This window comes from Anolis sagrei, chromosome 3 (genome assembly GCF_037176765.1).
Source record: "Anolis sagrei isolate rAnoSag1 chromosome 3, rAnoSag1.mat, whole genome shotgun sequence".
Lineage (NCBI taxonomy): Eukaryota > Metazoa > Chordata > Lepidosauria > Squamata > Dactyloidae > Anolis > Anolis sagrei.
The window spans coordinates 595,668-666,682 of NC_090023.1; the positions used below are offsets into that span (position 1 = coordinate 595,668).

The following is a 71,015-nucleotide window of genomic DNA, read 5'->3' on the forward strand; positions in this document are numbered from 1 at the left end:
GAGCAGAAAGAGGGAGTAGCCATGGGGAGGGAGCCCTCTCAGCCCCGTTATTGCCAACTTCTACATGGAACACTTTGAAAAACAGGCCCTGGAAACAGCAACAAAAAGCCCAAATATGTAGATGACTCCTTCACCATTTGGAGCCACGGAGGAGAAGAACTCAACACATTCCTGAACCTCCTGAACAGCATCCGCTCAAACATCCAATTCACCAAGGAAAAAGAAAATGAAGGAAAACTGCCATCTCTAGATGTCCCAGTCATCCACAAACCAGATCAACAATTGGGTCATAGAGTTTACAGAGAACCTACACACACAGATAGATACGGACATCAAAGCTCCAACCATCACCCAAGTCAAAAAAAGAAGCACAGTGAAAGCCCAGGCAGAGCGTGAAAGAAGAATCTGCGAAGCCCTCCTCCTCCAAGGGGAACGGAAGAACCTCAACTGGCTTTGCAGGCCAATGGAGACCACCAGAGGCATCAGAAGAGCTGCTAGACCAAGAACAAGCCAAGAGAGTCAAGACCAAGATCCACCCAGAGGAAAAAGGGTCTTGCCAGACATCAAGTGAACCACTGCCGGCAGAGGGAAACTGATGAGGAAACACAACATACAAACTATCTACAGACCCACCAAGGAAATCCAACCAGTGCTCCACTCAGCAAAGGACAAGAGGGACCCTCTCACCTTATACCATGCAGCTGTGGACAAGTCTACAGAGGGACCACCAAATGCAGCAGAATTGCCCAAACACATGTCAAGGAACATGAGAGGCACTGCAGACTACGTCAACCAGGGACCACTGCAAACCCCACCACTGATGGACCCGGACTCAGGCCCCCAATGACCCACTTTACATCTAGTTGAGCCTTGGGGGAGGGTGGAACACGGATGATAGGATTTACAGTACTTTCACCCTTATCAACAGACGGGTGTGACCCCCACATGTGACTGACTTGAGGAATAGACCCCGATGACCAAATGAATATAATGGAGGGATTTGGGGGGAATTATTATTATCATTAAACTTTATTTGTACCCCGCTAGAATCTCCCACAGGACTCGATGCGGCTTACAAAGGCCAAGGCCTCAACACACAATACAACAATACAAAACCTAGGCAAATTAAAAACAATTAAAACAATCTAAAAGAACAAGTAATGAACAATCCACTAAGACACAATAAAACTGGGCTGGGCCAGAGTAAGGGTACAAGAGTTGAAAGTGCTGATGTGACCGGTGGAAATGAGGCTTATGGGCAAGTGCAGTGTGCAGCAATCTTAGTTCTAGTAAAGTGCTTCTGGGACTTGGTATTGGAGGTTTCCTAATCTGGGAAGGCACATTGGAACAGCCAGGTCTTCAAGTTCTTTCTGAAGACTGCCAATGTAGGGGCCTGTCTAAGATCTTTGGGGAGGGTGGTCCAGAGTCAGGGGGCCACCACGGAAAAGGCCCTGTCTCGTGTCCCCACCAAACGTGCTTGCGACGCAGGTGGGATCACGAGCAGGGCCTCTCCAGAGGAACGAAGAGAGCGTGTGGGTTCGTAGACAGAGATGCGATCACGCAAGTAGGCTGGACCCAAACCGTTCAGGTCTTTGTAGGTAAGCACCTGCACCTTAAGTTGGGCTCGGAAGATAAACGGCAGCCAGTGGAGCTCCTTGAACAGGAGGGTTGACCTCTCTCTGTAGGGAGCACCAGTTAACATCCTGGCCGCTGCTCGTTGGACAAGTTGGAAATTCCGAGCCGTTTTCAAAGGCAGCCCCATGTAGAGCGCATTACAGTAATCCACCGTAGAGTTGACCAAGGAATGGACCACTCCGGCCAGATCAGCCTTCGCGAGGTACAGTTGCAGTTGGCGCACGAGTCTTAATTGTGCGAAAGCCCTCCCAGACACCGCCGATGCCTGAGCCTCAAGCGTAAGCAATGAGTCCAGGAGGACTCCCAAACTGCAGACCTGTGGCTTCAGGGGGAGTGTAACCCCGTCCAACACAGGTTGCAACCCTATATTCCAGTCAAGTTTGCGATCGACCAGAAGGACCTGTCTTGTCGGGATTGATCTTCAGCTTGTTCCTTGTATAAATATGTGAGAGGAAGCCACAGGGAGGAGGGAGCAAGCTTGTTTTCTGCTTCCTTGGAGACTAGGACGCGGAACAATGGCTTCAAACTACAAGAGAGGAGATTCCATCTGAACATTAGGAAGAACTTCCTGACTGTGAGAGCCGTTCAGCAGTGGAACTCTCTGCCCCGGAGTGTGGTGGAGGCTCCTTCTTTGGAAGCTTTTAAGCAGAGGCTGGATGGCCATTTGTCAGGGGTGATTTGAATGCAATATTCCTGCTTCTTGGCAGGGGGTTGGACTGGATGGCCCATGAGGTCTCTTCCAACTCTATGATTCTATGATTCTATGATCCTCCTCATCCAGATAGACACAGCGGCCAGGCATCCGTCCAGCACCCAAGAGGCCTCCTTGGAATTGGGTGGAAATGAGTAGTAGAGTTGTGTGTCATCTGCATAGAGGCGGCTGCCATTCATTTTGGGAGTTGCAGTTCACCTGTACCCAGGGAAACTGTGAGTGCCCCTTCCCCCAGCAATGGACTGGATTTAAACTGGGCACACAGAACCCTCATGACCAACTGAGCATACTGGAGGGGTTTGGGAGGGAACTCACCTTGATTTCTGGGAGCTATAGTTCCCGTGCATTCAAAGAAACGGTAACTGCCCCCCTCCCCTGACAATGGACTAAGAACAAACTTGGCACAGAGAAACCCATGACCAACTGAACATACTGGGGTGGGGGGGGAGGTGAGCTTGCATTCTGGGAGGTGTAGTTCACCTGTAGCCAGTGGGGGGAATTGCTTCCAATGCCACTAGTTGGCCCCCCCCCCCAGCACCAACTGCTGCTCTGAGATTAGAGTGAAGAGAGGGGCCAGGAAGGCCGTTCCATCTTGTCTCCCGCACTGTGCTCATAATATAATATAATATATTGCATATACATATAATATTGATAATATTAAAATGTAATACAATATACTGGAGCCCCCAGTGGCGCAGTGGTTAAAGCACTGAGCTGCTGAGCTTGTTGACTGAAAGGTCGCAGGTTCAATTCTGGGGAGTGCCATGAGCTTCCACTGTCAGCCCCAGCTTCAGCCAACCTAGGAGTTCGAAAACATGCAAATGTGAGTAGATCAATAGGTACCGCTCCGGCGGGAAGGTAAGGGCGGTCCATGCAGTCATGCCAATGGCCACCTGACCTTGGAGGTGTCTATGGACAACGCCAGTTCTTCGGCTTAGAAATGGAGATGAGCGCCAGAGTCCCAGAGTTGGACATGACTGGATTTAATGTCAGGGGGAAACCTTTACCTTTTTAATACAGTGTAGTACTGCTAAGAATAATACGATATTATAATTATTTATTTTATATTAAATGTAATATTACTAATACTACTACAGTATAATGTTATAGTACAATGTAATATATAATAGTAGTATTGTGCTAGGGTAATAATGTAATATATTGTATTTACTCTTTACTCGTAAGCCGCTGTGAGTCCCCTTCCGGGTGAGAAGGGCGGCACAGACATGGCGTCCATAAACAAACAAACAAACAAATAGACAAACAAATTGCCATTCACCCGCACTCAGAGAAACTGGGACCTGCCCCCTCCCCACACCAATGGACTGGACTTAGTGAGCACAGAGAACCCCTTGGCCAACTGAGTCTACTGGAGGGGTTTGCGGGGAAGTGACCTTGATTTTTGGGAGTTGTAGTTCCCCCGCATCCAGAGAGGGAGAATCCTAGAATCAAAGAGTTGGGAGACCTGGTGGGCCATCATCCAGTCCACCCAACAGACTGCAAACCCCCCACATGTGACTGACTTGGGGCATGGTGGACCCCTGATGGCCAACGGAATATATTGGAGGGATTTGGGGGGAATTGCCATTCATTTTGGGAGTTGAAGTTCACCCACACCCAGAGAAACCGTGACCTGTCCCCCTCCCCACCAATGGACTGGCCTTAAACTGGGCACAGAGAACCCTCCTGACCAACTGGGCATACTGGAGGGGTTTGGGAGGGAAGTGGCCTTGATTTTAGGGAGTTGTAGTTCACCCGCATGCAGAGAAATGGTGGCGGGAGAGGGAGAATCCTAGAATCAAAAAGTTGGAAGAGACCTCCTTTTGACTTCTGTAAGTGTTGTTTATGCTTTCATAGAATCCTAGGATCAAAGAGTGGGAAGAGACACCTCCTGGGCCATCCTCCAGTCCAGCCCCATTCTGCCAAGAAGCAGGAATATTGCATTCAAAGCACCCCCGACAGATGGCCACCCAGCCTCTGTTTCAAAGCCTCCACCACACTCCACAAGGGGCAGAGAGTTCCACTGCTGAACAGCTCGCACAGGAAGTTTTGCCTTGGAGGAGGGGGGCCTCTGCATCTCTCTGTCTGTGGCCTGCCTTTAGACCAGGCTTGGGCCTACTTCAGCCCTCCCTAGAATCCTAGAGTGGGAAGAGACCTCCTGGACCACCATCCAGTCCAACCCCATTCTGGCAAGAAGCAGGAATATTGCATTCAAATCACCCCTGACAGATGGCCACCCAGCCTCTGTTTAATAATAATAATAATAATAATAATAATAATAATAATAGAATCCTAGAGTTGGAAGAGACCTCATGGGCCATCCAGTCCAACCCCATTCTGCCCAGAAGCAGGAATATTGCATTCAAAGCACCCCCGAGAGATGGCCACCCAGCCTCTGTTTCAAAGCTTCCAAAGAAGGAGCCTCCTCCACCACACTCCCTCCGGGGCAGGCAGAGAGTTCCACTGCTGAACAGCTCTCCCAGTCAGGAAGTTCTTCCTCATGTTGAGAGAGAGGGAAGGAAGGGCCTGGCTTGGTTGTCCTGCCACTCCCAGAATGCAAGGCCCCCCCCCCCCCCACGACTCCCCCACCCGCCCCCGCCAGGCCTCCTCCTCCTCCTCATCCTCAGATCCGCCCCGCCTGCTCGGCTTTGACAGGGAAGGCCGAGTGGGCGTCTACCCCAGCATCGCCTCCTTCCTTCCTTCCTTTGCTTTTCTCACCCAAGCAGCCACGCGGAAGGAAGGAGGGAGGGAGGGGGGGAGGCGCCCAGCCCCGCCCCGCCTGCCAATCACTCGGGAAGTCAGGCGGACCCCCTCCCTCCCTGGCGCGCTCGCCTTGGAGGCCCCCCCTCCCTCGTCAAGACTTGGATCTCTCCCCCCCCATACACACACACAGGCTCACCTGCTGGGCGCGAGGAGGAGAAGGTGGAGGAAGAGAGGCCCCCCAAGGAGGAGGCCTGGAGGCGGGCTGCCTGACTCCCACCACGGGGCCCCCTCCCTCCCTCCGCTCGGCAGACTTCTCTCTCTCTCTCTCTCTCTCTCTCGGTCTGGCACAAAATGGCGCCGGCCTTCTTCTTCTTCTCCCTTCAGCGTGGCCCCGCCCACCGCCTCTCCCTCCGCGCTCTCCCGCCCATCCTCCTGAGGGCCAATCAGGGCGCGGCTCTGGCCCTGGAGACTGCCCCGTGGCCCCGCCCCCTCCACTCTAAGCCGGGCTTCGGCCTCCTCAGCTGGCACAAAATGGCGCCGGCCTTCTTCTTCTTCTCCCCTCAGCGTGGCCCCGCCCACCGCCCCTCACTCCTTCCGCTCTCTCCCGCCAATCATCCTGAGGGCCAATCAGGGCGCGGCTTTGGCCCTGGAGGCTGCCCCGTGGCCCCGCCCCTTCCGCTCTGGCCTGGCTTCGGCCTCCTCAGCGCCAGGCTGGGTGGCAGGCTTCTCTCTCTCTCTCTCAGTCTGCCGCATTCTCACGGGGTGTCTGCGCCCTACACCACTGGAGGAATTACACTGCTTAGCCGGTATTGCGCCACCTGACATCCGCCGGGAAGTGGCAGCCAATAGTGAAAGGACCAAGGCAGAGACATCTCCAGCTCATCCCCTGTTGGGATATCAGCCAGCACGTCAACGACTTAAATCAAGACATAGTTTTCTTAGATCTACAGAGACACTCGCTGGAACACCCCAGCAAGTGAGAGTCCAAAAGTGGCAGGGGGTACCAACCAATAGTGAAAGGACCAAGGCAGAGACATCTCCAGCTCATCCCCTGTTTGGGTATCAGCCAGCACGTCAATGACTTAAATCCAGACATAGTTTTCTAAGATCTACAGAGACACTCGCTGGAACACCTCAGCAAGCGAGAGTCCAAAAGTGGCAGGCTGATACCAGATGAGAGACTCCCCCCTGGGCACACAGACGACTGGGTGACTTGGAAGGCGCTGAACAGACTGTGCTCGGGCACCACGAGATGCAGAGCCAACCTCAAGAAATGGGGCCACAGAGTGGAATCCACAACATGCGAGTGTGGAGAGGAGCAAACCACTGACCACCTGCTGCGATGCACCCTGAGCCCTGCCACATGATGCACCAGGGAGGACCTCCTTGCGGCAACACCAGAGGCACTCCAAGGGGCCAGAGACTGGTCAAAGGACATTTAACCAACTACCAAATTTGCAAAATCTGTGCTTTTTTTTCTTTTTCTTTTTAATCTGTGTGTTTGTTTTGCTCTGTTAGAATTGTAATACAATGGTTGCTGATGACACGATAAAATAAATAAATAAGTCTGGCACAAAATGGCGCCTGGCTTAGAATCCTAGAGTGGGAAGAGACCTCCTGGGCCCTCATCCAGTCCAACCCCATTCTGCCAAGAAGCAGGAATATTGCATTCAAAGCACCCCTGACAGATGGCCATCCAGCCTCTGTTTCAAAGCTTCCAAAGAAGGAGCCTCCACCACACTCCCTCCGGGGCAGAGAGTTCCACTGCTGAAGGTGGAGGAGGAGCCGTCCTTTTCCTTTGAAGGTTCCGGGCGGACTACAACTCCCATCCCCAAGACTAGAAGTTTGTCATGTCGGACACATTGCCTCCAGAGGCATCCTGGGTGGGGCCCTCCCTCCAGTATGCTCTCCTGCCGCAGGATGGACTACAACTCCCATCGTGGTGGACCACTCCCGCCAACGCCCTCCACTATGTGGGCCTGGGGGTTCTGGCATAGACAGCGAGAACTGGGAAGAAGCCCTGGCCCTTGACGGCTCCTGCTGGAGGTCAGCTGTGACCAGCAGTGCTGCAGAATTTGAGGAGGCACAAGTGGAGGGCGAAAGGGAGAAGCGTGCCAAGAGGAAGGCGCGTCAAGCCAACCCCGACCAAGACCGCCTTCCGTCTGGAAACCGATGCCCTCCTCACTGCGGAAGAAGATGCAGAGCAAAAGAGGGCTCCACAGCCACATACGGACCCACAAGAACACTGGAAGACAATCCTCCTCGGAAAGCGAGGGATCGCCTAAGTAAGCGTGCCAAGTGAGGCCCAGGCCCGGCATGGGAGGGGTCCGAGTGCTCTCGGATTGCAGTTGAACTAGACATCCCAGCAACCACAACTCACAAATGCCAATAAGAATAGATGAATAGGCTTAAAGGCTTCATAGTGTTTCGGTGTGGGAAGCCATGGTGAAGGAGGAGGAAGAGGAGCCGTCTATATTCTTTCTTTCTTTCCTTGTTTGTTTCTTTCCTTTTTTATTGTTTGGAAGGTGTGTGTGTGTGTGTGTGCCTGAAACTAAGAGACTCTCACTTGAAAGAAAATGGATGGAGAGAGAAAAGGGAAAGGGGGAAAGGTCCATGCCTTAGTCACCTCTAGGTTGGACTACTGCAATGCGCTCTACGTGGGGCTGCCCTTGAAAACGGCTCGGAAATTCCAACTGGTTCAATGGGCGGCGGCCAGGATGTTAACTGGCGCTCCTTACAGAGAGAGGTCAACCCTCCTGTTCAAGGAGCTCCGTTGGCTGCCGTTTATTTTCCGAGCCCAATTCAAGGTGCAGGTGCTTACCTACAAAGCCCTAAACGGTTTGGGACCTGCCTACCTGCGTGACCGCATCTCTGTTTACGAACCCACACGCTCCCTTCGCTCATCCGGAGAGGCCCTGCTCGTGATCCCACCTGTGTCGCAGGCTCATTTAGTGGGGACGAGGGACAGGGCCTTCTCTGTGGTTGCCCCCCCCGACTTTGGAACACCCTCCCCAAAGACATTAGACTAGCACCCACGTTGGCAGTCTTTAGGAAGAACTTGAAGACCTGGCTATTCTGATATGCCTTTCCGGAATAGGATAACCTCCAGCACTACGTCCCAGAAGCACTTGATTAGAGTTTAAGACTCTCTGCACTCTGCACTTGCCCGGAAATCCAACATACCTCCTGCCACACCCAGCACTTTTTAACCTGTACCCTTCATTGGCCCGGCCCTGGTTTTATTGCGTAATAGTGTAATGTTTTGTTGTTATTGCTTATGTTTTTAATTTGCTTGTATTATATTGTTATTGTCTGTTGTTGTTGTGTTGAGGCCTTGGCCTTTGTAAGCCGCATCGAGTCCTCCGGGAGATGCTAGCGGGGGACAAATAAAGTTTAATAATAATAAAAGCTGGGTTTAGAAAAGGCAGAGGAACGAGAGACCAAATTGCCAATATCCGCTGGATAATGGAGAAAGGCAGGGAGTTTCAGAAAAACATCTACTTCTGCTTCATTGACTATTCTAAAACCTTTGACTGTGTGGATCATCATAAATGGTGGCAAGTTCTTGGTGGGATGGGCATCCCAAGCCCCCTTCCCTCTCTCCTGAGGAATCTGTACAAGGACCAAGGAGCAACAGTCAGAACTGACCACGGAACAGGAGACGGGTTCAAGATTGGGAAAGGCGTCCGGCAAGGCTGCATCCTCTCACCCAACCTTTTTAACTTGTATGCAGAACACATCATGCGAGGATTTGCAAGGCTTGAGGAATGCAAAGCTGGGGTGGAAATTGCTGGAAGGAACATTCACAACCTCAGATATGCAGATGACACCACTCTGATGGCCGAAAGCGAGGAGGAGCTGAGGAGCCTTCTCATCAAAGTGAAAGAAGAAAGCGCAAAAGCCGGGTTGCAGCTAAACGTCAAAAAAACCAAGATTATGGCAACAAGAATGATTGACAACTGGAAAATAGAGGGAGAAAACGTGGAGGCTGTGACAGGGTTTGTATTTCTAGGTGCAAAGATGAGTGCAGACACAGACTGTGGCCAGGAAATCAGGAGACGCTTCCTTCTTGGGAGGAGAGCAATGTCCAATCTTGATCAGATAGTCAAGAGTAGAGACACCAGACTGGCAACCAAGATCCGCGTAGTCAAAGCCATGGTATTCCCTGTAGTAACCTACGGATGTGAGAGCTGGACCTTCGGGAAGGCTGAGCGAAGGAAGAGAGATGCTTTTGAGCTGTGGTGTTGGAGGAAAGTTCAGAGAGTGCCTTGGACCGCGAGAAGATCCAACCAGCCCATCCTCCAGGAAATAAAGCCCGACTGCTCACTAGAGGGAAGGAGACGAGAGGGAAAGCGGAAGTCCTTTGAATGCCACATCATGAGGAGACAGGAAAGCCTAGAGAAGGGAATGATGCTGGGGAAAGTGGAAGGCAAAAGGAAGAGGGGCCGACCAAGGACAAGAGGGATGGATGGCATCCTTGAAGTGACTGGACTGACCTTGAAGGAGCTGGGGGTGGTAACGGCCGACAGGGAGCTCTGGCGTGGCTGGTCCATGAGGTCACGAAGAGTCAGAGACGACTGAACGAATGAACAACAACAATAATAAAAACAATGAGAGAAGGAAAGGAAAGGAAAAAAGGAAAGGGGAAGGGAAAAGGAAAGGAAAGAAAGGAAGGAAGGGGGAAAGGAAAAGAAAGGGAGAAAGGAAGAAAGGGAGGGAGAAATAAGAAGAAGGGAAGAGACAGGAAGGAGGAAAGGAAGGTGCATGAGGGGAAAACAAGGGAAGAAGGAAAGGAAGGAGGAAAAGAGGGAGGGAGAAGCTGTTTGAGGGAAATGGAGGAAGGAAAGGGTCCTAAAGAAAAAGAAGGGAAGAGGGAGGAAAAAGAGGGGGAAGTGTCTGAGGCAAATGGAAAAAGGAAAGCGCCACAAAGACAACGCAAACCTGGGCAGCAATCGCTAAGACTGGAAACATGAACCCTTACGTTGCTCATCACACCCCTATGTTGTTATTATTATTATTATTATTATTTGTTGTTCATTCGTTCAGTCATCTCCGACTCTTCGTGACCTCATGGACCAGCCCACGCCAGAGCTCCCTGTCAGCCGTTACCACCCCCAGCTCCCTCAAGGTCAGTCCAGTCGCTTCAAGGATGCCATCCACCCATCTTGCCCTTGGTCGGCCCCTCTTCCTTTTGCCTTCCACTTTCCCCAGCATCATTGTCTTCTCTAGGCTTTCCTGTCTCCTCATGATGTGGCATTCAAAGGACTTCAGCTTTCCCTCTCGTCTCCTTCCCTCCAGTGAGCAGTCGGGCTTTCTTTCCTGGAGGATGGACTGGTTGGATCTTCTCGCAGTCCAAGGCACTCTCAGCACTTTCCTCCAACACCACAGCTCAAAAGCATCGATCTTCCTTGGCTCAGCCTTCCCTCAGGTCCAGCTCTCACCTCCGTAGGTGACGACAGGGAAGACCATGGCTTGGACTAGGCAATGGATCTTTGTTGCCAGTCTGATGTCTCTACTCTTCACTATTTTATCGAGACTGGACATTGCTCTCCTCCCAAGAAGGAAGCGTCTTCTGATGTCCTGGCCACAGTCTGCATCTGCAGTAATCTTTGTACCTAGAAATACAAAGTCTGTCACGGCCTCCACGGTTTCTCCCTCTATTTCCCAGTTGTCAATCATTATTGTTGCCATAATCTTAGTTTTTTTGACGTTTAGCTGCAACCCGGCTTTTGCGCTTTCTTCTTTCACCTTGATTAAAAGGCTCCTCAGCTCCTCCTCGCTTTCAGCCATCAGAGTGGTGTCATCTGCATATCTGAGGTTGTGAATGTTATTATTATTATTATTATACTATTATTATTGTGGAGCCCCCGGTGGCGCAGTGGGTTCAACCCCCCCGTGCCGGCAGGACTGAAGACCTTGTCCTTGTCTGGGGAAACGGCCATGCCCTCAGCCTGGCCTGGGTCTACCTCAGGCCTGGGCCTACTTGGGGCCTCCCTCCCTCCCTCTCTCCAGGTGTTTTGGACTCCAACGCCCACCATTCCTTAAGTGGCTGAGGGGGAAAAGGAAGGGGGAAAAGGAAGGGGCCTCAGGCTGGGAGGAATATTTATTATTATTGTTATTAATAATATTTATTATTATTATTATTATTATTATTATTATTATTTAACTGCAGTGCCGCAGTGGGTTCAACCCCCCCTGTGCCGGCAGGACTGAAGATCAACAGGTCGCAGGTTCGAATCCAGGGAGAGGTGGATGAGCTCCCTCTATCAGCTCTAGCTCCTCATGTGGGGACATGAGAGGAGCCTCCCACAAAGATGATAAAACATGAAATCATCCAGGCAACGTCCCCTGGGCAATGTCCTTGCAGACGGCCAATTCTCTCACACCAGAAGCGGCTTGCAGTTTCTCAGGTCGCTCCTGACACGACAAAAAAAGGAGAAAGCACCAGCTCTGCCGAGAGGGCCCGTCATCATCCCTCACACCCCGTTGAGCAGGAGGAGCCGTCCTTTTCCTTTGAAGGTTGTGGGCGGACTACAACTCCCATCCCGCCAGATTAACACCCGGAAGCGCCCCCCTCAGTGCAGGGCAGAGCACCTCCAGAGGCGTCCTCGGAGGGCCCAGGGTGGACTACAACTCCCATCGTGGTGGGCCACTCCCTCCAAGGCCCTCCTCTATGTCCAGGTGGGCCTGGGGTTCTGCATGCCAGGTGAGGCCCAGGCCCGGCATGGGAGGGGACCGAGTGCCCTCGGAAGGCAGGAGAACTATACGTCCCAGCAACCCCAACTCACAGGCACCAAGGCCAATCCCACCCCAAACCCACCAGTATCGGAATTGTGGTCTATGGGGCATGCGTGCCGAATGTGGTGCAGATCCATTGTTGCTGTTTGCGTTCACAGGGCTCTCTGAGTGCAGGTGGGCTATACATCCCAGCAACCCCGACTCACAGACGCCAAGGCCAATCCCACCCCAAACCCACCAGTATCGGAATTGTGGCCTATCGGGCATGCGTGCCGAATGTGGTGCAGATCCATCGTTGCTGTTTGCGTTCACAGGGTTCTCTGGGTGCAGGTGGACTATACATCCCAGCAACCCCAACTCACAGGCACCAAGGCCAATCCCGCCCCAAACCCACCAGGGAGTTGGTGTGGTTTTGCGCAACGAGAGGGGCCATTCGGGAGCGATCGTGTCAATCACCCTAGACATCTCACTATTATAGCGATCAACAAGGGCGTCAACAGGATCGTCAGTCTCCGGGACAGGAAGATCCCCAAGAGATCTCAGGAGTCCTTCTGGATCCATCAGCCTCCTGGGGCGGACCATCTTAATGGGTCTACCACCCCTGCGGAGGTTGGCGGGTGCGGTTAATCTTAAACTGATCAGATGATGGTCAGAACATGACAATGGAAGGATGTTTTGTTCTTCCACTCTGACTGTTCCACTGTCCACAACGAAAACAAGATCCAGCGTGTGTCCCTCCTGATGTGTGGGACCAGAAATCCTGAGCTGCGCCTGTCAATGTGGTCTCGGCATGGATGTTGAAGTCTCCCAAAACTAAAAGTTGTTGGGAGGCCAGGGCCAAATTTGAGACCACCTCCGCTAGCTCAGATAGGCAAACTGCCGGGTCGTGGGGTGGACGGTACACCAGCAGGATCCCCAGGCTGTCTTGGGTTCCCACCTTCAGGTAGATACATTCAAACCTTGGAGATTGCGGAACAGTGCGTCTGATCAGGGCAATGGTCTGCCGGAAGATCACCCCAACCCCTTCTCCACACCCCCCAGACCTAGCTCGCTGATGCACCCCAAAGCCTGGAGGACACAGCTGGGTGAGGTCCCCCCCCCCCCAGCTCGTCCAGCCAGGTCTCGGTGATGCATGCCAGATCCGCCGCCTCATCCAGGATCAAGTCCTGAATGACAGATGTTTTGCCATTGACAGATCTGGCATTTAGAAGCAGGATCTTGAGTCCGGGGGTCTTTCTTGGAGACTACCACACCTAACCTCCTGCAGGGTCGCAAAAACTCTGTTGCGCTTCTCCCTGGGTTGAGAGTGACCGTTCTTTCGCCTGCCTCACACAACCACAATGGTGCCCGCCCCAACTGAATCCTCATCCCCTTCCCCCCCGCCCCAAGGCTGGACTGATCAGAACTGTATTCTAAAGGAATTAGTCAGCTCTTCAGAACTGGAGAGCCACCTAATGAGTTTATTTTACTGGAGGAGGAAATCTCCACAGAGGAAAGGGAAAAAGAATAATCTGATATAGTGAGGGAACTGAACAGTGGGAACATGATCCTTCAGAATCTGTGTTGATCCAGGGTCTGGAGAACAAGCCCTATGAGGAGCGGCTTCAAGAGCTGGGCATGTTTAGCCTTCAGGAGAGAAGGCTGAGAGGATGAGAGCCAGGGATCAAGAGGGGAGGGGAATATGTCACAGGGAGAAGGGAGCAGGCTTCCTTTCTGCTTCCCTGGAGACTAGGACGCAATGGAACAATGGCTTCAAACTACAAGTGAGGAGATTCCACCTGAACATGAGGAAGACACATGGCTCAAAAGCAGTATGTGTGAAAAAGATCTTGGGGTCCTCGTGGACAACAAGTTAAACATGAGCCCACAATATGATATGGTGGCAAAAAAGCCAATGGTCTACATCAATAGAAGTCTAGTGTCTAGAAGTCATGCTCCCCATGCTCTATTCTGCCTTGGTTAGACCACACCTGGAATCACATTCAGTCCAATTCTGGGCACCACAATTCAAGAGAGATGTTGACAAGCTGGAATGTGTCCAGAGGAGGGCGACTAAAAGGATAAAGGGTCTGGAGAAGAAGCCCTATGAGGAGTGGCTTAAGGAGCTGGGCATGTTTAGCCTGAAGAAGAGAAGGCTGAGAGGAGATATGATGAGAGCCATGTATAAATATGTGAGAGGAAGCCACAGGGAGGAGGAGGGAGCAAGCTTCCTTTCTGCTTCCTTGGAGACTAGGACGCAATGGAACAATGGCTTCAAACTACAAGAGAGGAGATTCCACCTGGACATGAGGAAGAACTTCCTGACTGAGACCCGTTCAGCAGTGGAACTCTCTGCCCCGGAGGGAGTGTGGTGGAGGGGGGCTCCTTCTTTGGAGGCTTTGTTTAAAGGCTGGATGGCCATCTGTTGGGGGTGCTTTGGATGCAATTTTCCTGCTTCTTGGCAGTATGGGGTTGGACTGGATGGCCCATGACGTCTCTTCCATCTCTATGATTCCTGACTGCGGGGGGGAGGGGGCATTGTTCAGCAGTGGAACTCGCTCTCTCTTTCTCTCTCTCTCTTTCCCGGAGGGAGTGTGGTGGAGGGGGGCTCCTTCTTTGGAGGCTTTGTTTAAAGGCTGGATGGCCATCTGTTGGGGTGCTTTGAATGCAATTTTCCAGCTTCTTGGCAGTATGGGGTTGGACTGGATGGCCCACCAGGCCGATGATTTCTTTCAACTTTTATATTGCCCCTTCTTTCTCTAAATAACCAAATAATAACAGCATTGATGCCTGTAAAAAGGATTCTTACTAACAGTCCCAAACGCTGCTCACCAATTCTAAATGATTACTATTTAAATTCAATTACTTGCATGGAGGCTGTTTAGGCTTTGCCACCAAACTCTGTATTCTGAGGTAATTTTCAGTGATCACTGGCTACCACCACACTTTAAAGGAGTATTTAGCTTTTGGTTTGACAAGAGCTTTTTAATAGCTTGAATGTGCTGGGTTTGCACTCAGGGCTCTGACCTGAGATTCCTTTAAATAAACGCTGCCACCAATCTTAAAATTCTGTTTCTCCAAACTGCAATGGGACTAGTTCACAGAGAGGCACTCTTGAGACAGTTGTTGTTTAACAAAGAACAAAGTTGTTTATTTGTGTGAACTTCAACAATACAGGCACTTAAGCTTAACGGTTGCAATAATAAATTGGAGCGTATGGTTACTTTAAAAACAGTTCAATACTTGGTTTCAAAACAACTCTTCACTCCCTCCGGAAAAAGTAGCAGATTTCCCTCTAACTAGAATTCCTAAAAACTCCAGGCAGTCCTTTCTCTTGGATCTGTCTGTTCTCTACACCAGCTATTCTACCTAAAAACTGACCACTTTGGCTCCTATAACTGCTCTCCCTAACACACTCAAAACCTAATCTTCTTCTATTATTTATTTATTTATTTACAGTATTTCTATACCGCTTTTCTCACCTCGACTTAGGGGGACTCAAAGCGGTTTACACATAACTGACAAAACTTCAGAGCCATACACTGGACACTGACGCGATGCCAAACCATAACAACCACAACAATAAAACCACAATTAAACATAAATCATAATTAGACAGTACATAAGCAATCATTAAAACAATAAATAATAAGAACTGTCTCGCCAACCCTCAGACCGACTGAACTGTCAGATTTTAAAACGCACCCTTTCAGGCCATTTTTTCCCTCACTTTCATTAAGCTCCGCCCACTTTCTTCTAGCCAATCACAAAGGTTCTCCACATTTCCCTCCAGGCTGCTCCTAAGCTCCACCTGCTCTAGGAAACGGTTACTCTAAGATGGCTGCCTCCATGCACCATCCCACGAAATGGTTGCCGAAAATGCTTGGGCCTACTTCCTGAGCCTTTCCCTGGCCTAAAAGTAGGCAATTCACCAAAATGCCCCACCCCCATCTCCCAAAGGGACTCAGGGTGTCTTACAAAACAGCACATATTGGTACTGTGAACACGTAAAATACAAGTAAGATATATCAATGTTAGTAATAGCACATCTTATCAATTAACTTATTCAGACTCTATTTTTTCTGCTACAGGAGAGTCTTGCGTTTGCAACCTAAATGGGCCGTCAGAATGTTGGATATGCGTAAATATTGGACAACACGGAGATTAAAGAAAAGCCTATTAAACATCAGATTCCATTACAGATTGCATTGCATTGCACCAAAACATCATGTTTTACAACAAATCAACAGAAAAAGAAATTCAATATACAGTAACGTTGTGAGTCCACTTCAAGGTGAGAAGGGCGGAATATAAATACTTTAAATAAATAAATAGTAATTACTGTATTTACGAATTTTGCACCAAAACAGACAAGAATTGGGGAGATGGAGGAAGGGAACAAAAATGAAGTTGCTATTATTATTTTACTGACACAAAAATAACGTATGACACAACAAAGAGAGTGTCTCTGGGGCCAGAAACCACTGTTCTCTCCAATGTGTATTCTATGTCGATGTAGAGTTCAACTCTCCGAGAAGCTCTTTCACATGCCTTGAGTTTATAGGGTTTCTCCCCAGTGTGGGTTCATTGATGTGAACATAGACCTGAACTGCAGCTGAAACTTTGTACATACTCTAAGGATGTCTAGGGTTTCTACCCAGTATGAATCCTTTGATGTCTATGTAGATTTCCAGTCTCAATGAAGCTCCGTCCACACTCCAGGCATGTATAGCCCAATGTATTTGTACTTTAATCGTTTTCTCAGGGTGTATGTCTTAATTGATTATTATGAGTATAATTTTATTTGATTACTCAGATTTTATTTTGATTTTTTTTGTTATAAATTTGTGTTATTATTTTGTATTATTTTAAAGATCTTAGTATTCACATAGGGTATTAAATGTTTGATTTTTTTGTGTGTGTGTGTAAACCACCCTGAGTCCTCTTGGGGAGAGACGGCGGTCTATAAATAAAGTTTTGTTATTATATTATATATCACTCAGAGCGAAACTCTTTCCACACTGCAGGAATTTATAGGGTTTCTCCCCTGTGTGAATTCTTTGATGTGATTGTAGATTTCCATTCTCAGTGAAGCTCTGTCCACACTCCAGGCATTTAAAGGGTTTCTCCCCAGTGTGAGTCCTCTGATGTTTACGTAGATGTGCATTCCGAGAGAAGCTCTGTCCACACTCCAGGCATTTAAAGGGTTTCTCCCCAGTGTGAGTCCTTTGATGTGAACGTAGATATCCACTCCGAGCGAAGCTCTGTCCACACTGCAGGCATTTAAATGGTTTCTCCCCAGTGTGAATTCTTTGATGTGAACGTAGAGATCCATTCGCAGTGAAGTTCTTTCCACACTCCAGGCATTTAAAGGGCTTCTCCCCAGTGTGTGTCTTTTGATGTGAACGTAGATGTGAACTCGAAGGAAAACTCTGGCCACACTCCAGGCATTTAAATGGTTTCTCCCCAGTGTGAGTCCTTTGATGTGAACGTAGGATTGTACTCCGAGTAAAACTCTTTCCACACTCCAGGCATTTAAAAGGTTTCTCCCCAGTGTGAGTCTGCTGATGTGAATGTAGATGTGAATTCTGAGTGAAGCTCTTTCCACACTCCAGGCATTTAAAGGGCTTCTCCCCAGTGTGTGTCTTTTGATGTGAACGTAGATGTGAACTCGAAGGAAAACTCTGTCCACACTCCAGGCATTTATAGGGTTTCTCCCCAGTGTGAGTTCTTTGATGTCTATGTAGATTTCCAATCTGAGTGAAGCTCTGTCCACACTCTTGGCATTTATAGGGTTTCTCCCCAGTGTGAGTCCTTTCATGTGAACGTAGAGTTCCACTTTCAGTGAAGCTCTGTCCACATTCTAGGCATTTAAAGGGTTTCTCCCCAGTGTGAGTCCTTTCATGTGAACGTAGAGTTCCACTTTCAGTGAAGCTCTGTCCACATTCTAGGCATTTAAAGGGTTTCTCCCCAGTGTGAGTCCTTTGATGTGAACGTAGGATTGTACTCCGAGCAAAACTCTGGCCACACTCCAGGCATTTAAAGGGATTCTCCCCAGTGTGTGTCTTTTGATGTGAACGTAGATTTGAACTCGAAGCAAAACTCTGGCCACACTCCAGACATTTAAAGGGTTTCTCCCCAGTGTGAGTCTTTCGATGTGAATGTAGACCTGAATTCTGAGTGAAGGTCTGTCCACACTCTAGGCATTTATAGGGTTTCTCCCCAGTGTGAGTCCTCTGATGTGAACGTAGATGTGCATTCTGAGTGAAGCTCTTTCCACACTCCAGGCATTTAAAGGGTTTCTCCCCAGTGTGTATTCTTTGATGTCTACGTAGACTTCCATTCTCAGTGAAGCTCTGTCCACACTCTAGGCATTTAAAGGGTTTTTCCCCAGTGTGATGCCTTTGATGTGAACGTAGGCTTTTACTCCAAGCAAAACTCTTTCCACACTCCTGGCATTTATAGGGTTTCTCCGGCATATCAACAGTAATAAGGGTGTTTAATTGCAATACAGATACTTGACTCCTTTTTTCTTTCTTATCTGAGAGGTCAAGAATTCTGCAAGATCATCACCTTGAGAGGATTTCTTCTTCCTATATTATTGGTTTCTTTACTGCATTCAAGAGGTGGCTCCAAAGATTCCTCATTTACCTGGTTACGAAAGAAGTGAAAGATTATTATTGTTGATGATATTATTATTATTATTATTATTATTATTATTATTATATTGATTCATAGCCTGCTTTATCTCCCCTCATGGATACTGAAAGCAGATGAACATAAAACATCAGCATACAATTTAAAACATAAAAATATGCAGACATTAAAACAGAATTAAATATAAGCGGTATTTAAAAATTCCCAGATAAAACCATTAAAACATACTCAAGGTTAAAAACCACAAGACCCCTTGAATTGATCTTTACAATCTTCTTCTTTAAAAGCCTGCCCAAATAAAAAGGTTTTAGCTTCTGTAAAGAAGTTGATTATAAAGTGTATGATTTTAACTGTATTTGTGTTTGGATTGGTTGCACTAATGCTGGAGCGGCCTAGCTGAGAGGAGTGCGTTACCATGGAGACGATGCTGTAGAGAAGTGGGAGGAGCTTAGAGGGGAGAGTTTGAAAAACGACAGTTTATGTTCTGTCAGAGTTAAGGTTTAGGTTCAGAGGAGTGAACAGTCAGAGTTAGGGTTTAGGGTTAGAGGAGTGAGCAGTCAGGAGTTAAGATTGGAGGGTGAGGAATTGGTAGAGGAAAGATTAGGAGGTTATAGCTGTAAAAGAGTGAATTGTGAAGCAAAGTTTCGAGGCTTTGGAAAGCCAGATTAAGCTACTGGAAGTTTCTTAGCCAGAGAGTCTGATAAGGGAAACATAACCAGTATTCCGTTAGTCTAAAGAAAGGCTAAAGAATAAGCTTATTAAGTATCTGATCAAGGGAGGATCAGATAAGGGAGACATCCCTGTATTGGAACTTTGTTCTGTAATAAGTGCTTCACCTCAGGAAGATACTGTATAACCTGAAAAAGTGTAACATTCAACTAACCAAGCATTATTCTGAGTTCTATAAGAAAAGTTACAACTTGCAACCACACGCTTTGTGCTCAATAAACTTGTTCTCTTTTGTTTGAAGACTGCCTCATCTCCATTAATTCTGCGTCCAGTGTGCCATATCTCCCAATAATACCTCACATCACACATTGATGGCACCATTAAGAGTAATAAATAATAAACCGTCCCTCCTCTCTCCTAACTCGTTACAGCTTCCTACAGTAAGGACAACAGCAAGGAGGGGGCCATTTTGGCTTCCTTGAGGAGGGAGTTCCAGAGTCGAGGGGCAGACACCAAGAAGGCCCTCTCTCTCATTCCCACCAGCCAAGCTTGAGATGGAAGTGGGACCAAGGGAAGGGCCTCTCCTGAAGATCTCAGTGACCAGGAAGGTTGATATAAGGCAGTGTTTGCCAACCTAGGGGGCGGGGCCCTTGGGGGGCAGCAAGGGGGCTTTCAGAGGGGTCACCAAAGGCCATCATAAAACACATTTCTGATGGTCTTAGGAAGCCTTTTGAAGATCTCTTCCTTTTTGGTGTTTGTGAACTACAACTTCCAGAATTCAAAAACAGCCTCCCAATACCATCAGTATTCCATGTTGGCCATGTAGGTAGTGTGCCAAGTTTGGTGCAGATCCATTGTGGGCAGGGTTCAGAGTGCTCTTTGATTGTAGGTGAATCCCAGTAACTACAACTCCCAAATGCCAAGCTCTATTCTCCCGAAACTCTGCCAGTGTTTACATTTCGGTATACTGAGTATGCGTACCAAGTTTGGTCCAGTTCCATCATAGCCTGAGTCCACAGTCCTCTCTGGATGTAGGTGAACTACAATGCCAAAACTCAAGGTCAATGCCTACCAAACCCTTCCAGTATTTGCTGTTGATCATTAGAGTTCTGTGTACCACATTTGGTTCAACTCAATTGTTGTTGGAGTTCAGAATGCTCTTTGGTTGAAGGTGAAGTATAAATCCCAGCAACTACAATTCCTAAATGACAAAGTCAATCTACCCCCCCCCCCCCAAAAAAAATTCCCCCACCGGTATTCAAATTTGTTGGTGGAGTTCAGAATGCTCTTTGATTTGAGGTGAAGTATAAATCCCAGCAAGAACAACTCCCAAATGACAAAATTAACTCCCCCCCCCCAACCCCACCAGTATTCAAATTTGGGCAGTGAAGATCATTGCCACCTGGAAACCGATGTCCTCAATGCGGGAGAACATGTGGGTCAAGACTAGGGCTCCATAGCCATCTGCAGACCCACCGCCAAGATACCACATCTGGAAGACCCTCATCCTCGAGCTACGAGGCATTGCCTAATAAGTAAGTAAATTTGGGCGTATCGGGTATCTGTGCCAAATTTGGTCCAGTGAATGAAAACACATCCTGCATATCAGATATTTACATTACGATTCATAACAGTAGCACCTGGAATCACACTGGGTCTAGTTCTGGGCCTCACGGTTCAAAAGAGAGATGGACTCTAAGCTGGAAGGTGATCAGAGGAAGAGGGAGGCTCAAAGAACGAAAGGCCTGGAGACCATGAACCATCCCTCTGAAGAGGAGCGCCTGAAAGAGCTGTTCAGCCACAGAAGAGAAGGTTGGGAGGAGGAGACATGGAAGCACAAATACGTGGAATGGTGTCCTAAGGAAGAGGGAGAGGCTTCCTTCTGCTGCCCTGGAGACGAGGACTCCGTGGAGCCGTGGGTTCAATGACAGGAAAGAAAGGAGATTCCACCTGAACACGAGGAAGAACTTCCTGGCCACGTGGAGACCTGTTCAACAGTGGAACTCTCTCCCTCGGAGAGACATTCCTTCCTTGGAGGCTGTGATGATGTGTACATTTTTTTTCCTACAGTTATGTATCGTTATAAATAAGGGTTAGTAATGGTAAGTATGTAGTATTGCATAATATAGGGGGATGGTAACCGGCTTAGCTTGCTTTGAGCTGAGTTGCTATGGAGATAGGGGCGGAGCCAACTGCCACTTGGCAGGGCAGCCACTTTAAACTGTCTGTGGTCGGTGAACTACAGAGGTGGTTGGCCCTGTTGTGTGTGGAAAACCAGCAGGAATTCTGTAGTTAAAGAACTACAGGGGAAGACGGATTCTTTGATATTAAGAATCAGGGTTTGGCTTTATTTATTTATTTACTTTACTTATATACCGCTGTTCTCAGCCCGAAGGCTGAGAGACTCCCCCCTGGGCACACAGAAGACTGGGCGACTTGGAAGGCGCTGAACAGACTGCGCTCTGGCACCACGAGATGCAGAGCCAATCTTCAGAAATGGGGCCACAAAGTGGAGTCCACGACATGCGAGTGCGGAGAAGAGCAAACCACTGACCCCCTGCTGCAATGATGCACAAGGGAGGACCTTCTTGCGGCAACACCGGAGGCACTCCACGGGGCCAGAGACTGGTCAAAGGACATTTAATCAGCTACCAAGTTTGCAAACTTTGTGTTTTTTTTTTGTTTTTGTTTGGGTTTTTTTTATCTGTTTGCTTGTTTTGTTCTGTTAGAAATGTAATACAATGTTCTGGTTGCGGATGACACGATAAATAAATAGCCCGAAGGTGACTCACAGCGGTTTACAACCAACAAGAACAGCAGAAATTCAATGCTAATATAAAACAGTTAACAATCCCGCGCAGCACACAATTAATAAACACTTACTACAATAACTATTCACTATCGTCTCATCCACAAAAACATAATCCAGACTCGTCAACCATTTTCCATTCCTATGTCCATTACCAATTATTGCACTAATTATTGGAACGCCTGCTCAAACAGCCAGGTTTTAACTTTTTTACGGAATACCATTAGGGATGGTGCTAGCCTAATATCCGTGGGAAGGGCATTCCACAGCCGAGGGGCCACCACCGAGAAGGCCCTATCTCTCGTCCCCGCCAGCCGTACTTGAGAAGCAGGCGGGATCGAGAGTAGGGCCTCCCCGGAAGATCTCAAAGCCCTTGTGGGTTCATAGGCAGAGATGCGGTCGGATAGGTCGCTTGGGCCGGAACCGTTTAGGGCTTTGAGCCAAGATCGTTTAGATAAGTCAGGTGGCTTATTTATATTAAAAGTAACAGTTGTGGAAAAAAGAGGGGAAAACCTAATAAGTATCTTTATTGTAACAGAACCATCATAACGCAAGGATAAGCGTGTGCCTGAACCAATCGGTTAAAGAAAGAAAGAAAGAAACAACTTTTGAAAGGAACTAAGTTTGAAACCTGTTTAGTGGAAGGAAGAGTCCTTTGAAGATCTGTACCTCGAAGAGAAGAGAACCATTGAACCCATCAGGTTTCCTCTACATTTCAATGCACGTGTTACTGTTCTTTTCCTAAAGCCTTGCCTCTGAGACAATTTCTTTCCGAGTTAAGTCCCGCTACACAGAAGGAAGACCAAATCAATACTATTAGCTATCCAATAAATAAACCCTGACAACGTGGTGGCTCCTTTATAAACGGTTACAAATTGGTGGCAGTAAGCATACGCTTCCTCACAGAGGCTTTTAGACAGAGGCTGGATGGCCATCTGCAGGGGAACTTTCGTTTGCATGTCATGTTTGCAAATTGGTACGTTATAAATTGCATGCTGATGCTCTTATGTTAAGGCACTTCTGTCCTGGTGAGGTTTGAGGGGAGGATGGATCACGGATGATGGTGTTTGCAGTACCGTCACCCACTTTGGCCCTCACCTCCACAAACCACTGCAACCCACACTCCACTAATGATGGACCTGGTCTAAACCTGGGACACAGAATCCACACGACCAGTGTTACGCCCTGGTAAGGTTTGGGGGGGGGGGGGGGGATGGAATATGGACGATGCGATTTGCAGTCCCTTCACCTGCCTCCAGGCACCACTGCAAACCCCACCAATTATTTATTTTATTTATTATTTATTTATTCTTTCGTGTACTTCTACTCCGCCCTTCTCAACCCCCGAGGGGGGACTCAGGGCGGCTTACAAAAAGGCACAATTCGATGCCTACACGTAATACAGATAAAATATAGACAGCAATCAAAACTGTTATAACAGTTAAAAACAATCAATATATATCACAGTCAATAAAAAACCAATCTTATGCTCAACGTTCGCCACTCAGAGTCCATAACTTCATTCCACATTTTCCATTCCTATCAGTCGTCGTCGTCTTTTATTTATCTGCCAGATTGCCCAAACGCGTGGTCCTAAATCCATGTCTTTAATTTCCTTCTAAAGGAAAGGAGGGATGACGATGATCTAATTTCCCCGGGGAGTGAATTCCATAGGTGAGGGACCACCACCGAGAAGGCCCTGCTCCTCGTCCCCACCAATCTCACTTGTGATAGAGGCGGGGCCGAGAGCAGGGCCTCCACAGAAGATCTTAAACTCCGAGGTGGGACGTAGAGGGAGATCCGTTCGGACAGATACGCTGGGCCGGAACCGTATAGGGTTTTGTAGGTCAAGACCAGCACTTTGAATTGTGCTCAGAACTGGATCGGCAGCCAGTGGAGTTGACATAACAGGTCCACCAATGATGGACCTGGACACTTTACATCTAGTTGAGGCTGGGAGGGGGATAGAACATAGATGCAGTACTTTCAGCCTCTTCCACAGATGAATGCGACCCCTACGTATGACTGACCTGGACCACACTTGGGACACAGACCTGATGACCAACTGAACATACTGGAGGGGTTTGGGAGGGAATCGACCTTGATTTTTGGGAGCTGTAGTTCCCCCGCATCCAGAGAAATTGTGACGGCACCCCCGCCCCCCCGACAATGGAGCAAGACCAAACTTGGCACAGAGAACCCCATGACCAACTGAACATACTGGGTGTGTGTGTGTGTGTGTGTGGCGGGTACTGACTTTGCATTCTGGGAGGTGTAGTTATAATAATAATAATAAATAATAATAATAATGGTAACACTTTCTGTATTCCCCTCCACCATCTCCCAAAGGGACTCGGGGCGGCTTACGTGAGGCCAAGCCCGACAATACACACATCAGTAAATCAACACAGAAATAACATAAAACAAAAGGAAAAAAAGAAGTAATAAAAATAAAACACAATACAAAATATTTATAAATAACATATAACATATCAGCAATAAAACAAAAACAACGTAAAAAGAAAAGGGTCCAACACTGTGGGCGGGGCCAAATCTAATAGATGGAAAATGAATCTAACCGGGGTTTGTAGAGGGTACGGTAGGACTGGTTGACCCCACAGGTGGAATGAAGCGATTCAGAGGACATTTGGCAGCGAATCAGTCAGAACATGGAATTATTGTTTATTCCGGGAAGGAAGGGGAACAGGAGCCAGGAACGTCCTGCGGTGGTTCTGTGGGGGGCGGAAGACAGTTCCCTCTTGTCTCCTGCCTATATCACAGAATCCTAGAGTTGGAAGAGACCTGGTGGGCCATCCAGTCCAACCCCAATCTGCCAAGAAGCAGGAAAACTGTATTCAAAGCACCCCCGACAGATGGCCATACAGCTTCTGTTTCAAAGCTTCCAAAGAAGGAGCCTCCACCACACTCCCTCCGGGGCAGAGAGTTCCACTGCTGAACGGCTCTCACAATCCTCAGTTGGGAGCCCACCCACCCCACCCCACCCCACCCCCGGACCAACTGCTGCTCTGCCCAGAGTGGAGGGGGGGGGGGGCTGCAGTTGAAGACAGTTCCATCTTGTCTCCTGTGCTTTACTAATAATATAATATATTGTATATACATGTAATATTACTAATATAATGGTGTATTACGGTATAGTAATATATAATACTGATGTTGTACTATGCTAATAACTTAATATATTATATACCTTGTAAGCTGCTCTGAGTCCCTTCGGGTGAGAAGGGCGGCATACAAATGTTGTAAATAAATATGTAAATAAACAAGTAAAGCCAATGGGGTGTTGGCCTGGATCAAGAGGAGCCCAGTGCCCCGATCCAGGGAAGTCCTGCTCCCCATGCTCTCTTGGTCGGACCAACCAATTTTAGGGTTTTTAAATACTGGTCACCTGATTTTGCTCATTTTCATGGTTTCTTCCTTTCCATACAGAGAAGCCACTGAAATCCACAAGAAGCACGTGGACAGTCTCAACAGAAAGGAAGAAACTATGAAAATGAACAAAATCTGGCGAGCAGTATTAAAAAAACTCTGGAATTCCAGCAGCCAAACAACAGAGAGGGAACAATCAGGATGCTTGCCATAGATGCAGGCGAAACGTCAGGAGAAATGCCTCTAGAACATGGCTCTATAGCCCGAAAAAACCCACAAGAACCTAGTGATTCCAGCCATGAAAGCCTTCGACAATTGTCTGTATTTCGTTTTTTCTGCCTAAGTGGAGTATCTTGCATTTGTCCCCGTTGAACTTCATTTTGTTAGTTTTGGCCAATCATCTCTGTAATCTGTAAAGATCATTATGCATTCTACTCCTGTCCTCTGGAGTCTTGGCTCTCCCTCCCAATTTGGTCCCGCCTGCAAACTTGATGATCTTGCCTTTTTATCCTTCGCAAGCGCGATTGGTGGGAACGAGGGACAGGGCCTTCTCGGTGGTGGCCCGTCGACTCGCTCCCCAGGGACATCAGACATGCTCCAACGCTGTCAGTCTTTAGGAGGAGCCTGAAAACGAGGTTGTTCCAGTGTGCCTTCCCAGAATAAGGAAACTCCCGGCAATTGGTCCCTAAATGCACTTTATAGTGACCTAAGATTGTCTACATGTTCGATCCCTCTCCAAATTTTCTATCCTGTTTATATGTTACCAGCATATTTTTTAAATTTTTAATTAGTACATTGCCCTGCCACAGGTTTTTTAAATGTCGCTGTTATTCTTAATGTTTATTGCTATTTTCTGTTATGAGTTTGTTGTTTGTATTACTGTTGCTACTGTTTTAATTGTTGTATTCTGGTAAGTAAGTAAGTAAGTGTATTCTGGGCTCGGCCTCATGTAAGCCGCACCGAGTCCCTTGTTTGAGTCTACAGTTCTCTCTGGATGTGGGTGAACTACAACTCCCAAACTCAAGGTCAATGTCCACCAAACCTTTCCAGTTTTTTCAGTTGGTTATAGGATCCCTGTGTGCTAAATTTGGCTCAATTCCATCGTTGGTGGAGTTCAGAAATACCAGCAACGACAATTCCCAAATGACAAAATCAGTTTTTTTGAGTGGAGGACATAAATTGGACTGTTAGAGGTGTCTTGTGTCCAAATTTTGTGTCAATTCCCCCAGTGGTTTTTGAGTTCTGATGGTAGCACGAACTAACATTACATTTTTATTTATGTAGATTATTATTATTACTCTTGTTTGCATGCTGCAAGTCGTCTCAGGTTGCTTCTGGATCGAGAGAATCGGCTGTCTACGAAGACGTTGCCCAGGGGACACCTGGATGTCTTGCAATCCTGCGAGGAGGAATGCACCCTGAGCCCTGCCACATGCACAATGGAGGACCACCTTCTTGCGGCAACCCCAGAGGCACTCCAAGTGGCCAGAGACTGGTCAAAGGACATTTAACCAAATACCAAATTTGCAAAATCTGTGTGTGTGTCTTTTTTTTCCTTTTTCTTTTTAATCTGTGTTTGTTTTGCTCTGTTAGAATTGTGATACAATGGTTGCTGATGACACGATAAAAAAAATTATTACTCTTCATGTAAGTCATGAATGAAGATCCTGAGCAGGACCGGGCCCAGGAAGGAACCCTGCGCCCATGGCATATTTATTTATTTATTTACTTTATTTGTATACTGCACTATCTCAGTCCGTAGGCGACTCAGTGCGGTTTACAACAGGACAATATACAAAGTGCATAGCATTAGCATCTAAACAGTCACTAAAGCAGTTAAAACAATACAACAATACATCAGTAAATGAACAAACATCAATACATCCAATAACTAACAGATTACTGCAATGCGCTCTACGTGGGGCTGCCCTTGAAAACAGCTCGGAAACTTCAATTGGTCCAGCGGGCAGCAGCCAGGATGCAAACCGGGGCTCATTATCAAGAGAGGTCTACCCCTCTGTTTAAGGAGCTCCACTGGCTGCCATTTATTTTCCGAGCCCAATTCAAGGTGCAGGTGCTCACCTACAAAGCCCTGAACGGTTTGGGACCACCCTACCTGCGCGACCGCATCTCCATCTACGAACCCACACGCTCACTCCGATCCTCGGGGGAGGCCCTGCTCGTGATCCCACCCACGTCGCAAGCGCGCTTGGTGGGGACACGGGACAGGGCCTTTTCTGTGGCGGCCCCCCGACTTTGGAACGCCCTTCCAAAAGGCCCCTACTTTAGCAGTTTTCAGAAAGAATCTAAAAACTTGGCTGTTCCGTTGTGCCTTCCCAAATTAGGAATTCCCCACCCCAAATCCTAGAAGCACTTTAGTATAATTAAGATTGCTGCACACCGCACTATTTTAATCCCATATTCCTCCTGCCATTTCAGCACTTTTAACCCTGTACCCCACTGCTCTGGCCGGCCCAGTTTTTAACTGTCCTGATGTATTGTTTACTAGTGTTGTTATTCTGCTTAACTATTTTGATTTGCTTTTGTTTTATTGTTGTGTTATGTTTTGTTGTATTGTGTTCTGAGGCTCCGGCCTGTGTGAGCCGCATCGAGTCCTTCAGGAGATGCTAGCGGGGTACAAATAAAGTTAATAATAATAATAATAATAATAATCCGTCACGTCTCATCAGCAAAAATCACAATCCGATCTCCTCATCCATTATTCCAGTTCCAAACTCAGTCAATTGATTGCACTGCTTAATTGAACGCCTGTTCAAAGAGCCAGGTCTTCACTCTTCTCCTGAACACCAGCAGGGAGGGAGACGATCTAACGTCTGCGGGAAGGAAGGGCGTTCCACAGCTGTTCATACAGCCCGGAAAAACCCCAGAACAAGCCCGTGATTGCAGCCAGGAAAGCCTTCGACCATACACACCTCTCTCTCTGTGTGTGTGTGTGTGTGTGTGATCCTCCAGCAGGGAGGGAGGGGGCCCCACGAGGAGAGGAGGAGGGGCCACCACCGCGCAGCCCCGCCCCTCCTCCCAGGCCCCGCCCCCTCCCTCCCTCCCTCTCCTCGCCTGCCAATCACTCGGGAAGACAGGCGGGGCTCCTCCCCCCTCCCCCTGCCACACACACACACCTGGCCCCCTTGGAGGACTAGGCCGCGGCCCCTCAGGCTCACCTCCTGGGCGCGTGGGTGGGTGGGAGAGGCCCCCCGAGGCAGCCTGGCTTAGGTGGTTCCCACACGAAAAGAGGCGGAATGACTGGCTGACTTCCACAACCAGGCGCCCTCCGCTCCAGAATGGTCCCCGCGCTCACTCTCTTCCTTCTTCTCCGCGGCCCTGACTCGGAGTGACACAAAATGGCGCCGGGCTTCTTCTCCCCTCAGCGTAGCCCCGCCCACCGTGCTTCCCTCAGCGCTTTCCCGCCAATCACCTTGGGGGCCAATCAGGGCGCGGCTCTGCCCTGGAGACTGCCCCGTGGCCCCGCCCCCTCCGCTTTCCCGCCCATCCTCCTGAGGGCCAATCAGGGCGCGGCTCTGCCCTGGAGACTGCCCCGTGGCCCCGCCCCCTCCGCTTTCCCGCCCATCCTCCTGAGGGCCAATCAGGGCGCGGCTCTGCCCTGGAGACTGCCCGTGGCCCCGCCCCCTCCGCTTTCCCGCCCATCCTCCTGAGGGCCAATCAGGGCGCGGCTCTGCCCTGGAGACTGCCCCGTGGCCACGCCCCCTCCGCTTTCCCGCCCATCCTCCTGAGGGCCAATCAGGGCGCGGCTCTGCCCTGGAGACTGCCCCGTGGCCCCGCCCCCTCCGCTTTCCCGCCCATCCTCCTGAGGGCCAATCAGGGCGCGGCTCTGCCCTGGAGACTGCCCCGTGGCCACGCCCGCTCTGCCCTGGCTCCGCCCTCCTCAGCGCCATCTTCATCCCTGCCCAGAGAGAGAGAGAGAGAGAGAGGGCCCGTCGCCATCATCCCCCCTCACGCCCCGCTTAGGAGAAGGACTCCTCGGTTCTCTTTGAAGGTCGTGGGCCCACCCACGCGCCCAGGAGGTGAGCCTGAGGGGGGGCCGCGGCCTAGTCCTCCAAGGGGGCCAGGTGTGTGTGTGTGTGTGTGGCAGGGGGAGCGGGGAGGAGCCCCGCCTGTCTTCCCGAGTGATTGGCAGGCGAGGAGAGGCCGGAAGGGAGGGAGTGGGCGGGGCCTGGGAGGAGGGGGCGGGGCTGCTCGGTGGTGGCCCCTCCCTGCTGGAGGATCACAGAGAGAGGTGTATTGTCGAAGGCTTTCCTGGCTGAAATCACTGGGTTGATGTAGATTTTTTCGAGCTATATGGCCGTGTTCTAGAAGCATTCTCTCCTGACGTTTCGCCTGCATCTATGGCAAGCAACCTCAGAGGTAGTGAGGTCTGTTGGAAGTAGGAAAATGGGGTTTATATGTCTGTGGAATAAGCAGGGTGGGACAAAGGACTCTTATCTGCTGGAGCTAGGTGTGAATGAGAGGAAACAAACAAGGACATCTAATCTAATCACCTCTCAACGAACGATTGCTCCAGGTACTGCCAGGCAATCAAATGCTAATCAAGGCGGTCGGTTGAAACATCGGAACTAGGAAAATGGGGTTTATATATCTGTGGAATAACCAGGGTGGGACAAAGGACTCTTGTCTGCTGGAGCTAGGTGTGAATGAGAGGAAACAAACAAGGACTTCTAATCACCTCTCAACGAAAGATTGCTCCAGGCACTGCCAGGCAATCAAATGCTAATCAAGGCGGTTGGTTGAAACATCGGAACTGGGAAAATGGGGTTTATATATCTGTGGAATAACCAGGGTGGGACAAAGGACTCTTGTCTGCTGGAGCTAGGTGTGAATGAGAGGAAACAAACAAGGACTTCTAATCTAATCACCTCTCAACAAAACCTTGCTCCAGGTACTGCCAGGCAATCAAATGCTAATCAAGGCGGTCGGTTGAAACATCGGAACTAGGAAAATGGGGTTTATATATCTGTGGAATGACCAGGGTGGGACAAAGGACTCTTGTCTGCTGGAGCTGGGTGTGAATGAGAGGAAACAAACAAGGACTTCTAATCTAATCACCTCTCAACAAAACATTGCTCCAGGCACTGCCAGGCAATCAAATGCTAATCAAGGCGGTCGGTTGAAACATCGGAACTAGGAAAACGGGGTTTATATATCTGTGGAATGACCAGGGTGGGACAAAGGACTCTTGTCTGCTGGAGCTGGGTGTGAATGAGAGGAAACAAACAAGGACTTCTAATCTAATCACCTCTCAACAAAACATTGCTCCAGGCACTGCCAGGCAATCAAATGCTAATCAAGGCGGTCGGTTGAAACATCGGAACTAGGAAAACGGGGTTTATATATCTGTGGAATGACCAGGGTGGGACAAAGGACTCTTGTCTGCTGGAGCTGGGTGTGAATGAGAGGAAACAAACAAGGACTTCTAATCTAATCACCTCTCAACAAAACATTGCTCCAGGCACTGCCAGGCAATCAAATGCCTAGGAGGGGGCGGGGCTGCGCGGCGGTGGCCCCTCCCTGCTGGAGGATCACACACACACAGAGAGAGAGATGTATTGTCGAAGGCTTTCATGGCCGGAATCACTGGGTTGATGTAGGTTTTTTCGGGCTGTATGGCCATGTTCTAGAGCCATTCTCTCCTGACGTTTTGCCTACATCTACGGCAGGCATCTTCAGAGGTAGTGAGGTCTCTTCGAACTAGGAAAACCGGGTTTATCTATCTGTGGATTAATGACCAGGGTGGGAGAAAGAACTCTTGTCTGCTGGAGCTCGGTGGGAATGAGAGGAAACAAACAAGGACATCCTATCACCTCAACGAAAGATTGCTCCAGGCACTGCCAGGCAATCAAATGCTAATCGAGGCGGTCACTTGAAACGTTGTTCATTCGTTCAGTCGTCTCCGACTTTTCGTGACCTCATGGACCATCCCACGCCAGAGCTCCCTGTCGGCCGTCACCATCCCCAGCTCCTTCAAGGTCAGTCCCGTCACTTCAAGGATGCCATCCACCCACCTTGCCCTTGTCTTCTCTAGGCTTTCCTGTCTCCTCATGATGTGGCCAAAGGACTTCAGCTTTGTCTCTAGTCTCCTTCCCTCCAGTGAGCTTTAGTCGGGCTTTCTTTCCTAGAGGATGGACGGGTTGGATCTTCTCGCAGTCCAAGGCACTCTCAGCACTTTCCTCCAGCACCACAGCTCAAAAGCATCGATCTTCCTTGGCTCAGCCTTCCTTCTGGTTCAGCTCTCACATCCGTAGGTGACGACAGGGGATACCATGGCTTTGACTAGGCAGATTTTTGTTGCCAGTTGAAACATAGGAACTAGGAAAATGGGCTTTATATATCCATGGAATAATGTCCAGGGTGGGAGCTAGGTGGGAATGTTTCAAAACGTAAGGTTTGCTATTATCTGCGGCTTCTGGCATCCGTGGGGGCTTTTGGAGCATATTCCCAGCAGATACGAGGATTGTGTTGTATCAAGGAAGGCCAAAGAGGATCAGAAACGAGGTTCAACAGAAGCCTCGCAGACAGATGCGAGAGGAAAGATTGGCACTGCTGTCAGAGCAGGTGAACAGAGAAGCAGGGCTCTTCTTCTTCTTCGTGAGGCGTGCTGGAAACACACCTCCCTCTTTGGTCCTTGAAGCAGGGAGACTTGGCAAGTCAATTCACAATTAGTTTGCAAATAATATCACAAAACAGGACAAACAATTTTCCTACCTGGAATGCTCTGGTTTTCATCGCAATCACAGCGTTTAGTGGGATAAGTAAGACCGTCACAGCCACTCCTAAACTCTTCAAAGGATGGAAAATACTGACCACCTTGATGGCCTGGCAGTTGTTTGGTGTGGCTTGTCAGTGCCTGGGGGAATCTTTTGTTGAGAGGTGATTAGCTGTCCCTGATTGTTCCCTCTCTGTTGCTTGGCAGTTGGAATTTTAGAGTTTTGTTTTTTTTAATGCTGGTCGCCAGATTTCATAGAATCCTAGAGTTGGAAGAGACCTCTTGGGCCATCCAGCCCAACCCCATTCTGCCAAGAAGCAGGAGGAATCAAGGAAGGCCAGGCATGATCGGAAACTACGTTCAGTAAAAGATTTTGTTCATTTTCATAGTTTCCTCCTTTCTCTTGAGATTGTCCACATGCTTCTTGTGGATTTCAGTGGCTTCTCTGTGTGGAAAGGAAGAAACCATGAAAATGAGCAAAATCAGGTGACCAGTATTTAAAAACCCTAAAATTGGTTGGTCCGACCAAGAGCGCATGGGGAGCAGGACTTCCCTGGATCGGGGCACTGGGCTCCTCTTAATCCAGGCCAACACCCCATTGGCTTTACTTGTTTATTTACTTCTTTATTTACAGCATTTATATGCCGCCCTTCTCACCTGACGGGACTCAGAGCGGCTTACAAGGTATATAATATATTAAATTATTAGCATAGTACAACATCAGTATTATATATTACTATACCGTAATACGCCATTATATTAGTAATATTACATGTATATACAATATATTATATTATTAGTAAAGCACAGGAGACAAGATGGAACTGTCTTCAACTGCACCCCCCCTCCCTCCACTCTGGGCAGAGCAGCAGTTGGTCCGGGGGTGGGGTGGGGTGGGTGGGCTCCCAACTGAGGATTGTGAGAGCCGTTCAGCAGTGGAACTCTCTGCCCCGGAGGGAGTGTGGTGGAGGCTCCTTCTTTGGAAGCTTTGAAACAGAAGCTGTATGGCCATCTGTCGGGGGTGCTTTGAATACAGTTTTCCTGCTTCTTGGCAGATTGGGGTTGGACTGGATGGCCCACCAGGTCTCTTCCAACTCTAGGATTCTGTGATATAGGCAGGAGACAAGAGGGAACTGTCTTCCGCCACCCACAGAACCACCGCAGGACGTTCCTGGCTCCTGTTCCCCTTCAATTCCATGTTCTGACCAATGCACTGCCAAATGTCCTCTGAAGCGCTTCATTTCACCTGTGGGGTCAACCAGTCCTACCTTACCCTCTACAAACCCCGGTTAGATTCATTTTCCATCTATTAGATTTGGCCCCGCCCACAGTGTTGGACCCTTTTCTTTTTACGTTGTGTTTGTTTTATTGCTGATATGTTATTTATAAAGATTTTGTATTGTGTTTTATTTTTATTACTTCTTCTTTTCCTTTTATTTTATGTTATTTCTGTGTTGATTTACTGATGTGTGTATTGCCGGGCTTGGCCTCACGTAAGCCGCCCCGAGTCCCTTTGGGAGATGGTGGAGGGGAATACAGAAAGTGTTACCATTATGATTTATTATTATTATTATAACTACACCCCCCAGAATGCAAGGTCAGTACCCGCCACACACACACACACACACACACACACACACACCCAGCATGTTCAGTTGGTCACGGGTTCTCTGTGCCAAGTTTGGTCTTGCTCCATTGTCGGGGGGGGGGGGAGGGCAGGGGCAGTCACAATTTCTCTGGATGCGGGGGAACTACAGCTCCCAAAAATCAAGGTCAGTTCCCTCCCAAACCCCTCCAGTATGTTCAGTTGGTAATTGGGCCTGTGTCCCAAGTGTGGTCCAGGTCAGTCAGACGTAGGGGTCGCATTCATCTGTGGAAGAGGCTGAAAGTACTCCATCTATGTTCTATCCTCTTCCAAGCCTCAACTAGATGTAAAGTGTCCAGGTCCATCATTGGTGGACCTGTTATGTCAGCTCCACTGGCTGTTGATCCAGTTCCGAGCACAATTCAAAGTGCTGGTCTTGACCTACAAAACCCTATATGGCTCCGGCCCAGCGTATCTGTCCGAACGCATCTCCCTCTACGTCCCACCTCGGAGTTTAAGATCTGTGGAGGCCCTGCTCTCGGCCCCGCCTCTATCCCAAGTGAGATTGGCGGGACGAGGAGCAGGGCCTTCTCAGTGGTGGCCCCTCACCTATGGAATTCACTCCCTGGGGAAATTAGATCATCGTCATCCCTCCTTTCCTTTAGAAGGAAATTAAAGACATGGATTTGGGACCATGCGTTTGGGCGATCTGGGAGATAAATAAAAGACCACGACGTCTGATAGGAATGGAAAATGTGGAATGAAGTTATGGACTCTGAGTGGCGAACGTTGAGCATAAGATTGGTTTTTTATTGACTGTGATATATATTGATTGTTTTTAACTGTTATAACTGTTTTAATTGCTGTCTATATTTTATCTGTATTACGTGTAGGCATTGAATTGTGCCTTTTTGTAAGCCGCCCTGAGTCCCCCCTCGGGGGTTGAGAAGGGCGGAGTAGAAGTACACGAAATAAATAAATAAATAAATAAATAAATAAATAAATAAAATAATTGGTGGGGTTTGCAGTGGTCCCTGGAGGCAGGTGAAGGGACTGCAAATCGCATTGTCCATATTCCACCCCCCCCCCCCCAAACCTTACCAGGGCGTAACACTGGTCATGTGGATTCTGTGTCCCAGGTTTAGACCAGGTCCATCATTAGTGGAGTGTGGGTTGCAGTGGTTTCTGGAGGCGAGGGCCAAAGTGGGTGACGGTACTGCAAACACCATCATCTGTGATCCATCCTCCCCTCAAACCTCACCAGGACAGAAGTGCCTTAACATAAAAGCATCAGCATGCAGTTTATAATGTACTAATTTGCAAACATGACATGCAAATGAAAGTACCCCTGCAGATGGCCATCCAGCCTCTGTTTAAAAGCCTCTGTGAGGAAGCGTATGCTTACTGCCCCCAATTTGTAACCGTTTGTAAAGGAGCCACCACGTTGTCAGGGTTTATTTATTTGATAGCTAATAGTATTGATTTGGTCTTCCTTCTGTGTAGCGGGACTTAACTCGGAAAGAAATTGTCTCAGAGGCAAGGCTTTAGGAAAAGAACAGTAACACGTGCATTGAAATGTAGAGGAAACCTGATGGGTTCAATGGTTCTCTTCTCTTCGAGGTACAGATCTTCAAAGGTTACATTTATAACTTTGCTTAAACAAAGTTTAGATTACTGCAACACTCTCTACGTGGGGTTGCCTCTGAAGACTGCCTGGAAGCTACAGCTAGTCCAACGCTCGGCAGCCAGACTACTAACGGGGGCTGGGTCCAGGGCGCATACCACTCCGTTGTTGCACCAGCTCCACTGGCTGACTATTAGCTTCCGAGCACAATTCAAAGTGCTGGAGTTAACCTATAAAGCCCTAAACGACTCCGGCCCTGTTTACCTCTCCAAACGTATTCTCCCCTACGAACCATCAAGATTATTAAGATTGTCTGGAGAGGCCCTGCTCTCGGTCCCACCGGCCTCGCAAGTGCGTCTGGTGGGGACGAGGGACAGGGCCTTCTCGGTGGTGGCCCCTCGACTCTGGAATTCTCTCCCACTGGAGATCAGAACTGCCCCTTCTATCCTGACATTCAGGAAACAGGTGAAGACGTGGTTATGGAGACAGGCATTCGATGAGTGAACCAACACCCTGAGATATGGATGGAAGATGATGTACAATCGATTTTAGTATGACGGCTGACCATTGTAGTTATGGAATGTATTTGCTGTTTTAATGTGCTATTGTAATATGAATTATGTTGTTTTACTGACTGTATGTGATTTTATGGTTGGAAACCGGTCTGAGTCCCTCAAAAGAGGTGAGAAGGTCAGTATACAAAACTTTTAAATAAATAAATAAATAAATAAATAAAACTCTGGAACGGACTCTTCCTTCCACTAAACAGGTTTCAAACTTAGTTCCTTTCAAAAGATGTTTCTTTCTTTCTTTCTTTAACTGATTGGTTCAGGCACACGCTTATCCTTGCGTTATGATGGTTCTGTTACAATAAAGATACTTATTAGGGTTTCCCCTCTTTTTTCCACAACCGTTACTTTTAATATAAATAAGCCACCTGACTTATCTAAACGATCTTGGCTCAAAGCCCTAAACGGTTCCGGCCCAAGCGACCTATCTGACCGCATCTCTGCCTATGAACCCACAAGGGCTTTGAGATCTTCTGGGGAGGCCCTGCTCTCGATCCCGCGTGCTTCTCAAGTACGGCTGGCGGGGACGAGAGATAGGGCCTTCTCGGTGGTGGCCCCTCGGCTGTGGAATGCCCTTCCCACGGATATTAGGCTAGCACCATCCCTAATGGTATTCCGTAAGAAAGTTAAAACCTGGCTGTTCGAGCAGGCGTTCGAATAATTAGTGCAATAATTGGTAATGGACATAGGAATGGAAAATGGTTGACGAGTCTGGATTATGTTTTTGTGGATGAGACGATAGTGAATAGTTATTGTAGTAAGTGTTTATTAATTGTGTGCTGCGCGGGATTGTTAACTGTTTTATATTGGCATTGAATTTCTGCTGTTCTTGTTGGTTGTGAGTCGCCTTCGTGTCATCCGCAACCAGAACATTGTATTACATTTCTAACAGAACAAAACAAGCAAACAGACAAAACCAAACAAAACAAAAAAACACAAATTTTGCAAACTTGGTAGCTGATTAAATGTCCTTTGACCAGTATCTGGCCCCTTGGAGTGCCTCTGGTGTTGCCGCAAGAAGGTCCTCCATTGTGCATGTGGTAGGGCTCAGGTTGACTATTGCAGCAGGTGGTCAGTGGTTGGCTCTTCTCCGCACTCACATGTCGTGGATTCCACTTTGTAACCCCATTTCTGAAGGTTGGCTCTGCATCTCGTGGTGCCAGAGCGCAGTCTGTTCAGCGCCTTCCAAGTTGCCCAGTCTTCTGTGTGCCCAGGGGGGAGTCTCTCAGCCTTCGGGCTGAGAACAGCGGTATATAAGTAAAGTAAGTAAATAAATAAATAAAGCCAAACCCTGATTCTTAATATCAAAGAATCCGTCTTCCCCTGTAGTTTTTTAACTACAGAATTCCTGCTGGTTTTCCACACACAACAGGGCCAACCACCTCTGTAGTTCACCGACCACAGACAGTTTAAAATGGCTGCCCTGCCAAGTGGCAGTTGGCTCCGCCCCTATCTCCATAGCAACTCAGCTCAAAGCAAGCTAAGCCGGTTACCATCCCCCTATATTATGCAATACTACATACTTACCGTTACTAACCCTTATTTATAACGATACATAACTGTAGGAAAAAATGTACACATCATCACAGCCTCCAAGGAAGGAATTTCCACTGGACCCCGAAGCAGAGAGTTCCACTGCTGAACAGGTCTCCACGTGGCCAGGAAGTTCTTCCTCATGTTCCGATGGAATCTCCTTTCTTTCCTGTCACTTCCACCCATGGCTCCACGGAGTCCTCGTCTCCAGGGCAGCAGAAGGAAGCCTCTCCCTCTTCCTTAGGACACCCTTCCACGTATTTGTGCATTGCTTCCATGTCTCCTCCTCCCAACCTTCTCTTCTGTGGTTGAACAGCTCTTTCAGGCGCTCCTCTTCAGAGGGATGGTTCATGGTCTCCAGGCCTTTCGTCCTTTGAGCCTCTCTCTTCCTCTGATCACCTTCCAGCTTAGAGTCCATCTCTCTTTTGAACCGTCGGCCCAGAACTAGACCCAGAACTAGACCCAGTGTGATTCCAGGTGCTACTGTTATGAATCGTAATGTAAATATCTGATATGCAGGATGTGTTTTCATTCACTGGACCAAATTTGGCACAGATACCCGATACGCCCAAATTTACTTACTTATTAGGCGAACCCTCATAGCTCGAGGACGATGGTCTTCCAGATGTGGTGTCTTGGCGGTGGGTCTGCAGATGGCTGTGGAGCCCTAGTCTTGACCCGCATGTTCTCCCGCATTGAGGACATCGGTTTCCAGGTGACAATGATCTTCACTGCCCAAATTTGAATAACGGTGGGGGGATTTTTTTTGGGGGGGGGGGTAGATTGACTTTGTCATTTGGGAGTTGTAGTTGCTGGGATTTATACTTCACCTTCAACCAAAGAGCATTCTGAACAATGGAGTTGAACCAAATGTGGTACACAGAACTCTAATGACCAACAGCAAATACTGGAAGGGTTTGGTAGGCATTGACCTTGAGTTTTGGATTTGTAGTTCACCTACATCCAGAGAGGACTGTGGACTCAGGCTATGATGGAGCTGGATCAAACTTGGTACGCATACTCAGTATACCGAAATGTAAACACTGGCAGAGTTTCGGGAGAATAGAGCTTGGCATTTGGGAGTTGTAGTTACTGGGATTCACCTACAATCAAAGAGCACTCTGAACCCTGCCCACAATGGATCTGCACCAAACTTGGCACACTACCTACATGGCCAACATGGAATACTGATGGTATTGGGAGGCTGTTTTTGAATTCTGGAAGTTGTAGTTCACAAACACCAAAAAGGAAGAGAAGGGGAGAGATCTTCAAAAGGCTTCCTAAGACTATCAGAAATATGTGTTTTATGATGGTCTTTGGTGGCCCCTCTGAAAGCCCCCTTGCTGCCCCCCAAGGGCCCCGCCCCCTAGGTTGGGAAACACTGCCTTATATCGACCTTCCTGGTCACTGAGTTCTTCAGGAGAGACCCTTCCCTTGGTCCCACTTCCATCTCAAGCTTGGCTGGTGGGAATGAGAGAGAGGGCCTTCTTGGTGTCTGCCCCTCGACTCTGGAACTCCCTCCTCAAGGAAGCCAAAATGGGCCCCTCCTTGCTGTTGTCCTTATTGCAAGAGGCTAAAGCTTTTTTTATTCAGGCAGGCTTTCAAGAAGATTTTAACTTTAGTAATCCCAAATCGGTCTCCTGATACGGTAAGTAGGTGTAACCAGGATGGCGGTCCCTCGGGATCGAAAGTGGTGCTGTTGAACGCCAGATCTGTCAACGGCAAAACAACTGTCATCCAGGATTTAATCTTGGATGAGCGGGCAGATCTGGCGTGCATCACGGAGACCTGGCTGGACGAAGCTGGAGGTGTAAATCTGACCCAGCTTTGTCCACCCGGGTTCTCTGTGCAGCATCAACCGAGATCCGGAGGGCGGGGAGGCGGGGTTGCAGTAGTCTATAGAGATTCTATTCCTCTGACCAGGACCCCCATCCCGCAGTCAACAAATTTTGAATGCGTCCACCTGAGGGTGGGTGACCGGGACAGATTAGGGATTCTGCTAGTGTACCGTCCACCTCGCTGCACTACAGTCTCCCTACCTGAGCTAGCGGGGGTAGTCTCGGACCTGGCATTGGAGTCCCAGCGGCTGCTTGTGCTGGGGGACTTCAATGTCCATGCTGAGGCTGCCCTAACGGGAGCGGCTCAGGACTTCATGTCTACCATGGCGACCATGGGTCTGTCCCAACAAGTATCTGGCCCCACCCACAGTGCTGGACATACATTGGACTTGGTTTTCTGTCAGGGATGGGAGGAAGGTGGCGGTGTTGAGGAGTTATCCATCTCTCCGTTGCCATGGACCGACCACTTCCTGGTCAGCTTTAGACTTACTGCGCCCCCTAACCTCCGCAGAGGTGGAGGACCTATTAAATTGGTCCGCCCCAGGAGGCTTATGGATCCGGAAGGATTCCTGACGGCTCTTGGGGATTTTCCCGCCACCGCGGTTGGTGATCCTGTTGATGCCCTGGTCGCTCTCTGGAATGGGGAGATGACTAGGGCAATAGACACGATCGCTCCAGAACGTCCCCTCTCAAGTAGCCGATCTAAACCGGCCCCTTGGTTTACTGAGGAGCTGGCGGTGTTGAAGCGAAAGAAGAGGGAACTAGAGAGCGTGTGGCGTTCGGATCCGAGCGAGTCAAACCGAACACGGTTTGTGGCCTTTTTAAGGTCATATGCCGCGGCAATAAGAGCCGCTAAGAAAACTTTCTTCGCGGCCACTATTGCGTCTGCAAAGAACCGTCCGGCTGAACTGTTCCGAGTTGTCAGAGGCCTTTTAAAACCCACCACTCAGGATGGGTGCCCTGATGACTCGGCTGCTCGCTGTGAAGCTTTTGCTCGGTTCTTTGCAGACAAAGTCGCCTTGATCCGCTCTGGACTGGATGCCGCATTAACGGCAGTCTCTGAGGATGTAACACGAGCATCTGCTTGTCCGATTTTGATGGATTCATTTCAATTGGTTCAAACCGAGGATGTGGACAAGGTGCTTGGAGGAATGAGAGCTACCACATGCATCCTAGACCCCTGCCCATCCTGGCTTCTAAAGGAGGCCAGAGGGGGATTGGCCGAGTGGGTTAAGGTGGTGGTTAATGCCTCCCTTCGGGAAGGCATTTTTCCAGCCAGCTTAAAGCAAGCTGCAATAAAACCGCTGTTGAAGAAGCCATCACTGGACCCCACTCAATTGGCAAACTATCGGCCTGTTTCCAATCTTCCCTTTTTGGGCAAAGTCATGGAACGTGTGGTGGCCTCACAACTCCAGGCATTCTTGGTAGACACGGATTATCTGGATCCGGCACAGTCTGGCTTTAGGCCGGGGCATGGTACCGAGACAGCCTTGGTCGCCTTAGTGGATGATCTCCGTCGGGAGCTCGACAGGGGGAGTGTGTCCCTGTTGGTGCTACTCGACCTCTCAGCGGCCTTCGATACCGTCGACCACGGTATCCTTCTGGGACGCCTCGCGGGAATGGGTCTCGGAGGTACTGCTCTGCAGTGGCTCCGGTCATTCCTCGAGGGTCGGTCTCAGAAGGTGTCATTGGGGGACTCCTGTTCTACCCCACAACCTTTGTTTTGTGGGGTTCCTCAGGGTTCAATACTGTCCCCCATGTTGTTCAACATCTACATGAAGCCGCTGGGCGAGATCATCCGGAGTTTCGGGGTGCGGTGTCATCTGTACGCAGATGATGTCCAGCTCTGTCACTCCTTCCCACCCGCTACTAAGGAGGCTGTCGAGGTCCTGAACCAATGCTTGGCCGCTGTGACGGTCTGGATGGGGGCGAACAAATTGAAATTGAATCCAGACAAGACAGAGGTGCTCCTGGTCAGTCGCAAGGCCGAACAGGGTATAGGGTTACAGCCTGTGTTAGACGGGGTCGCACTCCCCCTGAAGACACAGGTTCGCAGTTTGGGTGTGATCCTGGACTCATCGCTGAGCCTGGAGCCCCAGGTTTCGGCGGTGACCAGGGGAGCATTCGCACAGTTAAGACTCGTGCGCCAACTGCGACCGTACCTTGGGAAGTCTGACTTGGCCACGGTAGTCCACGCTCTGGTTACATCCCGTCTTGATTACTGCAACGCTCTCTACGTGGGGTTGCCTTTGAAGACGGCCCGGAAGCTCCAACTAGTCCAACGGGCGGCAGCCATGGTATTAACAGGAGCAGGGCGCAGGGAGCACACAACTCCTCTGCTGTACCAGCTTCACTGGCTACCGATTAGCTACCGAGCCCAATTCAAAGTGCTGGTTTTGACCTTTAAAGCCCTAAACGGTTCTGGCCCTACATACCTATCCGAACGTATCTCGGCCTATCAGCCCACCAGGACCCTTAGATCTTCAGGAGAAGCCCTTCTCTCCATCCCACCTGCTTCACAGGTGCGGCTCGTGGGAACGAGAGATAGGGCCTTTTCTGCGGTGGCCCCCCGGCTTTGGAATGCCCTCCCTACTGAATTAAGATCAGCGACCTCGCTAATGGCATTTAGGAAAAAACTAAAAACCTGGATGTTTGAGCAAGTCTTCAATTGACCCTCGTCGTGTTGTTTTATCTGACCATGGATTAGCAATCAAGACAACGAATTGGATGACGATTTTAACTATGAGATGTCCCGATCTGTATTGGTGGCCCAATACTGCATATGTTTTTTGTATGTATTCTTAATTTTAATTTTTATATGCTTAAGTGAATTGTATTTTTTAACATTGTATATTTTAACATGTTGTAAACCGCAATGAGTCGCCGCACAGGCTGAGATATTGGCGGTATACAAGCATACCAAATAAATAAATAAATAAATAAATAAATAAAGATCAATTCAGGGGGTGTTGTGGTTTTTAACCTTGGGTATGTTTAAATGGTTTTATCTGGGAATTTTTAAATACCGTTTATATTTAATTCTGTTTTAATGTTTGCATATTTTTATGTTTTAAATTGTATGCTGATGTTTTATGTTCATCTGCTTTCAGTATCCATGAGAGGAGATAAAGCAGGCTATGAATCAATATAATAATAATAATAATAATAATAATAATAATAATAATAATAATAATAACAACAACAACAACAACAACAATCTTTCATTTCTTTTGTAACCAGGTAAATGGGGATTCTATGGAGCCACCTCTTGAATGCAGTAAAGAAACCAATAACATAGGAAGAAGAAATCCTCTCAAAGTGATGATCTTGCAGAATGCTTGACCTCACAGATAAGAAAGAAAAAAGGAGTCAAGTATCTGTATTGCAATTAAACACCCTTATTACTGTTGATATGGCAGAGAAACCCTATAAATGCCTGGAGTGTGGAAAGAGTTTTGCTTGGAGTTCACTTCTACGTAGACATCAGAGGACTCACACTGGGGAGAAACCCTTTAAATGCCTAGAGTGTGGACAGAGCTTCACTGATAAAGGAAATCTACATGCACATCAAAGGCGTCACACTGGGGCGAAACCCTTTAAATGCCTAAAGTGTGGACAGAGCTTCACTCAGAATGGAAGTCTACGTAGACATCAAAGAATACACACTGGGGAGAAACCCTATAAATGCCTGGAGTGTGGACAGAGCTTCACTAATAAAGGAAATCTACATACACATCAGCGGACTCACACTGGGGAGAAACCCTATAAATGTCTAGAGTGTGGACAGAGCTTCACTCAGAATTCAGGTCTACATTCACATCGAAAGACTCACACTGGGGAGAAACCCTTTAAATGCCTGGAGTGTGGCCAGAGTTTTGCTTCGAGTTCAAATCTACGTTCACATCAAAAGACACACACTGGGGAGAAGCCCTTTAAATGTCTAGAGTGTGGAAAGAGCTTCACTCAGAATTCACATCTACACTCACATCAGCAGACTCACACTGGGGAGAAATCCTTTAAATGCCTGGAGTGTGGCCAGAGTTTTGCTCGGAGTACAATCCTACGTTCACATCAAAGGACTCACACTGGGGAGAAACCCTTTAAATGCCTGGAGTGTGGAAAGAGTTTTACTCGGAGTACAATCCTACGTTCACATCAAAGGACTCACACTGGGGAGAAACCATTTATATGCCTGGAGTGTGGCCAGAGTTTTGCTTCGAGTTCACATCTACGTTCACATCAAAAGACACACACTGGGGAGAAGCCCTTTAAATGCCTGGAGTGTGGCCAGAGCTTCACTGTGAATGGATCTCTACGTTCACATCAAAGAATTCACACTGGGGAGAAACCATTTAAATGCCTGGAGTGTGGACAGAGCTTCGCTCGGAGTGGATATCTACGTACACATCAAAGGACTCACACTGGGGAGAAACCTTTTAAATGCCTGGAGTGTGGACAGAGCTTCTCTCAGAATGCACATTTACGTAAACATCAGAGGACTCACACTGGGGAGAAACCCTTTGAATGCCTGGAGTGTGGACAGTGCTTCACTCAGAATTCACACCTACGTAGACATCAAAGGACTCACACTGGGGAGAAACCATTTATATGCCTAGAGTGTGGAAAGAGCTTCACTCAGAATTCACATCTACGTTCACATCAAAAGACACACACTGGGGAGAAGCCCTTTAAATGCCTGGAGTGTGGCCAGAGCTTCACTGTGAATGGATCTCTATGTTCACATCAAAGAATTCACACTGGGGAGAAACCATTTAAATGCCTGGAGTGTGGACAGAGCTTCACTCGGAGTGGATATCTACGTACACATCAAAGGACTCACACTGGGGAGAAACCTTTTTAATGCCTGGAGTGTGGTCAGAGCTTCTCTCAGAATGCACATTTACGTAAACATCAGAGGACTCACACTGGGGAGAAACCCTTTGAATGCCTGGAGTGTGGACAGTGCTTCACTCAGAATGCACATCTACGAAGACATCAGAGGACTCACACTGGGGAGAAACCATTTATATGCCTAGAGTGTGGACAGAGCTTCACTCAGAATGGAACTCTTCGTACACATCAAAGAATGCACACTGGGGAGAAACCCTATAAATTCCTGCAGTGTGGAAAGAGTTTCGCTCTGAGTGATATATAATATAATAATAAAACTTTATTTATAGACCGCCGTCTCTCCCCAAGAGGACTCAGGGTGGTTTACATACAAAAGAAAAAATCAAACATTTAATACCTATGTGAATACTAAGATCTTTAAAATAATACAAAATAGTAACACAAACTTATAACAAAAAAACATCAAAATAAAATCTGAGTAATCAAATGAAATTATACTCATAACATAATAAAGAATTAAGACATACACCCTGAGGAAACAATTAAAGTACAAATACATTGGGCTATATGTGCCTAGAGTGTTGACGGAGCTTCACTGAGACTGGAAATCTACATATACATCAAAGGATTCATACTGGGTAGAAACCCTAGACATCCTTAGAGTATGTACAAAGTTTCAGCTGCAGTTCAGGTCTATGTTCACATCAATGAACCCACACTGGGGAGAAACCCTATAAACTCAAGGCATGTGAAAGAGCTTCTCGGAGAGTTGAACTCTACATCGACATAGAATACACATTGGAGAGAACAGTGGTTTCTGGCCCCAGAGACACTCTCTTTGTTGTGTCATACGTTATTTTTGTGTCAGTAAAATAATAATAGCAACTTCATTTTTGTTCCCTTCCTCCATCTCCCCAATTCTTGTCTGTTTTGGTGCAAAATTCGTAAATACAGTAATTACTATTTATTTATTTAAAGTATTTATATTCCGCCCTTCTCACCCTGAAGAGGACTCACAACGTTACTGTATATTGAATTTCTTTTTCTGTTGATTTGTTGTAAAACATGATGTTTTGATGCTTAATTTTTTTAAGTTGTAATGCAATCTGACGTTTAATAGGCTTTTCTTTAATCTCCGTGTTTTCCAAGATTTACGCATATCCAACATTCTGGCGGCCCATTTAGGTTGCAAACACAAGACTCTCCTTTAGCAGAAAAAATAGAGTCTGAATAAGTTAATTGGTAAGATGAAAAGAAGGAATACTCACTCTGCGAATTTGGATGCTCTTTATGTCACTTGGATTTTAGTAGTGTCCATTTTAATTACTGTCGTTGAATATTTGAATATTGTTTTATCTCATTAAGTTGGGTTTTGTTTTCCGTAAGTGTTGTTTATGCTATTGTGCTATTACTAACATTGATATATCTTACTTGTATTGTACGTGTTTCACAGTACCAATATGTGCTGTTTTGTAAGACACCCTGAGACCCTTTGGGAGATGGGGGTGGGGCATTGTGATAAATTGCCTACTTTTAGGCCAGGGAAAAGCTCAGGAAGTAGGCCCAAGTATTTTCGGCAACCATTTTGTGGGATGGTGCATGGAGGCAGCCATCTTAGAGTACCCATTTCCTAGAGCGGGTGGAGCTTAGGAGCAGCCTGGAGGGAAATGTGGAGAACCTTTGTGATTGGCTAGAAGAAAGTGGGCGGAGCTTAATGAGAGTGAGGGAAAAAATGGCCTGAAAGGGTGCGTTTTAAAATCTGACAGTTCAGTCAGGGTCTGAGGGTTGGCGAGACAGTTCTTATTCTTTATTGTTTTAATGATTGCTTATGTACTGTCTAATTATGATTTATGTTTAATTGTGGTTTTATTGTTGTGGTTGTTATGGTTTGACATCACGTCAGTGTCCAGTGTATGGCTCTGAAGTTTTGTCAGTTATGTGTAAACCGCTTTGAGTCCCCCTAAGTAGGGGCGAGAAAAGCGGTATAGAAATACTATAAATAAATAATAAAAGAAGAAGAAGAGGTTTTGAGTGTGTTAGGGAGAAGAGCAGTTATAGGAGCCAAAGAGCTGGTGTAGAGAACAGACAGATCCAAGAGAAAGGACTGCCTGGAGTTTTTAGGAATTCTAGTTAGAGGGAAGTCTGGTACTTTTTCCGGAGGGAGTGAAGAGTTGTTTTGAAGCCAAGTATTGAACTGTTTTTAAAGTAACCATACGCTCCAATTTATTATTGCAACCGTTAAGCTTAAGTGCCTGTATTGTTCACACAAATAAACAACTTTGTTCTTTGTTAAACAACAACTGTCTCAAGAGTGCCTCTATGTGAACTAGTCCCATTGCAGTTTGGAGAAACAGAATTTTAAGATTAGTGGCAGCGTTTATTTAAAGGAATCTCAGGTCAGAGCCCTGAGTGCAAATCCAGCACATGCCAGCTATTAAAAAGCTCTTGTCAAACCAAATTCCTTTAAAGTGTGGTGGTAGCCAGTGATCACCGAAAATTACCTCAGAATACAGAGTTTGGTGGCAAAGCCTAAACAGCCTCCATGCAAGTAATTGAATTTAAATAGTAATCATTTATAATTGGTGAGCAGCGTTTGGGACTGTTAGTAATAATCCTTTTTACAGGCATCAATACAGTTATTATTTGGTTATTTAGAGAAAGAAGGGGCAATATAAAAAGTTAAAAGAAATCATCTACCTGGTGGGCCATCCAGTCCAACCCCATACTGCGAAGAAGCAGGAAAATTGCATTCAAAGCACCCCCAACAGATGTCCATCCAGCCTTTAAACAAAGCCTCCAGACAAGGAGCCCCCCTTCACCACACTCCCTCCGGGACAGAGAGAGAGAGTTCCACTGCTGGACAATGCCCTCCCCCTCTCGCAGTCAGGAATCATAGAGTTGGAAGAGACGTCATGGGCCATCCAGTCCAACCCCCTGCCAAGAAGCAGGAAAATCGCATTCAAAGCACCCCCAACGGATGGCTATCCAGCCTCTGTTTAAAAGCTTCCAAAGAAGGACCCTGAAGGAGATTAGGAGTGGCAGTCTCCAAGACAAACACCCCGGACTCAAGATCCTGCTGCTAAATGCCAGATCCGTCAATGGCAAAACATCTGTCATTCAGGACTTGATCCTGGATGAGGCGGCGGATCTGGCATGCATCACCGAGACCTGGCTGGACGAGCTGGGGGGTGGGCGGTAAACCTCACCCAGCTGTGTCCTCCAGGCTTCGGGGTGCATCAGCAGGCTAGGTCTGGGGGGCAGGGAGGAGGGGTTGCAGTGATCTTCCAGCAGACCATTGCCCTGATCAGATGCACTGTTCAGCAATCTCCAAGGTTTGAATGTATCTACCTGAAGGTGGGAACTCAAGACAGCCTGTGGATCCTGCTGGTGTACTGTCCACCCCGCGACCCGGCAGTTTCCTTGTCCGAGCTAGCAGAGGTTATCTCAAATTTGGCACTGGCCTCCCAACAACTTTTAGTTTTGGGAGACTTCAACATCCATGCCGAGACCACATTGACAGGCGCAGCTCAGGATTTCATGGTTGCCATGACGACAATGGGGCTGACTCAAGTAATATCTGGTCCCACACATCAGACGGGACACACGCTCGACCTTGTTTTCATTGTGGACAGTGGAACAGTCAGAGTGGAAGAACAAAACATCCTTCCATTGTCATGGTCTGATCATCATCTGATCAGTTGAAGATTAACCACACCCGCCAACCTCCGCAGTGGTGGTGGACCCATTAAGATGGTCCGCCCCAGGAGGCTGATGGATCCAGTAGGACTCCTGAGGTCTCTTGGAGATCTTCCTGTCCTGGAGACTGACGATCCTGTTGACGCGCTTGTTGATCGCTATAATAGCGAGATGTCTAGGGCGATTGACACGATTGGTCCTCTTGGACATCTCAGCGGCTTTCGATACCATCGATCATGGTATCCTTCTGGGTCGGCTCTCTGGGATGGGCCTTGGGGGCACGGTTCTGTCGTGGCTCCGGTCCTTCCTGGAGGGACGAACCCAGATGGTGAACCCAGATGCCTGCTCGGACCCCTGGCCATTGACCTGTGGGGTCTCGCAAGGTTCTATTCGGTCCCCCATGCTATTTAACATTTACATGAAACCGCTGGGAGAGGTCATCCGGAGTTTTGAGTGCGGTGCCATCTCTACACAGATGACACCCAACTCCACTACTCTTTTCCATCTAACTCCAAGGAAGCCCCGAGGATACTGGACCAGTGCCAGGCTGCTGTAGCGGCTTGGATTAGGGAGAATAAGCTGAGGATGAATCCTGACAAGACAGAGGTTCTCCAGGTCAGTTGCTCGGCCGACCGGGGTATTGGGTGGCAACCTATGCTGGATGGGGTTGCACTGCCCCTGAAATCACAGGTCCGCAGTTTGGGGGTCCTCCTAGACTCAGCGCTGACGCTTGATGCGCAAGTGTCGGCGGTGAGGGCCTTCACACAATTAAAACCTGTGCGCCAACTGCGACCTTACCTCGTGAAGCCTGACTTGACCATAGTGGTCCATGCTTTAGTTACCTCTAGATTGGACTACTGTAATGCTCTCTACGTGGGGCTACCCTTGAAGACGGCCCGGAAATTACAAGTTGTCCAACATTCAGCAGCCAGATTAATAACTGGCGCATCTTACAGGGAGCAGTCAACCCCCCTGTTTAAGGAGTTCCACTGGCTGCCATTTACTTTCCGGTCCCAATTCAAGGGGCAGGTTATCACCTATAAAGCCCTAAACGGTTTGGGACCCGCCTACCTTCGTGACCGTATCTCTCCATGAACCATCTCGGGCCCTCCGTTCTTCTGGGGAGGCCCACCTTTCGCCCCTGCCAGTCTCACAGCCTCGTCTGATGAGTACATGGGAGAGAGCTTTTTCCTCTGTGGCTCCCGGACTCTGGAACTCACTCCCTGGAGAGATTAGGAAAGCTCCTACCCTAGAAACCTTTAAAAAGGACCTCAAAACCTGGCTCTTCCGCTGCGCATTTGATGAATAGGTTTACATCCTCACACTAGTGCTTAGCTTCAACGGTTTGCGTTATTGAAGAGCATTACCCCCTATGGGAAAGCTTTGCTCCACGACCGCCACTAAAATGAGCTCTCCTCTGCAAATCATCCGTCTTTGTTCATCTCGCCTGAGTTTTTAATTTGTTTTTAACCAGTTATCTGTTATCCATTACATGTAGCTTGCCCATGTATTTTTCATTTGTTTTTAACGAGTTCTCATAGAATCAAAGAGTTGGAAGAGACCTCCTGGGCTATCATCCAGTCCAGCCCCATTCTGCCAAGAAGCAGGAATATTGCATTCAAATCTCCCCTGACAGATGGCCATCCAGCCTCTGTTTAAAAGCTTCCAAAGAAGGAGCCTCCACCACACTCCCTCCGGGGCAGAGAGTTCCACTGCTGAACGGCTCTCACAGTCAAGAAGTTCTTCCTCATGTTCAGGTGGAATCTCCTCTGTTGAAGTTTGAAGCCATTGTTCCGCGTCCTAATCTCCAAGGAAGCAGAAAACAAGCTTGCTCCCTCCTCCTCCCTGTGGCTTCCTCTCACATATTTATGCATGGCCCTCATCATATCTCCTCTCAGCCTTCTCTTCTTCAGGCTAAACATGCTCAGCTCCTTAAGCCGCTCCTCATAGGGTTGTTCTCCAGACCCTTGATCATTTTAGTCGCCCTCCTCTGGACACATTCCAGCTTGTCAATATCTCTCTTGAATTGTGGTGCCCAGAATTGGACACAATATTCCAGGTAAAGTGGTCTAACCAGAGCAGAATAGAGCATGGGGAGCATGACTTCCCTAGATCTAGACACTAGGCTCCTATTGATGCAGGCCAAAATCCCATTGGCTTTTTTTGCCGCCACATCACATTCCTGGCTCATGTTTAACTTGTTGTTCACGAGGACTTCAAGATCTTTTTCACACGTACTGCTCTTGAGCCAGGCATTGTCCCCCATTCTGTCTCTTTGCATTTAGTTTTTCCTGTCAAAGTGGAGTATCTTGCATTTTATTATTATTAATTATTACTAAACTTTATTTGTACCCCGCTAGCATCTCCCGAGGAGCCCCCAGTGGCGCAATGGGTTAAAGCACGCTTAGCTTGTTGATCGAAAGGTTGCAGGTTCGATTCCGGGGAGCGGCGTGAGCTTCTGCTGTCAGCCCTAGCTTCTGCCAACCTAGCAGTTCGAAAACATGCAAATGTGAGTAGATCAATAGGTACCGCTCCGACGGGAAGGTAACGGCGCTCCATGCAGTCATGCCGGTCACATGACCTTGGAGGTGTCTACGGACAACGCCGGCTCTTCGGCTTAGAAATGGAGATGAGCATCAGAGTCCCAGAATCGGACACGACTGGACTTAATGTCAGGGGACAACCTTTACCTTTAGCATCTCCCGAAGGACTCGATACGGCTTACAAAGGCCAAGGCCTCAACACACCAAATTTGTCACTGTTGAACTTCACTGTGTTAGTTTTGGCCCTTCATCTCTCTAATCTGTCAAGATCCCTTTGTGTCCTGCTCCTGTCCTCCTGGAGTATTGGCTCTCCCTCTCAATTTGGTGTCGTCTGCAAACTTGATGATCCTGCCTTCTAGCCCTTCATCTAAGTCATTAGTAAAGAGGTTGGACAGGATTGGGCCCAGGATGGAACCCTGCGGCAACCTTTCCCTCCCTCCCATTCTTTCCTTCCCTCCTTCCTTTCCCCTTTTTTCCTTCCCTCCCTTCCCTTCATCTCTTCCTATCCTTCCCTTTCTTCTTCTTCCTATACACACATACTCACAAACATAAATACACACGCACAACCACATACTCCTGCAGACATTCTATATAAAGAAAAAGGTACTCTCTGTTTATATCTCCCGAACCTTGAGAAAGTACAAGCCGCTTCCGGAGTGAGAGAATTGGCCGTCTCCAAGGATGTTCCCCAGAGGGACTCCCAGATGCTTTGCCGTCCTGTGAGAGGCTTCTCTTTAAAGATATGAGAAAGGTCCGGGTGGGAAAAATAACTCTCTTATACTTGAGTCAGGTGTGAATGTTAGAACTGCCCACCTTGATTACCTTTGAAAAGCCTTGCAGCTTAAAAGCCTGGCTTCTTCCTGCCTGTTCCCTAGCCCAGATTGTTTCATGTGGGGAATTCCTCTGTTGCCTGAGGGCCACAGCAACGCCTGGCCGGGCACAGCTAGTACTGACATAAAATCCCAGAAAAACCCCACATGTGAAAGTAATGTCGAGCACCCCCCCCCCCCCGCAAAATAAGGGATAGTGACTTATAGTTCTGCAAAGGGCAAGGGCACCAGACTACACAACAAGGGTCAATCTTGGTCACATTGCCAAGGCACTGACAACAACAAGGACCCCACGAGGCTTTTGGGAAACAGCTGGATCTTGGGACTTCTGCCCTCCATGAGAGTTGTAGTTTCCCAGGGACCAGCTTCGATCCCAGCGTGGCAGCTCTGCCTAATGTTTTGGACTCAGAAGGACATCTTTCCCACTTATGGACTCACACTGCTTGGAAATAATTTCTTTATTCAATTTCTCTGGTGGGTGGGATGGAGAAGGGGTGATGGATATGAATTTCCTACCATTCCTATCTACTTTCCTTCTATGTATTTCCTCCACAAGTCTGACCCAGCCATGAACTCTTTTGCCCTTTGGGAGGCTGATCAGGGAGCGGCCCGCTGGGCTGGAAAGGCAACCAGGAATCACAAAAACACTATTTACTTGGAACTCACACCTGAACAATGGGACCTGGAGTTACTATTTGACTTGAGGAGGGGGTCCTCAGACTGTGATTTCCTCCTCTGCCAAGTTTTCCTTCACAACAAACATCCTTCTCAGCCTCACCTTTTACCTGATCTGATCCTGGAAGGGGAAAACCTGAATCAAATGATTATCCCTAATCACTGATCCATCACAAGAACAAAAAAACTAGTTTCCTTGGCTGGCTGACCCCTTGGGCACAGGACAGTGGGATGTCCTCATCCTCTCTGGACACAACGCCCCTCTTCCGTCCTGCCTCCCTCTCCCTGATTTGCGAAGGAGCCAAAGAGGGAGGGAGTTTTGAAATGTTTTCCTGTATTTTGCCTATAAAAATGCCTGTACATTCTGAATTGGTATGCTTGTGGTGGAACTATCCCTGCAATGCATCCGATCTCAGCTGAATCGCTCATAAAGACACCTCGGTCGCCAGCTTCTTCTGCTTTGGTGGGGATTTATCATTTTAATATTTTCGCTACTGGAATTGGCTTCGCTGACCTCACCAAGGTTCCAGGACCCACTTTGGTACGGTCCTTGGGATCTCCTCGGCTGGGGAGACCCTCCTAAAAGCGGCTCGCTATCAAACATTCTGGAGGGTTTTGGGGACTGACTCCTCAAGATGGAAGTTGTAGTTCACCCTGCATCAAGGCACGGCTCTGAGAGTGGCCCCCACTGACATGGGGCCTGGACCCCCTTTGCACCCAGAAACCCCAAGACCGAGGACAAATATAACGGAGAGCAGTGGGGGGAATGGACCTTGACTGAGAGGAATTGTAGTTCACCCGCACCCAGAGAGCCCTGTGGATGCAAATGACGACGGATCTGCACTACATTCGGCACGCATGTGCAGTAGGCCCAATTTCCAATACTGGTGGGTTTGGGGTGGGATTGGCCTTGGCGTTTCTGAGTTCTGGTTGCTGGGATGTATAGTTCACTTCCACGCAAAGAGCCCTGTGAACGCAAACAACAAGTATGGATCTGCACTAAATTCAGCACGCATGCCCGATGGGCCCAAATTCCAATACTGGTGGGTTTGTGATGGGATTGGCCTCAGCGATTGTGAGTTGTGGTTGCTGGGATGTCTAGTTCACTTCCACACAGAGAGCCCTGTGAACGCAAACAACAACGATGGATTTGCACCAAATTCGGCACCCATTCCCGATACGTCCAAATTCCAATATTGGTAGGTGTGGGGTGGGATTGGCCTTGAGGTTTCTGAGTTGTGGTTGCTGGGATGTATAGTCCACCTGCACCCAGAGAGCCCTGTGAATGCAAACAGCAACGATGGATCTGCACCACATTCGGCACGCATACCCGGTAGGCCACAATTCCGATACTGGTGGGTTTGGGGTGGGATTGGCCTTGGCGTCTGTGAGTCGGGGTTGCTGGGATGAATAGTCCACCTGCCATCCAAAGGCACTCGGACCCCTCCCATGCCGGGCCTGGTCCTCACCTGGCACACAGAACCCCAGGCCCACGTGCACATAGTGGAGGGCCATGGAGGGAGTGGCCCACCACGATGGGAGTTGTAGTCCACCCTGTGGGTGGCCGGAGAGCACGCGGGAGGGAGGGAGGGAGATCCCCACCCAGGCCGCCTCTGGAGGTCCTTTGCCCTACTCTGAGGGGGGCGCTTCCTCCCGGGAGTTAATCTGGCGTGATGCTGGGAGTTTTAGTCCACCCCCAACCTTCAGAGGAAAACGAGGAGTGTGAGGGATGATGATGGCGCTGAGGAGGCCGAAGCCAGGCCTAGAATGGAGGGGGCGGGGCCACGGGGCAGTCTCCAGGGCCAGAGCCGCGCCCTGATTGGCCCTCAGGATGATGGGCGGGGCCACGCTGAGGGGAGAAGAAGCCAGGGTCAGAGCGGAGGGGCGGGGCCACGGGGCAGCCTCCAGGGCCAGAGCCGCGCCCTGATTGGCCCTCAGGATGATGGGCGGGGCCACGCTGAGGGGAGAAGCCAGGGTCAGAGCGGAGGGGCGGGGCCACGGGGCAGCCTCCAGGGCCAGAGCCGCATCCTGATTGGCCCTCAGGATGATGGGCGGGAAAGCGCTGAGGGAGAGGCGGTGGGCGGGGCCACGCTGAGGGGAGAAGAAGCCAGTGTCAGAGTGGAGGGGGCGGGGCCACGGGCAGCCTCCAGGGCCAGAGCCGCGCCCTGATTGGCCCTCAGGGTGATTGGCGGGAGAGCGCGGAGGGAGAGGCGGTGGGCGGGGCCACGCTGAGGGGAGAAGAAGGCCGGCGCCATTTTGTGCCAGTCGCAGAGAGGCTTGTCACCCGATCCCGGAGCTGAGGGCGCCTCTTTGCGGAAGCCAGCCAGCCAGCCATTCCGCCCGCCTGTTGGAACCCACCTGGGTGGGCCTCTCCTCCTCCTCCTCCTCGCCCACTCCTCTTTGCGCCCAGCAGGTGAGCCTGAGGGGCCGAGGCCTAGTGCTCCAAGGGGGGGGGAGGGGGGAAGCCATGTATTGACGAGTAAGGCGGGGGGGGAGGCGGTCCGCCTGTCTTCCCGAGTGATTGGCAGGCGAGGCGGGGCTGGGCGCCTCCTTCCTTCCTTCCCTCCTTCCTTCCGCGTGGCTGCTTGGGTGAGAAAAGCAAAGGAAGGAAGGAAGGAGGCGAGGCGGGGGGCGCCCACCTGGCCTTCCCTGTCAAAGCCGAGCAGGCGGGGCGGATCTGAGGATGAGGAGGAGGACGAAGAGGCCTGGCGGGGGCGGGTGGGGGAGTCGTGGGGGGTGGGGGGGTGGCAGGGTGGCCTTGCATTCTGGGAGTGGCAGGACAACCAAGCCAGGCCCTTCCTTCCCTCTCTCTCTCTCAACATGACGAAGAACTTCCTGACTGGGAGAGCTGTTCAGCAGTGGAACTCTCTGCCTGCCCCGAAAGGAGTGTGGTGGAGGAGGCTCCTTCTTTGGAAGCTTTGAAACAGAGGCTGGGTGGCCATCTCTCGGGGGTGCTCTGAATGCAATATTCCTGCTTCTGAGCAGAATGGGGTTGGACTGGAGGATGGCCCTAGAGTCTCTTCCCACTCTAGGGTTCTAGGGGGGCTGAAGTAGGCCCAAGCCTGGTCTAAAGGCAGGCCACAGACAGAGAGATGCAGAGGCCCCCCTCCTCCAAGGCAGAACTTCCTGTGCGAGCTGTTCAACAGTGGAACTCTCTGCCCCTTGTAGAGTGTGGTGGAGAGGGATGAAGCGAGACGAATGGGTGGCCCCAATTCCTGGCCGGCCGTGCTTCACTGGCTTGTAGGTGATGGAGAACTCCTTCTTTGGAAGCTTTGAAACAGAGGCTGGGTGGCCATCTGTCAGGGGTGATTTGAATGCAATATTCCTGCTTCTGGGCAGAATGGGGCTGGAGTGGATGTGGGCCCACCAGGTCTCTTCCAACTCTTTGATTCTAGGACTCTATGAAAGCATAAACAACACTTACAGAAGACAAAAGGAGGTCTCTTCCAACTCTACGATTCTAGGATTCTCCCTCTCCCGCCACCGTTTCTCTGGATGCGGGGGAACTACAACTCCCTAAAATCAAGGCCACTTCCCCGCAAACCCCTCCAGTAGGCTCAGTTGGCCAAGGGGTTCTCTGTGCTCACTAAGTCCAGTCCATTGGTGTGGGGAGGGGGCAGGTCCCAGGTTCTCTGAGTGCGGGTGAATGGCAATTTGTTTGTCTATTTGTTTGTTTGTTTGTTTGTTTATGGACGCCATGTCTGTGCTGCCCTTCTCACCCGGAAGGGGACTCAGAGCGGCTTACGAGTAAAGAGTAAATACAATATATTACATTATTACCCTAGCACAATACTACTATTATGTATTACATTGTACTATAACGTTATACTGTAGTAGTATTAGTAATATTACATTGAATATAAAATAAATCATTATAATATCGTATTATTCTTAGCAGTACTATACTGTATTAAAAAGGTAAAGGTTTCCCCCTGACATTAAATCCAGTCATGTCCAACTCTGGGACTCTGGCGCTCATCTCCATTTCTAAGCCGAAGAGCTGGCGTTGTCCATAGACACCTCCACGGTCAGGTGGCCATTGGCATGACTGCATGGAGCACCCTTACCTTCCCGCCGGAGCGGTACCTATTGATCTACTCACATTTGCATGTTTTCGAACTCCTAGGTTGGCTGAAGCTGGGGCTGACAGTGGAAGCTCATGGCACTCCCCAGAATTGAACCTGCGACCTTTCAGTCAACAAGCTCAGCAGCTCAGTGCTTTAACCACTGCGCCACCGGGGGCTCCAGTATATTGTATTACATTTTAATATTATCAATATTATATGTATATGCAATATATTATATTATATTATGAGCACAGTGCGGGAGACAAGATGGAACGGCCTTCCTGGCCCCTCTCTTCACGCTGATCTCAGAGCAGCGGTTGGTGCTGGGGGGGGGGGGCAACTAGTGGCATTGGAAGCAATTCCCCCCACTGGCTACAGGTGAACTACACCTCCCAGAATGCAAGCTCACCCCCCCCCCCACCCCAGTATGTTCAGTTGGTCATGGGTTTCTCTGTGCCAAGTTTGTTCTTGGTCCATTGTCAGGGGAGGGGGGCAGTTACCGTTTCTTTGAATGCACGGGAACTACAACTCCCAGATATCAAGGTTAGTTCCCTCCCAAACCCCTCCAGTATGCTCAGTTGGTCATGAGGGTTCTGTGTGCCCAGTTTAAATCCAGTCCATTGGTGGGGGAAGGGGCACGCACAGTTTCCCTGGGTACAGGTGAACTGCAACTCCCAAAATGAATGGCAGCCGCCTCTGTGCAGATGACACGCAACTCTACTACTCATTTCCACCCAATTCCAAGGAGGCCTCTTGGGTGCTGGACGGATGCCTGGCCGCTGTGTCTATCTGGATGAGGAGGAACAAGCTGAAGATCAATCCCGACAAGACAGAGGTCCTCCTGGTCGATCGCAAACTTGACTGGAATATAGGGTTGCAACCTGTGTTGGACGGGGTTACACTCCCCCTGAAGCCACAGGTCTGCAGTTTGGGAGTCCTCCTGGACTCATTGCTTACGCTTGAGGCTCAGGCGTCGGCGGTGTCTGGGAGGGCTTTCGCACAATTAAGACTCGTGCGCCAACTGCGACCGTACCTCGCGAAGGCTGATCTGGCCAGAGTGGTCCATGCCTTGGTCACCTCTAGGGTGGATTACTGTAATGCGCTCTATGTGGGGCTGCCCTTGAAAATGGCTCGGAAATTCCAACTGGTCCAACGAGCAGCAGCCAGGATGTTAACTGGTGCTCCCTACAGAGAGAGGTCAACCCTCCTGTTCAAGGAGCTCCACTGGCTGCCGTTTATCTTCCGAGCCCAACTTAAGGTGCAGGTGCTTACCTACAAAGACCTGAACGGTTTGGGACCAGCCTACTTGCGTGATCGCATCTCTGTCTACGAACCCACACGCTCTTTTCGTTCCTCTGGAGAGGCCCTGCTCGTGATCCCGCCTGCGTCGCAAACGCGTTTGGTGGGGACACGAGACAGGGCCTTTTCCGTGGTGGCCCCCTGACTCTGGACCACCCTCCCCAAAGATCTCAGACAGGCCCCTACATTGGCAGTCTTCAGAAAGAACTTGAAGACCTGGCTGTTCCGATGTGCCTTCCCAGATTAGGAAACCTCCAATACCAAGTCCCAGAAGCGCTTTACTAGAACTAAGATTGCTGCACACTGCACTTGCCCTATAATCCTACATACCTCCTGTCACATCAGCACTTTCAACTCTTGTACCCTTACTCTGGCCCAGCCCAGTTTTATTGTGTCTTAGTGGATTGTTCATTGCTTGTTGTGTTAGATTGCTTTAATTGTTTTTAATTTGCCTAGGTTTTGTATTGTTGTATTGTGTGTTGAGGCCTTGGCCTTTGTAAGCCGCATCGAGTCCTGTGGGAGATGCTAGCGGGGTACAAATAAAGTTTAATGATAATAATAATTCCCCCCAAATCCCTCCATTATATTCATTTGGTCATTGGGGTCTATTCCTCAAGTCAGTCACATGTGGGGGTCACACCCGTCTGTTGATAAGGGTGAAAGTACTGTAAATCCTATCATCCGTGTTCCACCCTCCCCCAAGGCTCAACTAGATGTAAAGTGGGTCATTGGGGGCCTGAGTCCGGGTCCATCAGTGGTGGGGTTTGCAGTGGTCCCTGGTTGACGTAGTCTGCAGTGCCTCTCATGTTCCTTGACATGTGTTTGGGCAATTCTGCTGCATTTGGTGGTCCCTCTGTAGACTTGTCCACAGCTGCATGGTATAAGGTGAGAGGGTCCCTCTTGTCCTTTGCTGAGTGGAGCACTGGTTGGATTTCCTTGGTGGGTCTGGAGATAGTTTGTATGTTGTGTTTCCTCATCAGCTTCCCTCTGCCGGCAGTGGTTCACTTGATGTCTGGCAAGACCCTTTTTCCTCTGGGTGGATCTTGGTCTTGACTCTCTTGGCTTGTTCTTGGTCTAGCAGCTCTTCTGATGCCTCTGGTGGTCTCCATTGGCCTGCAAAGCCAGTTGAGGTTCTTCCGTTCCCCTTGGAGGAGGAGGGCTTTGCAGATTCTCTTTTGCACGCTCTGCCTGGGCTTTCACGGTGCTTCTTTTTTGACTTGGGTGATGGTTGGAGCTTTGATGTCCGTATCTATCCGTGTGTATAGGTTCTCTATAAACTCTGTGACGCAACTGTTGATCTGGTTTGTGGGTGACGGGGACATCTAGAGATGGCAGTTTTCCTTCATTTTCTTTTTCCTTGGTGAATTGGATGTTTGAGCGGATGCTGTGCAGGAGGTTCAGGAATGTGTTGAGTTCTTCTCCTCCATGGCTCCAAATGGTGAAGGAGTCATCCACATATTTGGGCTTTTTGTTGCTGTTTCCAGGGCCTGTTTTTCAAAGTGTTCCATGTAGAAGTTGGCAATAACGGGACTGAGAGGGCTCCCTCCCCATGGCTACTCCCTCTTTCTGCTCATAGAAATCATTGTCCTCCTGGAAGGAGCTTGTGGTGAGGCAATGGTAGAAGAGGGCTGTGATGTCTTCTGGTGGTGTCTGCTGCCGGGACTTTGGTAAATAGAGACACCACATCAAAGCTGATCAGCTTGTCATTGGTGTTGAGCTTGAGGCTGCTGGTTTTTTCTATGAAGTGGGCTGAGTCCTTGATGTTGTGCGTAGTAAGCCCAATACGGGTTTGTAGCTGTGCAGCCAGAAATTTCGCCAAGTCATTTCCAGGGGATCCAATGGCACTCACGATGGATCTGAGTGGGGTGGTGTCCTTATGGATGTTTGGGAGTCCATAAAGCTTCCGTTTTGCATAGTTGTTGACGTATGTTGAAGTGGAGTGAGGAGTTCTTGATCAGAGTGTTAGTTTTTCTGGATCTTTTGGTGGTTGGGTCCCTTTTTTAGTTTATTGTATATTGTGGGATCCAGGAGTTGTCTGATCCTCGCTTTGTATTGTTCTCTTTCCATGATGACTGTGGCATTCCCCTTGTCCGCTGGGAGAATGATGATGTCTGGATCTGAGTTGAGGTCTTTGATGGCTTGACCTTCTCTCCTTGTGATGTTGCTGGGGCCTCTGTTGAAAAGCCTCCAAGGAAGGAGCTTCCACTGGAATCTGAGGGAGAGAGTTCCACTGCTGAACAGGTCTCCTGATGGCCAGGAAGTTCTTCCTCATGTTCAGGTGGCATCTCCTTTCTTTCCTGTCACTTCATCCCATGGCTCCATGGAGTCCTTGTCTCCAGGGCAGCAGAAAGGAAGCCCCCTCCCTCTTCCTTAGGAAACCCTTTCATGTATTTGTACATGGCTTCCATGTCTCCTCCTCTCAACCTTCTCTTCTGAGGTAGCAATACTCTCCCGTGACTATTTTACCATCAAAATTACCCCAACTCCAAAGATAGCCGGTATTGAGTGTGTTGGTGCGGTTCTGGCTAGCAGGGAATCTTTAGCCATTCTTGTAGTATACCGTGCACCTGGGTCTCCGGGAGAGAGTCTGCTCAATTTATTAGATCTTGTGGCGGACTGGGTCCTGAGGTTCCCCAGACTTATTGTTCTGGGTAACTTCAATGTTACCCAGAACACCGTCAACTTCGTCAATAACCAAGGATCTAGTACCAACCTTGGAAGCTCTGGGGCTCTCATTAACTAAGACTCGCCCCTCACATCGGGCCGGCCACACTTTAGACCTGATTTTCACTATCGGGGTGCGAACATCCCTATCTGCAGTAATTGACGTCCCTTGGTCCGACCACGCTGCCCTGAAGGCCCAGGTTGAGATCCCATCTCCTCCTCCCCCAGTTGTTAAATCAATCCTTGCTCGGCCTGGGAGACTCATGGAACCTGCTAGGTTTTTGAATGCCCTTAAGGGCCTGGGAACTGTGTGTGTCACTCTCAATGAGCAAGTCAACAACTGGAATGCCAGTCTGTTGTCTGCCTTGGATGAGATTGCTCTCAAACGTCGTCTTCGCCCTCGCCGGAATCACTCCCCTTGGTATACTAATGAGCTACGGCTGATGAAGCAAGCACGAAAGCGGCTAGAACAATGGTGCCGGAAACCCGATGAGGTGCCAGTGTTCACTTTTAAGACTTTTCGCAAGTCCTATGAGTCAGCCGTCAAGGACGAAAAAAAATCATATAATTCCTCCTTAATAGCCTCTGCCAGATCGCGCCCAGCACAGTTGTTCAAAATTGTTCGTGCTTTGATGAGCCCGGCTCCCCCAGTCCAGAACCCAGCAACCATGGCTCCTACAGCTGCGGCATTCCAGAAATTTTTTACTGATAAAATCACTTTGCTCCGGCAGGAACTGTCCCCTACGCCCGACACTGGAGCTGGAGACTCCGTGGCCACTTAGTGGGCCTATTTTCGATCGATTCATCCCGCTAGATGCGGAAGATGTCACCAGAATCCTGGCTGCTGCAAAGCCAACCCCCTGTTCCCTTGATCCGTGCCCCTCTTGGCTGGTTAAGAGCTGCCTAGAAGGACTATTCGATCCTTTGAGCAATATAATCAATGGCTCTCTTGAACAAAGGGTTTTCCCAGAAAACCTAAAAGAGGCAAGGGTCCGTTCCTTGTTGAAGAAGCCCAACCTGGACCCTATGAACCTTGCCAATTATCGTCCCGTCTCTAATCTTCCATTCTTAGGTAAGGTGATAGAGCGGGCTGTATTGGGACAATTGTAGCAATTTTTGGATGACACAGCCAGCCTGGACCCTTTCCAGTCAGGCTTTCGCCCGGGTCATGGGACGGAGACGGTCCTGTTGCTATTACAGATGAACTTCGTCGCCAGTCTGATAGCGGTGGATCGGCGCTTCTGGTACTTCTCGATCTTACTGCAGCGTTCGACACTGTTGACTACGATTTAATGATCCACCGTCTCCCCATGTCTGGAGTTCACGGTCAAGCCCTCAATTGGTTCAATTCATTCCTCCGAAATCGGAGTCAGTGCGTGGAATATAAGGACCAAATCTCTGAAAGTACCTCCTATGTGGGGTACCCCAAGGTGCAATTCTCTCCCCTCTTCTTTTCAACATCTACATTAGACCCCTTGCCAGTTTGGTTCGGAGATTCGGCCTGGACTGCTATCAATATGCGGACGACACCCAACTCCTGTTGCGGTTGGAGCCTGGAGTAACGTCAATACCTGACAATTTCACCTTATGCCTGGAGGCTCTGTCGAACTGGCTACATGCTAGCAGACTGAAGGTGAATCCGGCGAAGACTGAGATCCTGTGGCATGGCTGCCCGATAGGTCCAACCCATCCGTTACCTGCCTTTGATGGCGCCGCTCTATCTCCATCGCCTACCGTTAAGAGCTTGGGTGTCATTTTGGATTTGCAGCTGACGATGGAGGCTCAGGCGCTGCTGCCAGCAAACAGGCCTTTTCCCATCTACGACAAGCGAGGCAACTGGCACCTTACCTGTCGGATGAGGCTCTGGCAACAGTCATCCATGCCACGGTCACATCTAGGCTGGACTGTTGTAACGCCTTGTATGTTGGCCTTCCTATTTCTACGACCCGAAAGCTCCGTATTGTCCAGAATGCTGCAGCCAGGTTACTCACAAAAACGCCCATGAAATGCCATATAACACTAGTGCTGCGGTATCTACACTGGCTCCGAATTGAGTATCGTGGTTTGTATGAGATGCTGGTCCTGACCTTTAAAACTTTATATGGCCAGGGTCCATTGTATCTTAGAGACCGTCTCTCCTTCTCCCATCATCGGAGGTCGCCACGACCATCCCAACGCGATCTGCTCTATATACCAAGTCCTAGGGAAGTGCACTTGGAAAGCACCAGACGCAGATGGGCCTTCTCTGTTTCTGCCCCTGCCTTATTGTGGAATTCCTTGCCTCCCCATTTGAGATGAGCCATGCGCGACTTGGGGCGTTTTATCCTAGCACTTAAGACCTGGCTTTTTACTAGAGCATTTGACCCGTGTTAATTTTAATATTTGTATGTATGTGTTTTATCCTGTGTAATTTCTGCAGTGTAAATCGCCTGGAGCATCTTGGATGGAGGGCGATTAATAAGTAATTAAAGATGATGATGATGATGATGATGATGATATGAGGTTAAACAGCTCTTTAGATGCTCCTCATAGGGACTGTTCAAGGTCTCCAGAGCTTTGATCCTTTGAGTCTCCCTCTTCCTCTGTTCACCTTGCAGCTTAAAGTCAAACTCCCTTTTGAACCGTGGGGCCCAGAACTGGACCCAGTGTGATTCCAGGTGAAGAGGTCTGACCGAAGCAGAAGAGAGAGGCGCCCGGACTTCCCTCCATCCGGACACTCCTTGTGATGCAGCCCAAACCCCACTGGCTCTTTTGGCTGCTGCATCCCACTGTTGGCTCACGTTCACCCTGTTGGCCACGAAGACTCCAAAATCCCTTCCACATTTAGACTCCGAAATTGAAATGGCATTTATTGATTTTTATTTATTTCATGTCATTTCTACCCGGCCCTTCTCCCCACAAAGGGGACTCAGGGCGGCCTCACGTAACGGATAGGCATATCCCTCGGAATCCTGGGAATGCGAGGAATGAGGACAACTTCACCTTAGGAAGGTCCTGTGGCCTAGTCTGGTTCAATGGGAGGGAAAGGGAGGAGAAAGGGCAGTGCTTGTGGGTATACAATATGTACTGTTCTTCCTTTGTCTGCGCAGATTTAGAGGTGTTTACTTATTGTGTCAGGTGCGAACCAAACAGTTGTATTGCATTAAAAACAAACAAAACACAAAGTTTGCAAGCTTGGTAGTTGATTAAATGTGCTTTGACCAGTCTCTGGCCACTTGGAGTGCCTCTGGTGTTGCCGCAAGAAGTTCCTCCCTTTTGCATGTGGCTGGGCTCAGGGTGCATTGTAGCAGGTGGTCAGTGGTTTGCTCTTCTCCACACTCGCATGTCGTGGATTCCACTTTGTAGCCCCATTTCTTAAGATTGGCTCTGCATCTCGTGGTGCCAGAGCGCAGTCTGTTCAGCACCTTCCAAGTGGCCCTGTCTTCTGTGTGCCCAGGGGGGAGTCTCTCATTTGGTATCAGCCATTGGTTGAGGTTCTGGGTTTGAGCCTGCCACTTTTGGACTCTCGCTTGCTGAGGTGTTCCAGTAAGTGTCTCTGTAGATCTTAGAAAACTATTTCTTGATTTAAGTCGTTGGCATGCTGTCTGATACCCAAACATGGGGTGGGCCGGAGATGTCACCGCCTTGGTCCTTTCACTGTCAACTGCTACACCGGCTAAACAGTGTAATTTCTCCAGTGTAGGGTGTAGGGCGCAGGCACCCCATAATGATGCAGCAGATTTAGAGATGGTCTGGTTTGTTGTCTCTAGAACACGCAACATATAATTGTCCATGTGAAAAGCCATCCATGTCTAGATGTAAACCTCAGAATTCTAAAGATTGCCCGTGAGCATGAATATAGATAGATCGATGGATGGATATGGATCCCTTTCTTTCTCTGCCCTCCCTTTGGGGAGATTGACAGGAAGTGTGGCTTCCTGGTAGGCCACACCCATATTATTTTCCTTAAGGGAGTGACCTCAATGCCCCCTGCTCCCTATTATTGTTGTTGTTGTTTGTTGTTGTGAGTGAGGGAGTGGGTCTCCAAAGACACCTCCCTCCCTAAACCCACGTCTTGATGAACGGCAGCTAAATTCGCGAGCTCCTGAAGGAGGAAAATATAATGAGCTAAAACTCCAAAATACGACAGGATCACAGTGAGTAATCAACGTCTTCAGATGAACTGAGAAAAGCAGAACAAGGGAGCATTAATGAACTGATAAAAAGTGAGAGTTAAAAGCTAATAATAGCTACTTTCACTTTTATACCTCTCCACTCAGATCTCTCCTGGCACGCAATTATAAGAAAACAAGTCATGATTAATGTCTGTTAGAAGAGAAATCGGAAAGATAAAGAATTTTGCCAATACAGCTTTGTCACAGCAAGAATTATTATAGCTAAATCGGGAGGGAGAAAGAGAACTACTTACGAGAAAGAGGGTTACGTAGGCGATCCCTTGTTGTCTGAGTAAGATTGTCCTCCTAATTCGGTGTCCTGGCGGTGGGTGTGTAGGTGACTGGAGCCCTATTGACCCACATCTCCCGCAGTGAGGGCTTCGGTTTCCAGAGCGAAGGCGTTCCTGGCCAGGGTTGGCTTGGCGTGTCTTCCTCTTGGCACATTTCTCTCTTTCGCCCTCTTGTTTGTGCCTCTTCAAATTCTGCAGCACTGCTGGTCACAGCTGACCTCCAGCTAGAGCTCTCAAGGGCCAGGGCTTCCCAGTTCTCGGTGTCTGTGCCACAGTTTTTAAGGCTGGCTTTGAGCCCGTCTTTGAATCTCTTTTCTTGTCCTCCAACATTTCGTTTTCCGTTCTTGAGTTCAGAATAGAGCAACTGCTTAGGGAGACGGTGCGCGGGCATCTCTGCTTCTTTCAGTCCAGCGGAGGTGTTGGCAGAGGAGCATCACTTCAGTGCTGGTGGTCTTTGCTTCTTCCACCACGATGACATTTGGCTGCCTGTCTTCCCAAGGGATTTGCAGGATTTTTGGGAGGCAGCGCTGATGGAATCATTCCAGGAGTTGCACGTGACGTCATTAGATAGTTCACATTTCACAGGCGTATAGCAGGGTTGGGAGGACAATGGCTTTCTAAACATGCACCTTGGTCTCCCTACGGATGTCCCGGTCCTCAAATGCTCTCTGCTTCATTCGGAAGAATGCTGCACTTGCAGAGCTCAGGAGGTGTTGTATTTCAGTAGTGTCAATGTTGACTTTTGTGGCTGCCGAGGGAGCAGGAATGCTCCACATCTTCTAATGTTACATCATTAATTAATAGATGATGTACAAATGGCCAAACTTTGAGATAAAAATGATGATGATTTTGTAAACAAATGGCGGCTGGTCTTTGCCTATCTTGGAAAGAAGGCAGAAGTTGGCCTTAAGGATGCTGCAAGCGGAACTATGTGAGGAGCTTGTATGGGAAGGTAGTACATCCAAGGTGGTGGGTTCGCGGGTGCAGGGATGGAGGGACGGCATTGGCTCCTGTGTTGGTTTCTGTCTCTGTATGTTGTGTGCTCTGTTTGTAAACGTATATCTCTGGGTTTTTCATTATTTAACTAATACACTAGAATTTTTATAAAGCAGAAGCTCATTTTGTGAACCTTCCAACAAGCCTGAATGTGAGTTTGAATTAGTCAGGTGGGGAGGCCGGGTCTTGGTTGGCGGCAGGATTCCTTTGGGAACAGACGGGGAATTTGGGGGCAGTCGGCCTCTGATTTGGGATGCTCAGGAAGGAGATCTGGAACCCATCGTGGGATGGTAAGCAGCCCAGGACTCTTTGTGTCCCTCAGCATTGAGCACACTGTTTCTCAACCTTCCTAATGCCGCGTCCCCTTCATACAGTTCCTCATGTTGTGCTGACACCAAACCATACAATGATTTACACTGCTCCTTCACGGCTATTTCACAACTTTAATTCCGCTACTGTTATGAATCGTAGTGTAAATATCTGATATGCAAGACGTGTTTTCATTCACTGGACCAAATTTGGACCAAATACTCGATACGCCCATTTTTTATTTATTTATTAGGCAATGCCTTGTAGCTCAAGGATGAGGGTCTTCCAGATGTGGTGTCTTGGCGGTGGGTCTGCAGATGGCTGTGGAGCCCTAGTCTTGACCCACATGTTCTCCCGCATTGAGGACATCGGTTTCCAGGTGGCAATGAACTTCACTGCCCAAATTTGAATACCGGTGGGGTTGGGGGTCTGTTTTGGAATTCTGGAAGTTGTAGTTCACAAACACCAAAAAGGAAGAGAAGGACAGTCAGAAAGATCTTCAAAAGGCTTCTTAAGACCATCAGAAATATGTGTTTTACAATGGTCTTTGGTGACCCCTCTGAAAGTCCCCTTGCTGCCCCCCCCCCAGGGTCCCGCCCCCTAGGTTGGGAAACGCTGCCTTATACGGACCTGCCTGGTCACTGAGATCTTCAGGAGAGGCCCTTCACTTGGTCCCACCTCCATCTCAAGCTTGGTTGCTGGGAATGAGAGAGAGGGCCTTCTCAGTGTCTGCCCCTCGACTCTGGAACTCCCTCCTCAAGGAAGCCAAAATGGCCCCCTCCTTGCTGTGGTCCTTACTGCATGAGGCTAAAACCTTTTTATTCAGACAGGCTTTTGAAGAAGAAGATTTTAAAGATCACTTCAGGGGGTGTTGTGGTTTTTAACCTTGGGTATGTTTTAATGGTTTTGATCTGGGAATGTTTAAATACCGTTTATATTTAATTCTGTTTTAATGTCTGCATATTTTTATGTTTAAATTGTATGCTGATGTTTTATGTTCAGCTGCTTTCAGTATCCATGAGGGGAGATAAAGCAGGCTATAAATCAATATAATTTTATTTATTTCGTATAAAAAGCATTGCATAAATTAGTATAAAACCGATAAAAATAGAGGAGCGCAGGTGGCAACAGCAAATTTTTTGACCAAAAACGGGCAACAGCATTGTCTGTAGCCTCCAACAATTCCTCCTCTGTACATGAGGCAGGGCACAGTGGATACAGATGCGGAGTTGTCTGTTCTGCTCCACAGTCACATAAAGTGTGGGATTCTTTTAGGTTGTGCCATTTTGCCAGGATGTCTTTGATCTGCCCACTCCACTTCTGAGTCTGTTCAGGGACTTCCAATTTGCCCGTTCTTGGTTTGCCCCTCGAGAAAGACCCTCCCACGTGGGGGGCCATCCAGTTGGGGTTTCCTGGTCTAGCTGCCCAGAGGGAAGCTCTTGCTGTTGCTGGGGGGACGCCAAGAGGAGTGGCAGTTCTCATAAAGCTTTTCCTTGATTTGAGTCTACCAGGAGGAGGCTGGCAGCCATGTAGGGGATGGCTTTCACAATCAATATAATAATAATAATAACCTTTCACTTCTTTCTTAACCAGGTAAATGAGGATTCCATGCAGCTACCTCTTAGATGCACTAAAGAACCAATAATATAAGAAGACATATAAGAAGAAATCCTCTCAAGATGATGATCTTGCAGAATTCTTGACCTCACAGATAAGAAAGGAAAATATGAAGAGTCAAGTATCCAGATAACAATTACACAGCCATATCACTCTTGACATGGAGGAGAGAGCATTTGAGTGTCTGGAGTGTGGAACGAGTTTCACTTGGAGGGATGATCTGCAGCAGCATGAAAGAACTTCTACTGGAGAGAATCCCTACAAATGCCTGGAATGTGGAAAGAGCTTCCCTCTAAGTTCAGGTCTACATTTGAATCAAAAAACTCACACTGGGAAGGAACCATACACATTCTTGGAGCTTGGGAAGAGCTTCACTCACAGTTCAAGTCTACGATTGCATCAAGGGACTCACACTGAGGAGAAACCCTATAAATGCTTGGAGTGTGGAATGAGCTTCACTGAGAATGGACTTCTATGTTCACATCAGAGGATTCACACTGGGGAGAAACCCTATAAATGCCTGGAGTGTGGGCAATGCTTCACTCAGAATGGAAATCTACGTACACATCAAAGGACTCACACTGGAGAGAAACCCTATAAATGCCTACAGTGTGGACAGAGCTTCACTCAGAGTGACAATCTACGTACGCATCAAAGGACTCACACTGGAGAGAAACCCTATAAATGCCTACAGTGTGGACAGAGCTTCACTCAGAGTGGAAGTCTACGTACACATCAAAGGACTCACACTGGGGAGAAACCCTATAAATGCCTGGAGTGTGGAAAGAGTTTCTCTAAGAGTGAAAATCTACGTAGACATCAAATGACTCACACTAGGGCGAAACCCTTTAAGTGCCTGGAGTGTGAAATGAGTTTTGCTTGGAGTGAAAATCTACATTCACATCAAAAGACTCACATTGGGGAGAAACCCTTTAAGTGCCTGGAGTGTGGAAAGAGCTTCACTCAGAGTGGAATTCTACGTAGACATCAAAGGACGCACACTGGGGAGAAACCCTTTAAGTGCCTGGAATGTGGAAAGAGCTTCACTGAGAATGGAAGTCTACGTATACATCAAAGGACTCACACTGGGGAGAAACCTTATAAATGCCTAGAGTGTAGACAGTCCTTCAGTAGCAGTGGACATCTACGTTCACATCAAAGGACTCACACTGGGGAGAAACCCTTTAAATGCCTGGTGTGTGGACAGAGCTTCACTCAGAATTCACATCTACGTTCACATCAAAGGACTCACACTGGGGAGAAACCCTTTAAATGCCTGGGGTGTGGACAGAGCTTCACTCAGAATTCACATCTACGTTTACATCAAAGGACTGGGGAGAAACCCTTTAAATGCCTGGAGTGTGGACAGAGCTTCACTCAGAATTCACATCTACGTTTACATCAAAGGACTCACACTGGGGAGAAACCCTTTAAATGCCTGGAGTGTGGAAAGAGTTTCGCTTCGAGTTCACATCTACATAGACATCAAAGAACTCACACTGGGGAGAAACGCTATAAATGCCTACAATGTGGACAGAGGTTCACTGACAATGGAGGCCTACGTAGACATGAAAGGACTCACACTGGGGAGAAACCCTATAAATGCCTGGAGTGTGGAAAGAGTTTTGCTCGGAGTTCAGTTCTACGTTCACATCAAAGGACTCACACTGGGGAGAAACCCTATAAATGCTTGGAGTGTGGACAGAGCTTCACTGAAAGTTCAAGTCTACGTACACATCAAAGGACTCACACTGGGGAGAAACCCTTTAAATGCCTGGAGTGTGGACAGAGCTTCACTCATAGTGGAAGTCTACGTACACATCACAGGACTCACACTGGGGAGGAACCCTATAAATGCCTGGAGTGTGGAAAGAGTTTCTCTAAGAGTGGAAATCTACGTAGACATCAAATGACTCACACTAGGGAGAAACCCTTTAAGTGCCTGGAGTGTGAAATGAGTTTCGCTTGGAGTGAAAATCTACATTCACATCAAAAGACTCACACTGGGGAAACCCTTTAAGTGCCTGGAGTGTGGAAAGAACTTCACTCAGAGTGGAATTCTACGTAGACATCAAAGGACTCACACTGGGGAAAAACCCTTTAAGTGCCTGGAGTGTGGAAAGAGCTTCACTGAGAATGGAAGTCTATGTATACATCAAAGGACTCACACTGGGGAGAAACCTTATAAATGCCTAGAGTGTAGACAGTCCTTCAGTAGCAGTGGACATCTACGTTCACATCAAAGGACTCACACTGGGGAGAAACCATTTAAATGCCTGGGGTGTGGACAGAGCTTCACTCAGAATTCACATCTACGTTCACATCAAAGGACTCACACTGGGGAGAAACCCTTTAAATGCCTGGGGTGTGGACAGAGCTTCACTCAGAATTCACATCTACGTTCACATCAAAGGACTCACACTGGGGAGAAACCCTTTAAATGCCTGGAGTGTGGAAAGAGTTTCGCTTCGAGTTCACATCTACGTAGACATCAAAGAACTCACACTGGGGAGAAATGCTATAAATGCCTACAATGTGGACAGAGGTTAACTGACAATGGAGGCCTACGTAGACATGAAAGGACTCACACTGGGGAGAAACCCTATAAATGCCTGGAGTGTGGAAAGAGTTTTGCTCGGAATTCAGTTCTACGTTCACATCAAAGGACTCACACTGGGGAGAAACCCTATAAATGCTTGGAGTGTGGACAGAGCTTCACTGAAAGTTCAAGTGTACGTAGACATCAAAGGACTCACATTGGGGGAAAATAATATATATACTATAATAACACAATAAAACCTTTTTTATAGACTCAGGGGACTCAGGGAGGTTTACACAAAAAAAAATTCAATGCCCTATGTGAATACAAGCATCTTAAAAATAAAAAATAATAATAACATAAACTTAAAACAAAAGAAAAATTAACTTCAGCATGTTGTTCATTCGTTCAGTCGTCTCCGACTCTTCGTGACCTCATGGACTAGTCCACGCCAGAGCTCCCTGTCGGCCATCACAACATCAGCATAAAAAAACAAAATATGAGTAATCCAATAACAACCTATTAAGAAGATAGAAATAGAGGAAGTTATTAAGAAATTAAAAGTAGGGAAAGCTCCAGGTTTGGATGGTCTAGGGACAGAATATTATAAAAGCTTCAGAGAAGTCTTAACTCCAAAATTATTAGAATTGTACGGGGTTAGTCAAAATGCATAGGCCAATAAGCCATTCAATTGAATGGCTTATTGGCCTATGCATTTTGACTAACCCTGTATAATGGAATAATGAAGGGAGATAAAATACCAGAATCGTGGAGGAGATCATTAATAATATTAATACCTAAACCTGACAAAGACTTAACAGGCCCAGGGTCATACAGGCCCATATCGTTAGTTAATCAGGATGCAAAGATATTGTCCGCGATAATAGCTAATAGAATGAATAAATGCATGTATAAGTATATAAAAGATCAGTGCGGGTTTGTAAAAGGAAGATAAATGTCAAATCTGATAGGGAGAGTATTAAAAAAATTATTTGGCTAAAGAGGGGAAGGAAAAAGTAGGGATATTATCATTAGATATTTTTAAAGCGTTTGACTGTGTGGAATGGGAGACATTAAGGGAAATCCTGAATAAATTTGGAATGGGAAATAGAATAAAAGGAATTTTAAAACAATTTTATTCAAGGAATTCAGCAGTGGTAACCATAAACGATGGAGTGACAAATGATATAAAAGTGATTAGAGGAACTAGACAAGGGTGCGCTTTGTCGCCGATACTATTTGCTATGGTGATAGAACTGTTTGCCAATGGCATAAGGAACGATAAGAATCTAGAAGGGTTAGGAAAAAAGG

At 48.4% G+C, this 71,015-nt stretch overlaps 4 protein-coding genes across 4 annotated transcripts in view; 2 read left to right on the forward strand and 2 right to left on the reverse strand.

Annotated features, from left to right (window-relative positions):
* The window catches only part of LOC132772363 (zinc finger protein 160-like), a 16,583-nt gene extending 11,234 nt beyond the window's left edge, over positions 1 to 5,349 (reverse strand). The window contains exon 1 of the mRNA XM_067466352.1: positions 5,247 to 5,349. The gene's annotated coding sequence lies outside the window, so the exon portion shown is untranslated. The remainder of the gene's footprint in view (positions 1 to 5,246) is intronic.
* Positions 5,350 to 14,890: 9,541 nt separating this feature from the next.
* Positions 14,891 to 28,663, reverse strand: LOC137096685 (zinc finger protein 160-like). Its single transcript, XM_067466366.1, has 2 exons — positions 28,469 to 28,663; positions 14,891 to 18,418 (listed from the first exon to the last, which is right to left on the reverse strand). The coding sequence occupies exon 2, from the start codon at positions 18,244 to 18,246 to the stop codon at positions 16,756 to 16,758; it is 1,491 nt and encodes a 496-aa protein (XP_067322467.1). The 5' UTR covers positions 18,247 to 18,418; positions 28,469 to 28,663; the 3' UTR covers positions 14,891 to 16,755.
* A 521-nt stretch (positions 28,664 to 29,184) lies between these two features.
* Positions 29,185 to 44,355, forward strand: LOC132772366 (zinc finger protein 160-like). Its single transcript, XM_067466362.1, has 2 exons — positions 29,185 to 29,329; positions 42,415 to 44,355. Exon 2 carries the CDS (start codon positions 42,509 to 42,511, stop codon positions 44,033 to 44,035), a length of 1,527 nt encoding a protein of 508 aa, XP_067322463.1. The 5' UTR covers positions 29,185 to 29,329; positions 42,415 to 42,508; the 3' UTR covers positions 44,036 to 44,355.
* Positions 44,356 to 60,825: 16,470 nt separating this feature from the next.
* Positions 60,826 to 70,375, forward strand: LOC137096547 (oocyte zinc finger protein XlCOF6-like). Its single transcript, XM_067466208.1, has 3 exons — positions 60,826 to 60,871; positions 61,000 to 61,203; positions 69,125 to 70,375. Exons 1-3 carry the CDS (start codon positions 60,826 to 60,828, stop codon positions 69,934 to 69,936), a joined length of 1,062 nt encoding a protein of 353 aa, XP_067322309.1. The 3' UTR covers positions 69,937 to 70,375.
* The last annotated feature ends 640 nt before the right edge of the window (positions 70,376 to 71,015 follow it).

Coding starts and splice junctions, on each gene's coding strand:
- LOC137096685 (XM_067466366.1), bottom strand. CDS start 18,246: ATGCCGGAGAAACCCTATAAATGCCAGGAGTGTGGAAAGAGTTTTGCT.
- LOC132772366 (XM_067466362.1), top strand. CDS start 42,509: ATGCTTGACCTCACAGATAAGAAAGAAAAAAGGAGTCAAGTATCTGTA.
- LOC137096547 (XM_067466208.1), top strand. CDS start 60,826: ATGAACCTTGCCAATTATCGTCCCGTCTCTAATCTTCCATTCTTAG. Junction 60,872..60,999: donor CTCTAATCTTCCATTCTTAG/GTAAGGTGATAG, acceptor TTGCTATTACAG/ATGAACTTCGTCGCCAGTCT. Junction 61,204..69,124: donor TAAGGACCAAATCTCTGAAA/GTACCTCCTATG, acceptor GTGTGAAATGAG/TTTCGCTTGGAGTGAAAATC.